Source organism: Eucyclogobius newberryi, unplaced genomic scaffold (assembly GCF_026437365.1).
Source record: "Eucyclogobius newberryi isolate DKJ021-1_F unplaced genomic scaffold, fEucNew1.0.hap1 SCAF_101, whole genome shotgun sequence".
Lineage (NCBI taxonomy): Eukaryota > Metazoa > Chordata > Actinopteri > Gobiiformes > Gobiidae > Eucyclogobius > Eucyclogobius newberryi.
Window position 1 is genome coordinate 210,020 of NW_027315726.1, and position 72,089 is coordinate 282,108.

Below are 72,089 nucleotides of genomic sequence, written 5' to 3' on the forward strand. Positions count from 1 at the left end.
TGTCGACCAAGAATTGATTTGGTGAACCACAGCCTCAGTCCATCCATCTTCTTCTCATCCGGGGCCGGGTCGCAGGAGCAGCAGTCGTAGCAGGAACTCCCAGACTTCTCTCTCCCCAGACACTTCTTCCAACAGATTACAAATGGATGATATCCCAACATTCCCTGTCCTTAGACCCTCTTTCGGCAAACTACAAAACCCGTTGGGAGAAAGTAGAATCCTGGAGCAGAACCATAGTGAAAGAGAGATCCGACTCTAATACTCGAGACATATTTTCCCACGAGGACATAAAGTCGACCTTAACCTCACATTTGATTGATGGACGAATAATGACCGCTGTGTATGTTTGTCCGTTGAATCGACGTCTTTTCCCTCTCGCCCAGGTTTTCCGGGAGCACCCCCTGCTGGCCGTGTACCCCAGCGGCAGCCCTCTCCCGGACGACCAGGACGGGCCCGTGTTCAACCAGCCCAACACGGCGCTGCTCTCGCTCGTCCTCATGATGGGGACCTTCTTCGTGGCGTTTTTCCTCCGAAAGTTCCGGAACAGTCGCTTCTTGGGAGGAAAGGTGCGTTTTTCCCCGTCGAAACTTTTACGCCAACGAAAATCTGTCTTAAAAAATAGAGATCGAAGAACAGCGAATTCGAACAAAAAAATTCACAGATTGCTTGTCGCACCAGCCAAAAAAATGCATAATAGAGAAGAAAAAACATATATAAGACGCATTTTTGGGGAAATTATTTGAGAAAATCCAGGACCAAGAACAGACATTTCCTCTTGAAATGCAGTTTAAAATAATAACAGATTAGAGAACACGGTGAATAGGTGTACGTATGCTAACGCTAACACCTTCAGCTACATGACGTATGCTAACGCTAACACCTTCAGCTACATGAGGCACAGACAGAACTGTGGTAAGTGTCTGGTATGTTAACGTAACATATGAACAGTTATTCAGATAACTATAGCATAAAGAACATGCTAACAAGTTTAGCAAAGCATCAGTTTTACCCCAAATCACTAAATCCATTGAATTCTTCTTCCTCTGTGTCACTTCTAAACAACTCCACAAACTCCAGAGGTAGAGGAAGTGCAGATCCTTCTTCTGCGTCGCTTAGAGCCTAGAGCGCCCACTTGCGGTGGTCAGTGTGAAAATAACAAATAATATCACATACAAGGCGTTCTGGAGTATAAGTCGCACTCTATCGCAAAACTATGAAAAATGGTGCAACTTATAGACCGGAAAATACGGTATTTCCTGTTTTCTCTGTACTTACCCATTCCAAATGGCTTTACGTTCTTCCCCGTCAGGCTCGCAGGATCATCGGCGACTTCGGGATCCCCATCTCCATCCTGGTGTCGGTGCTGGTGGACGTCTCTATCCCGGACACGTACACCCAGGTCCGCGCTCCCGAACGCACACGGGCAAATGCACATTTGCTCCCCTCCTCTAACCCCGCCTCTTCACCCTCCCTCTCTCGTTCGTGTCCCTCGCCTCTCGTCGTTGCCGCCGCCGTCGTCCGGGCAGAAGCTGAACGTTCCCTCGGGCTTCTCGGTCACGTCTCCGGAGAAGCGCGGCTGGTTCATCAGCCCGTTCGGGGATAAACGGTCGTTCCCGACCTGGATGATGGGCGCGTCCGTGGTGCCCGCCCTGCTCGTCTTCATCCTGATCTTCATGGAGACGCAGATCACGTCGTAAGTGCACTTGAGGCTTTGAACTAAGCTTCCGCGTGGACACGACAAAATTGTCCAAGCTCCTCCCATTTTGTTTTATTTCTTAATTTAAGTCGATGTGAGATCGATTGCAATATGTCAGGAGAAGAGCAGAGGGGAAAGTACACAGCCCTGAGGATCTTTATATGTCAGGAGAAGAGCAGAGGGGAAAGTACACAGCCCTGTGGAGTTTATGTCGGGAGAAGAGCAGAGGGGAAAGTACACAGCCCTGAGGATCTTTATATGTCAGGAGAAGAGCAGAGGGGAAAGTACACAGCCCTGTGGAGTTTATGTCGGGAGAAGAGCAGAGGGGAAAGTACACAGCCCTGTGGAGTTTATGTCAGGAGAAGAGCAGAGGGGAAAGTACACAGCCCTGTGGAGTTTATGTCAGGAGAAGAGCAGAGGGGAAAGTACACAGCCCTGTGGAGTTTATGTCAGGAGAAGAGCAGAGGGGAAAGTACACAGCCCTGTGGAGTTTATGTCAGGAGAAGAGCAGAGGGGAAAGTACACAGCCCTGTGGAGTTTATGTCAGGAGAAGAGCAGAGGGGAAAGTACACAGCCCTGTGGAGTTTATGTCAGGAGAAGAGCAGAGGGGAAAGTACACAGCCCTGTGGAACAATTTTGCACCGAGTGTCTGAGATTGTTTGATCTGAGGGAAGCGAAGTAGAGTTACTGCAACTTCAAATACACATGTACAATTCCAATCGATTTCATATTAAGTGAAGAATAAGCTCACCACAGAACAGAACTACAGTAAAGGAAAATAAAGTAATGTAAAGTACAGTAAAGAAAAGGAAAGTAACGTAAAGTAAAATAAAAGTAAAGTAATTTAAAGTAAAGTAAAGTAATGTAATGTATTGTAATGTATTGTAAAGTAAATTAATGAAAGGTGATGTAAAAGTAAAGTAAAGTATTATAAAGTAATGTAATTTAAAGTAAAGTAAAGTGAAGTATAGTGAAGTAAAGTAAAATAAAGTAAAGTAATTTAAAGTTATGGGCAATGTAAAGTAAAGTAATGTAACGTAATGTAAAGTAAAGTAAAGTTATGTAACGTAATGTAATGTAAAGTAAAGTTATGTAACGTAATGTAAAGTAAAGTTATGTAACGCAATGTAATGTAAAGTAAAGTAATGTAGAGTTAAGTAAAAGTGAAGTAAAGTGAAGTAAAGTAATGTAATGTAAAGTAAAGTAAAGTAATGAAAAGTAATGTAAAGCAATGTCAAGTAGAGTAATGTAGAGTGAAGTAAAAGTGAAGTAAAAGTGAAGTAAAGTAATGTAATGTAATGTAAAGTAATGTAAAATAAAGTAATGAAAAGTAAAGTAATGAAAAGTAATGTAAAGTAAAGTATTGTAAAGTAATGTCAAGTAATGTAAAGTAAAGTAAAGTAATGTTAAGTAATGAAAAGTAAAGTAATGTAATGTATTGTAAAGTAAATTAATGAAAGGTAATGTAAAAGTAAAGTAAAGTATTATAAAGTAATGTAATTTAAAGTAAAGTAATGTGAAGTATAGTGAAGTAAAGTAAAAGTGAAGTAAAGTAAAGTAATTTAAAGTTATGGGCAATGTAAAGTAAAGTAATGTAACGTAATGTAAAGTAAAGTAATGTAAAGTAAAGTAAAGTAATGTAGAGTGAAGTAAAAGTAAAGTAAAGTAATGTAATGTAATGTATTGTAAAGTAAATTAATGAAAGGTAATGTAAAAGTAAAGTAAAGTAATGTGAAGTATAGTGAAGTAAAGTAAAAGTGAAGTAAAGTAATTTAAAGTTATGGGCAAAGTAAAGTGAAGCAATGTAACGTAATGTAAAGTAAAGTAATGTAGAGTGAAGTAAAAGTGAAGTAAAAGTGAAGTAAAAGTGAAGTAAAGTGAAGTAAAGTAATGTAAAGTAAAGTAATGTAATGTAAAGTAATGTAATGTAAAGTAATGTAAAGTAAAGTAATGTAAAGTAATGTAATGTAAAGTCATGTAAAGTAAAGTTAAATAATGTAAAGAAATGTAATGAAAAGTAATGTAAAGTAAAGTAAAGTAAAGTAATGTAGAGTGAAGTAAAGTAATGTAAAGTAATGTAATGTAATGTAAAGTAATGTAAAGTAAAGTTAAGTAATGTAAAGTAATGTAATGTAAAGTAATGTAAAGTAAAGTAATGAAAAGTAATGTAAAGTAAAGTAATGTAAAGTAAAGTAAAGTAAAGTAATGTAGAGTGAAGTAAAAGTGAAGTAAAGTGAAGTAAAGTGAAGTAAAGTAATGTAATGTAATGTAATGTAATGTAAAAGTAAAGTAAAGTCAAGTCAAGTGAGCAGCGTCGTTAAAGGAAACAGAAGCTGGACTCCCGTTTAGGCTCCGTACAGAGAGATTCTTTCAAAGTGGCTTTAAAACGGCTTTTCTGAAACACCCTCAGTCCTGAAGGTACTGACCATATGTCCAGAGTTCTGACCCTTGTGTCTCCGCCTCAGTCCTGAAGGTACTGACCATATGTCCAGAGTGAGTTCTGACCCTTGTGTCTCCGCCTCAGTCCTGAAGGTCCTGACCATTTGTCCAGAGTGAGTTCTGACCCTTGTGTCTCAGCCTCAGCCCTGAAGGTACTGACCATATGTCCAGAGTTCTGACCCTTGTGTCTCCGCCCCAGTCCTGAAGGTACTGACCATAGGTCCAGAGTGAGTTCTGACCCTTGTGTCTCAGCCTCAGTCCTGAAGGTACTGACCATAGGTCCAGAGTGAGTTCTGACCCTTGTGTCTCCGCCTCAGTCCTGAAGGTACTGACCATATGTCCAGAGTGAGTTCTGACCCTTGTGTCTCCGCCTCAGTCCTGAAGGTACTGACCATATGTCCAGAGTGAGTTCTGACCCTTGTGTCTCCGCCTCAGTCCTGAAGGTCCTGACCATTTGTCCAGAGTGAGTTCTGACCCTTGTGTCTCAACCTCAGCCCTGAAGGTACTGACCATATGTCCAGAGTTCTGACCCTTGTGTCTCCGCCCCAGTCCTGAAGGTACTGACCATAGGTCCAGAGTGAGTTCTGACCCTTGTGTCTCAGCCTCAGTCCTGAAGGTACTGACCATAGGTCCAGAGTGAGTTCTGACCCTTGTGTCTCCGCCTCAGTCCTGAAGGTACTGACCATAGGTCCAGAGTGAGTTCTGACCCTTGTGTCTCCGCCTCAGTCCTGAAGGTACTGACCATATGTCCAGAGTGAGTTCTGACCCTTGTGTCTCCGCCCCAGTCCTGAAGGTACTGACCATATGTCCAGAGTGAGTTCTGACCCTTGTGTCTCCGCCTCAGTCCTGAAGGTACTGACCATATGTCCAGAGTTCTGACCCTTGTGTCTCCGCCCCAGTCCTGAAGGTACTGACCATATGTCCAGAGTGAGTTCTGACCCTTGTGTCTCCGCCTCAGTCCTGAAGGTCCTGACCATTTGTCCAGAGTGAGTTCTGACCCTTGTGTCTCCGCCTCAGTCCTGAAGGTCCTGACCATTTGTCCAGAGTGAGTTCTGACCCTTGTGTCTCAGCCTCAGCCCTGAAGGTACTGACCATATGTCCAGAGTTCTGACCCTTGTGTCTCCGCCCCAGTCCTGAAGGTACTGACCATAGGTCCAGAGTGAGTTCTGACCCTTGTGTCTCAGCCTCAGTCCTGAAGGTACTGACCATATGTCCAGAGTTCTGACCCTTGTGTCTCCGCCTCAGTCCTGAAGGTACTGACCATAGGTCCAGAGTGAGTTCTGACCCTTGTGTCTCCGCCCCAGTCCTGAAGGTACTGACCATAGGTCCAGAGTGAGTTCTGACCCTTGTGTCTCCGCCTCAGTCTGAAGGTACTGACCATATGTCCAGAGTGAGTTCTGACCCTTGTGTCTCCGCCTCAGTCTGATCGTGAGTAAGAAGGAGCGTCGTCTGGTGAAGGGCTCCGGGTTCCACCTGGACCTGCTCCTCATCGTGATCCTGGGGGCCGTGTGTCCTCTGTTTGGACTTCCCTGGCTCACGGCGGCGACGGTGCGATCGGTCACTCACGTCAACGCGCTGACCGTCATGAGCAAAGCCACGGCGCCCGGAGAGAAACCCATGATCCAAGAGGTCAAGGAGCAGAGGGTCACGGGCATGTTAGTGTCTGTGCTCGTGGGTGAGAACCAGGACTGGACTAAGACAAAGACTGAGACTGAGACTGAGACTGAGACTGAGACTGAGACTGAGACTGAGACTGAGACTGAGACTGAGACTGAGACTAAGACTAAGACTAAGACTGAGACTGAGACTGAGACTGAGACTGGACCGAGTCTAACACACGCCTAACACACGTCTAACACACGCCTAACACACGTCTAACACACGCCTAACACACGCCTAACACACGTCTAACACACGCCTAACACACGCCTAACATGCGTCTAACACACGTGTAAAAATGGTCTAACACTCGCCTAACACTCGCCTAACACACGTGTAAAAATGGTCTAACACTCGCCTAACACACGTCTAAGATCCCGGCTCTCGTCCTGGTCAGGTCTGTCCATGGTGATGACCGACGTGCTCCGCCTCATCCCATTGGGTCTAACATACGTCTTACACACGCCTAACACACGTCTAACACACGCCTAACACACGTCTAACACACGCCTAACACACGTCTAACACACGCCTAACACACGCCTAACATGCGTCTAACACACGTGTAAAAATGGTCTAACACTCGCCTAACACACGTCTAACACACGTGTAAAAATGGTCTAACACTCGCCTAACACACGTGTAAAAATGGTCTAACACTCGCCTAACACACGTCTAAGATCCCGGCTCTCGTCCTGGTCAGGTCTGTCCATGGTGATGACCGACGTGCTCCGCCTCATCCCATTGGGTCTAACATACGTCTTACACACGCCTAACACACGTCTAACACACGTGTAAAACTCGTCTAACACTCGTCTAACACTCGTCTAACACACGCCTAACATCCCGGCTCTCGTCCTGGTCAGGTCTGTCCATGGTGATGACCGACGTGCTCCGCCTTATCCCATTGGCCGTGCTGTTCGGGATCTTCCTGTACATGGGCGTGACGTCTCTGACCGGGATCCAGCTGTACGAGCGGATCACGCTCATGGTGACGCCGGCCAAACACCACCCGGACCACATCTACGTCACCAAGGTAACGAGACCGCCGCCGTGCTTCCTGTAAACAACAGTCAAATGTATTAATTGAAATTGTACAATAGTTTTGACAAATAATTGAATTGATTGACGAATGATTGATTAAACATGAATATAAGAACATTGCACATGAGCATAACAGTATTGCACATGAGTATAACTGTATTGCACATGAGTATAACAGTACTGCACATGTGTATAACAGTATTGCACATGAGTATAACAGTATTGCACATGAGTATAACAGTATTGCACATGAGTATAACAGTATTGCACATGAGTATAACAGTACTGCACATGTGTATAACAGTATTGTACAAGAGTATAACAGTATTGCACATGAGTATAACAGTATTGCACATGAGTATAACAGTATTGCACATGAGTATAACAGTACTGCACATGTGTATAACAGTATTGCACATGAGTATAACAGTATTGCACATGAGTATAACAGTATTGCACATGAGTATAACAGTACTGCACATGTGTATAACAGTATTGCACAAGAGTATAACAGTATTGCACATGAGTATAACAGTATTGCACATGAGTATAATAATATTGCACATTAGTATGACAGTATTGCACATGAGTATAACAGTATTGCACATGATTATGACCGTATTGCACATGAGTATAACAGTATTGCACATGTGTATAATAGTATTGCACATGAGTCTAACAGCATTGCACATGAGTATAACAGTATTGCACATGTGTATAATAGTATTGCACATGAGTCTAACAGTATTGCACATGAGTATAACAGTATTGCACATGAGTCTAACAGTATTGCATACGAGTCTAACAGCATTGCACATGAGTATAACAGTATTGCACATGAGTCTAACAGTATTGCATACGAGTCTAACAGCATTGCACATGAGTATAACAGTATTGCACATGAGTATAACAGTACTGCACATGTGTATAACAGTATTGCACATGAGTATAACAGTATTGCACATGAGTATAACAGTATTGCACATGAGTCTAACAGTATTGCATACGAGTCTAACAGCATTGCACATGAGTATAACAGTATTGCACATGAGTCTAACAGTATTGCATACGAGTCTAACAGCATTGCACATGAGTATAACAGTATTGCACATGAGTCTAACAGTATTGCACATGTGTATAACAGTATTGCACATGAGTCTAACAGTATTGCACATGATTATGAGGCTGAATGACACATGTTCAGGGCTTCCAGCTGTAAAGTACTATTCCGGTATATTGTTATTTAAAATGACCCTTAAAAGGATCAGAGGACAGAGGATTCAGACGATGTGAAAGTAACTAAGGCTTTTAAAGTACATTTATTTGATGTATTTGTAAAATGTTCCCAAACTGTTGTTTCTGGTTCATTTCTGGTCCTTACAGTGACTGTCCACCAGAGGGCGCCACTGCAGCAGCTTATGTTCCAGACTAGACTCGCTCCAAAATTTCTCTCCTGTGTGTTAGTACATGTTTCAGTCCGTTTCAGTTCTAGTTTCAGTTCTAGTTCAGTTCTAGTTTCAGTCCGTGTTTCAGTTCTAGTTTCAGTTCTAGTTCAGTTCTAGTTTCAGTCCGTGTTTCAGTTCTAGTTTCAGTCCGTGTTTCAGTTCTAGTTCAGTTCTCGTTTCAGTCCGTGTTTCAGTTCTAGTTTCAGTTCTAGTTCAGTTCTAGTTTCAGTCCGTGTTTCAGTTCTAGTTTCAGTTCTAGTTCAGTTCTAGTTTCAGTCCGTGTTTCAGTTCTAGTTTCAGTCCGTGTTTCAGTTCTAGTTCAGTTCTAGTTTCAGTCCGTGTTTCAGTTCTAGTTTCAGTGTTTCTTCTCTCCTGCAGGTCCGGACGTGGCGCATGAACATGTTCACCATCATCCAGCTGGCCTGCATAGTTGCATTGTGGGTAGTGAAGTCCACCGTGGCGTCGCTGGCGTTTCCTTTTGTCCTGATCATGACCGTTCCTCTGAGAAGACTCATTCTGTCCCGGATCTTCCACGAGCGAGAGCTTCAGGCCGTGAGTTTCAGCTCTTTCAGTGTTCTTGCTGTGGGGTTTTGGCATGGCGGGGGCCCGCCGATGCATGACGGGGGCCCCCGCCATGCTCGGGCTGAAAAGATACCGCCAGGTATTAAAGGCGTAATGGACGATTTTGTGGTGTCTCATTTCCTCGTGGCGTGGACTGCCGATTAGTCCTGCCACGTATCAATCATAGAACGCACCTACAGCTGACCTGCAGAGCCTCGTTCACCTGCAGAGCCTCGTTCACCTGCAGAGCCTCGTTCACCTGCAGAGCCTCGTTCACCTGCAGAGCCTCGTTCACCTGCAGAGCCTCGTTCACCTGCAGAGCCTCGTTCACCTGCAGAGCCTCGTTCACCTGCAGAGCCTCGTTCACCTGCAGACCCTCGTTCACCTGCAGACCCTTGTTCACCTGCAGCCGCGTGCGGATCTTCCCACGTTTCCGCGTGCCTAAGCGCATGGATCTATCATAATATAGTTCCCTCAGTGTACGGGGCAAAATGAAGACGGAGAAAGACAGTTCGAGCTGATGCAGAAGAGACGGAAATCTACAGGAGACGAGAGATGCGATGCGATCCGTCGCGCTAATAAACAAACGCACATGTGTGTTATATCAGTCCACACGGGGGAGTGGCACGTGCACGGGGGAGTGGCACGTGCACGGGGGAGTGGCACGTGCACGGGGGAGTGGCACGTGCACGGGGGAGTGGCACGAGCACGGGGGAGTGGCACGAGCACGGGGGAGTGGCACGAGCACGGGGGAGTGGCACGTGCACGGGGGAGTGGCACGAGCACGGGGGAGTGGCACGTGCACGGGGGAGTGGCACGAGCACGGGGGAGTGGCACGTGCACGGGGGAGTGGCACGTGCACTTCCGCCTGAGTTCTCAAATCGACGGTCGTCCATTGCGCCTTTAAGATAACCGGTCGCGCGCTGTAGTACTTTTCGCTCGCGCTCGATATGGAAATCGATAATCGCCAATATGACCGCACTCCAGGACCAGACGTCTCTAGTTGCCCTGCAGATGTGGCGCTGTGGTTTGATGTGCCTGTCACAAACCGACACGTCATTTTCAATCTGAAGGTCCTGGCCTGAGAAGGTAGAGGAGGCGGGACTCGTTTCTCCTCGTGACATCAGTGGCTCCTCATTGGCTCCAGCAAAGTTGTATTTTGATTGATTCCTGTCACTTTGAGTTAATCCTGTTTTCTACCGTCACTGGCCGGGTTCCCCCTACCCCCTGTCCCCGCCCACATTGGTCTGCTGTGGAGTTCTAACGTTTCACTTTTCAACAAATACAAACGTGTACAATCTACCTTCTGTTTACAACGCTTCACTTAGACCAGGGCAGAGTTTAGAGCCTTTTACATTTCACTCACAAAACAAACTCTTTATTTGACTTTTTCACATGTTTTTGTTTTTTCAGCTCGATTGTGACGAAGACTCACCCAACTTCAACGAGGATGGTCGGGACGAGTACAACGAGATCCACATGCTGGTCTGAACCCGGACTAAACCTGGACTTAACCTGGACTAACCTGGGCTAAACCTGGTCTAAACCTGGGCTAAACCTGGACTAAACCTGGTCTAAACCTGGTTTAAACCTGGTCTAAATCTGGACTAAACCTGGACTAAACCTGGACTTAACCTGGCAAACCTGGTCCAAACCCGGACTAAACCTGGGCTAAACCTGGACTAAACCTGGACTAAACCTGGTCTAAACCTGGTCTAAACCCGGACTAAACCTGGGCTAAACCTGGACTAAACCTGGACTAAACCTGGTCTAAACCCGGGCTAAACCTGGACTAAACCTGGTCTAAACCTGGTCTAAACCTGGTTTAAACCTGGTCTAAATCTGGACTAAACCTGGACTAAACCTGGACTTAACCTGGCAAACCTGGTCCAAACCCGGACTAAACCTGGGCTAAACCTGGACTAAACCTGGACTAAACCTGGTCTAAACCTGGTCTAAACCCGGACTAAACCTGGGCTAAACCTGGACTAAACCTGGACTAAACCTGGTCTAAACCTGGTCTAAATCCGGACTAAACCTGGGCTAAACCTGGACTAAACCTGGACTAAACCTGGTCTAAACCTGGTCTAAACCTGGACTAAACCTGGACTAAACCTGGACTAAACCAGGACTAAACCTGGTCTATATTCCATAAGAATGAAAACAGATGCAGCAGTTTTCTGAGACGGTAAAGGTCTAAAAAAGCTTTATGTTTGCATTTATTTATCTGGAAACTCTTATTTATGATTTATGTTATTATTAATGTGCAGTTTGAACCACATGTGTTTCACTTTGTGTTTCACTTTGTGTTTCACTTTGTGTTTCACTTTAGTTCCAGGGGCACAAATACTGTAAATATATAAAATATTTCACTCTTTAATATGTTCCATCCCAGAGTTCAGGTTCTTGTACATTTATTTAGTGACTTTCCAGCGCTCGTTTTACTGACGTCACAAAAAGAGTCTTTGTCCCAGGAGTTTAGCCTAACCTGACTTACCTTAACCTAAACTTAACCTTAACTATGACTTAACCCTAATTTAACCATAATCTAACCTTAACATAACCTAAGCTTAAAGTTAACCTGAACTTAACTTATACATAACCTAACTGTAAACTTGACCAAGCCTTAAACTTAACCTAACCTAATCTTAATTTAACCTAATCTTTAAACCTAACCTAACCTAACCTAACCTTTAAACCCAACCTTACCTTTAAACCTAACCTAACCTAACCTTTAAACCTTTAAACCTAACCTAACCTTTAAACCTAACCTAACCTAACCTTTAAACCTAACCTAACCTTTAAACCTAACCTAACCTTTGAACCTAACCTAACCTTAAACTTAACCTAACCTAACCTAACCTTAAACTTAACTCAACCTTAAACTTAACCTTAAACTTAACTTAACCTTAAACTTAACTTAACCTTAAACTTAACTTTAACCTTAACTTAACCTAACCTAACATTTAAACCTAACCTAATCTTTAAACCTAACCTAACCTAACCTTAAACTTAACTTAACCTTAAACTTAACCTAACCTTAAACTTAACCTAACCTTAAACTTAACCTTAAACTTAACCTTAAACTTAACCTTAAACTTAACTTAATATTAAACTTAACCTAACCTTTAAACTTAACCTAACCTTAACTGAACATAACCTATAAACTTAACCTAACCGTAAACCTAACTTAACCGTTAAACCTAACCTCAAACTTGACCTGAACTTAAAACTTCACTTAACCTAAACTTTAAACTTAACCTAACCAAAACTTGAACTTAATTGAACTTAACCAAACCTAAACCTTAAACTTAACCAAACCTAAACCTTAAACTTAACTGAACCTTAAACTTAACCAAACCTAAACCTTAAACTTAACTGAACCTTAAACTTAACCAAACCTAAACCTTAAACTTAACTGAACCTTAAACTTAACCTAAACTTAACCTTAAACTTAACTGAACCTTAAACTTAACCAAACTTAAACCTTAAACTTAACTGAACCTTAAACTTAACCTAAACTTAACCTTAAACTTAACTGAACCTTAAACTTAACCTAAACTTAACCTTAAACTTAACTGAACCTTAAACTTAACCAAACTTAAACCTTAAACTTAACTGAACCTTAAACTTAACCTAAACTTAACCTTAAACTTAACTGAACCTTAAACTTAACCTAAACTTAACCTTAAACTTAACTGAACCTTAAACTTAACTGAACCTTAAACTTAACCAAACTTAAACCTTAAACTTAACTGAACCTTAAACTTAACCTAAACTTAACCTTAAACTTAACTGAACCTTAAACTTAACTGAACCTTAAACTTAACCAAACCTAAACCTTAAACTTAACCTAACCTAAACCTTAAACTTAACTTAACCTTAAACTTAACCTTAAACTTAACCTTAAATTTAATTTAACCTTAAACTTAACTTGACCTTAGCTGAAGCCAAACGTTTCAAATGAAGTGAATCCAGCTGCATCAGGTTTATTCTTGCTGGAAATATGTAAATATTCACATTGTGTTTCGTGTCTTTTCAACTCCTTTATTTGATTAAACTTGTGTTTATGTCGATATCATTTGATTAAACTTGTGTTTATGTCGATATTAAAGCACAAACATCTTTAAAGGTCGTTTTCTTTCGTTCTAACATTTTCATCACGTTTCACATTTTAAACTGTCGGAGGTTTGTAACGACGAAAGGACTTCAAAAACACAGAGGAGCACTTCCACCACCTGAAGTGCTCCTCTGTGTTTTTGGACACGAAAACACTCAATTCAGCCGAACAAAGTCAAAACAAGTTGAATTAAAGCGATTCCAGTGCGTGTCCCGATCATACATGAAGTTCCTCTTTTATATAAACGTGTACCGGCGGCGGCATACTGTACGTCAGGACGGCCGGAGGGCGCGGGGGGGCCGGGGGCTAGCTCAGAGCTAGCGCACATCACGACGAAAACACTCAATAATCCAGCCGAACAAAGTCAAAAACAAGTTAAATTAAAGCGATTCCAGCACGTGTCCCTATTGTACAAGTAAAGTAGAATTTTTTTTTTCAAAATACAAAAGATAAAGCACAATAAGTGTGAAAAAAGTGTGAGAAAAGAGCGGAGCGTTTACACCGGGCTGCCAGCTGGACCGGCGCCTTTGTGACGTTTTTATAATGATGATGATAATGATAGTAATGATGATAATGATGAAAATGATAATAATGGTGATGATAATAATGATGATAATAATGATGATCATAATAATGATGATGATAATGATGATAATGATAATGATGATGATAATGATGATGATAATCATGATGATGATAATAATAATGATCATAATAAAAAAGACGAATCATTTCAAGAAACAAACTACTTCAATGTGACATAAATCTGGTCACGTGACACGTCTACAAAAAGCTGCCCGGAAATAGAAAGTAGTTTTATTATTCAATTATTCTGTGTTGAAAATTACAAAAAAAAAGTTAAAAAGTAATTTGTTTTAATATTTTTATTTATCTATATTTTTGCTTTTTAGTGAGACAAACTAAAAATGACAATAACAACATAAACATTACATTATACAGAAAAGACCAGAGAAAAAAAGGAATACCAGAAAAAAATATTAAATAAAAGTCGTTGTTTACTGGGACCTTGTAAACACGTTAATGTCACGACAGACGAGATTCTTTGGCTGAATCTGGTGTCAAACATGTTCAAGTACAAACAACGAACATTTAGAATTATCCAATGGTTTGAAACAGGTTTTTTTCCCTCGTCCTCGAGATCAAAACGCCGTCGCTCGGTTGACGAATGTTCCTTCGACGCCCAAGACCATAAATTCTACTTCTTCTTGTCAAACTGAATGGAAACTTCTCAAAACGTTTCGGTGTTTGCTTTGTATTTAAACGATTCATTCTTCTCAAACTAAAGCGAGTGGAAAGTGCGTGTTTACTGAGCGTTTACATGAAGTCGCACACAATCGCCGCGTCGGTCTGAAGTGCCGCGCTTTATTCTCTTTATTGACGCGGCGAACGCAGTGTTGACAGACCAAAGGTCAACGGCTCGTTTACAATACTCAGAATACTTTCACCTGGAGCCGCGAGATTTTGTTCTGCGTTTATTTCTTGTCGATCGAGTCTAAACCGTCACGCTGACACAAGAAGGACAACGGAGGGAGCTCGAATCACGTTTTATTCTCCGTGTTTCTCGCGGCGGGACCGGGACGACTCTGGACGCTTCAGAAAGACCTCGAGTTCGGCCAATGTTCTGTTTCTAGAGTTGAGTCTCGTGAGTTTGTTGTCGCTGATGGTTCGGGTTACTGCTGGCCCTTGATCTTCTTCTGGTCCTTGATCTTCTTCTGGTCCTTGAGCTTCTTCTGGTCCTTGATCTTCTGCTGGCACTTGATCTTCTTCTGGTCCTTGATCTTCTTCTGGTCCTTGATCTTCTTCTGGTCCTTGATCCTCTGCTGGTCCTTGATTGTCTGCTGGTCCTTGATCTTCTTCTGGTTCTTGATCTTCTGCTGGTCCTTGATCTTCTGCTGGTCCTTGATTGTCTGCTGGTCCTTGATCTTCTTCTGGTCCTTGATCTTCTGCTGGTCCTTGATCGTCTGCTGGTCCTTGATTGTCTGCTGGTCCTTGATCTTCTTCTGGTCTTTGATCTTCTGCTGGTCCTTGATCGTCTGCTGGTCCTTGATCTTCTGCTGGTCCTTGATCTCCTGCTGGTCCTTGATCTTCTTCTGGTCCTTGATCTTCTGCTGGTCCTTGATCTTCTGCTGGTCCTTGATCTTCTGCTAGTCCTTGATCTTCTGCTGGTCCTTGATCTTCTGCTAGTCCTTGATCTTCTGCTGGTCCTTGATCGTCTGCTGGTCCATGATCTTTTGCTGGTCCTTAAACGTCTGCTGGTCCTTGATCTTCTGCTGGTCCTTGATCTTCTTCTGGTCCTTGATCTTCTGCTGGTCCTTGATCTTCTGCTGGTCCTTGATCTTCTTGCCCGGTCACTCGGCCCAGCGGTACAGTTTTGTCTCCGTCTTTATCGATAAGCCCACATTTCTCATGCCCGTCCCATGACCCATCACACAATCCGACATGTCCCACTTTTACATTTCACCTGGTCACACTAGAACAGACTGAAGTTTTGACAAAGAATAAAAATAAATACAGGGCTGTGGGCGGAGATAAGGGGTAGGTGAGGACTGAAATTCAAAGCCTCAAATGCAGAACAGTAGAGGATTACTCAAACATGCAGGAATACAACACACAACATACAACATACAACATACAACACACAACGCACAACACACAACACACAATATACAACTCTGATGAAGACGGTGACAAGTGAACACTGTAGTCACTTGAGCTTAATTCTATAGTTTTGGAAATAAAGCCTTCATGTAATATTTCAGTGACGTCAGTAGAACAAACACGAAGTGAAACAGTCCCGACTCTGATCTGAGCATTTTATTTCATTTAATGTTTGTACAGGAATAAATCAGTGATAAAGACATGAAACTTGAACTGTGGCCCTGAAATGCAACGTCACATTTAAGATTTTTTTTAACAAAAGTGAAAAACGACAAGACCCTGGTCCACCCTGGTCCACCCCTAGTCCACCTCGGTCCCTCCTGGTCCCTCCTGGTCCACCCCTAGTCCACCCCGGTCCACCCTGGTCCCTCCTGGTCCACCCCTAGTCCACCCCGGTCCACCCTGGTCCCTCCTGGTCCACCCCTAGTCCACCCCGGTCCACTCCGGTTCCCCCTGGTCTTCCCTGGTCCACCCCGGTCCCCCCTGGTCCACCCTAGACCACCCTCTGGTCCTCCCCGGTCCACTCTGGTCCACCCCTAGTCCACCCTGGTTCCCCCTGGTCTTCCCTGGTCCACCCTGGTACACCTCAGTTCCACCTGGTCCACCCCGGTCCACCCCGGTCCTCATGTCTGGATCTGGGTGGCGAGGTGCACACACAGCATGGCCAGCAGCGGCGTGGACATGACCAGCGGCGCCACCATCAGGACGAGCGTGGTCATGGGTGGGTCCTGAATCCTCCCGCACTCAGAGAAGTAAGTCAGATGCACGTCCATGAAGAAGTGGTTCTCCAGCGCGCCCACTCTTCTGCACCAGGAGGCTTCGGCCCAGCGGTCCACGCAGTGTTTCAGGTGGTTATAGTGACTGCACGACAAACAGGGACGCGCTGAAGAGACACAAACTCAACCGTTGCCATGACAACGTGATGTGATAATGTTGCACTGTAAATGTGATTTTAACTTAAAAATGTGAAAAACAGAACTTAAACTGTTTATACTTAACCTCATTTTCCCTTTTATGAGCACATAAAAAACTCTGACTTGACCTCGTGCTAACGCGCCGTGTTTCAACTGATGCTAACTTACACGTCGAGCCTTAGTGACACAAAGCTAGCAAAGTGCGTTAGCAACAGCCGTTTCCTGTTTATGGCCGCACGGCACTCGCTTTGTCAAGAGCCACAATCTGATATTTCCTGGTCATAATGCGTCTGACATTAGCATTAGCATTAGCATGACATAAAGAGAGGTTCAAACGCTTTGCAGAGAAGTCAAAGAAATGAAGCAAAACCGTTCCTGTTTACGCTAGCTTTAGCCACGCCCTTACACACACACAACTGGATTTACTAATCGACTTTTTGTGGTCTGCAGCTTGTCTTGGTCCAGGAGATGGACTTAGACCTTCAGGATGGAGACAAACGCTCTAAAACCGCAGAGGAAGCTCCAGCAGGACGACGTGACGGAGAGAAAAGCCACAGTGCGGGGCTTTTTGAGGTGGTCTCACCCTTTGACGACGGGCCACACACAGCCTCGTCTGTACTGCGCTCGCTCCAGACTCCGGTTAAACTCGGACAGACACAGCTCCAGTTTGGACTCGAACAGAGAGCGGTCACACGGGAGAACCACCAGCCTCGAGGAGGACCCCCACGCTCCTGCTGAAGAGAGAGAGAGAGAGGGTCAGAGAGCGGTCACACGGGAGAACCACCAGCCTCGAGGAGGACCCCCACGCTCCTGCTGAAGAGAGAGAGAGAGAGGGTCAGAGAGCGGTCACACGGGAGAACCACCAGCCTCGAGGAGGACCCCCACGCTCCTGCTGAAGAGAGAGAGAGAGAGGGTCAGAGAGCGGTCACACGGGAGAACCACCAGCCTCGAGGAGGACCCCCACGCTCCTGCTGAAGAGAGAGAGAGAGAGGGTCAGAGAGCGGTCACAGAGGAGAACCACCAGCCTCGAGGAGGACCCCCACGCTCCTGCTGAAGAGCGAGAGAGAGAGGGTCAGAGAGCGGTCACACGGGAGAACCACCAGCCTCGAGGAGGACCCCCACGCTCCTGCTGAAGAGAGAGAGAGAGAGGGTCAGAGAGCGGTCACACACGAGAACCACCAGCCTCGAGGAGGACCCCCACGCTCCTGCTGAAGAGAGAGAGAGGGTCAGAGAGCGGTCACAGAGGAGAACCACCAGCCTCGAGGAGGACCCCCACGCTCCTGCTGAAGAGAGAGAGAGGGTCAGAGAGCGGTCACAGAGGAGAACCACCAGCCTCGAGGAGGACCCCCACGCTCCTGCTGAAGAGAGAGAGAGAGAGGGTCAGAGAGCGGTCACACGGGAGAACCACCAGCCTCGAGGAGGACCCCCACGCTCCTGCTGAAGAGAGAGAGAGACAGAGCGTCCTCCTGCGTTGTCCTGCGTCTTATTGTGTCCTGCTGAATTGAACCGAATTCTACTGCAGAAGTTGGAGTTACCTTCAGTTGGACTCAGTTTTGGACTCACCGGAGCAGATGCAGAGGAGCAGCACCAAAGGGAAAGTCATCTGTGTGAAGAAGAAGAAGAAGAAGAAGAAGAAGAAGAAGAAGAAGAAGAAGAAGAAGAAGAAGAAGAAGAAGAAGAAGAAGAAGAAGAAGAAGAAGAAGAAGAAGAAGAAGAAGAAAATCGTTTTAGTTTTTATCCAAAAAGAAGCGTTAAGCCCCGTTTCACCGTCTTCACGTACGACATAAATAAGCGTTCATAGAAATTACTAAAGATACAACGTGAACCAGGACTTTCCCACATGCTCTAAAAATAAAGACGGAGCAGAAAGACGGGACGTCACCGAGTCAGGGGCCATTTCCCAGAGGGTCAGGGGCCATTTCCCAGAGGGTCAGGGGCCATTTCCCAGAGGGTCAGGGGCCATTTCCCAGAGGGTCAGGGGCCATTTCCCCCTGAGACTCAAAAAACACTTTGAGTCCATCAGTCGATCAACCGCATTTTCCACCGTAAGGATCAATGCACAAGTCCCGCACTCCCCCTGGTGGCGGCAGGTGAGATGCACTCCCCCTGGTGGCGGCAGGTGAGATGCACTCCCCCTGGTGGCGGCAGGTGAGATGCACTCCCCCTGGTGGCGGCAGGTGAGATGCACTCCCCCTGGTGGCGGCAGGTGAGATGCACTCCCCCTGGTGGCGGCAGGTGAGATGCACTCCCCCTGGTGGCGGCAGGTGAGATGCATTCCCCCTGGTGGCGGCAGGTGAGATGCACTCCCCCTGGTGGCGGCAGGTGAGATGCACTCCCCCTGGTGGCGGCAGGTGAGATGCATTCCCCCTGGTGGCGGCAGGTGAGATGCACTCCCCCTGGTGGCGGCAGGTGAGATGCACTCCCCCTGGTGGCGGCAGGTGAGATGCACTCCCCCTGGTGGCGGCAGGTCATTGAGAATGTCGCGCCGCCACCGCGTGACTGTCAAAAAACAGCAACTTGTGGACGTCCATTCCTCTGTGTTGTGGACGTCCAGTCCTCTGTGTTGTGGACGTCCAGTCCTCTGTGTTGTGGACGTCCAGTCCTCTGTGTTGTGGACGTCCAGTCCTCTGTGTTGTGGACGTCCAGTCCTCTGTGTTGTGGACGTCCAGTCCTCTGTGTTGTGGACGTCCAGTCCTCTGTGTTGTGGACGTCCAGTCCTCTGTGTTGTGGACGTCCAGTCCTCTGTGTTGTGGACGTCCAGTCCTCTGTGTTGTGGACGTCCAGTCCTCTATCAGGGATGATGGAGGAGACACTAACCCTGAAGCTGCTGGTGATTGTCTGTAGAAATCTGAATAATAAAACAAACAAATAACTATATCGCCTAAATTTAGTTTACTTGTACTTTCATTAAAAATACCACAATCGAATATAAAATCGTCCACTAGAACAAAATATTGACGCTATGAAAACTATATTTAATTTGTACTCTCTGTGTACTTTCCTTTGGTTTGATACACGGCAGTTACACTTTATTATTGAGCTCAGACATGAAGATTTCCCCTGGACAGAAGCGACAGCTGAGACGTTTATCCAGTCGTCAAGTAAACGACACGAGCGTCTCTATGTTTGGCCTCCTGACCACTCCTCCTGACCACACCTCCTGACCACACCTCCTGACCACTCCTCCTGACCACTCCTCCTGACCACACCTCCTGACCACACCTCCTGACCACTCCTCCTGACCACACCTCCTGACCACACCTCCTGACCACACCTCCTGACCACACCTCCTGACCACACCTCCTGACCACTCCTCCTGACCACACCTCCTGACCACTCCTCCTGACCACTCCTCCTGACCACTCCTCCTGGCCACTCCTCCTGACCACACCTCCTGACCACACCTCCTGACCACACCTCTTGAACACACCTCCACTGTGCGAAGCCCCTGAACGCGAGAATGCGAGGCCCCTGAACGCGAGGGCCCTGAACGCGAGGGCCCTGAACGCGAGGCCCCTGAACGCGAGGGCCCTGAACGCGAGGGCCCTGAACGCGAGGCCCCTGAACGCGAGGGCCCTGAACGCGAGGGCCCTGAACGCGAGGCCCCTGAACGCGAGGCCCCTGAACGCGAGAATGAAAAGAATATGAGGAAGTGAACTTTAGTAACGTTTTCATGACAGTTTAGAGATCAAAAGATGAAACAGGTCGTAATCTAACTCTTAATCTGTCGTCAGTGCACGACTTCCACTTCCCCTTCTTCTCTCTCTCTGCATCATTACTCTCTCTGCATCATTACTCTCTCTGCATCTTTACTCTCTCTGCATCATTACTCTCTCTGCATCATTACTCTCTCTGCATCATTACTCTCTCTGCATCTTTACTCTCTCTGCATCATTACTCTCTCTGCATCTTTACTCTCTCTGCATCTTTACTCTCTCTGCATCTTTACTCTCTCTGCATCATTACTCTCTCTGCATCTTTACTCTCTCTGCATCTTTACTCTCTCTGCATCATTACTCTCTCTGCATCTTTACTCTCTCTGCATCATTACTCTCTCTGCATCTTTACTCTCTCTGCATCATTACTCTCTCTGCATCTTTACTCTCTCTGCATCTTTACTCTCTCTGCATCTTTACTCTCTCTGCATCTTTACTCTCTCTGCATCATTACTCTCTCTGCATCATTACTCTCTCTGCATCTTTACTCTCTCTGCATCTTTACTCTCTCTGCATCTTTACTCTCTCTGCATCATTACTCTCTCTGCATCTTTACTCTCTCTGCATCATTACTCTCTCTGCATCTTTACTCTCTCTGCATCATTACTCTCTCTGCATCTTTACTCTCTCTGCATCTTTACTCTCTCTGCATCATTACTCTCTCTGCATCTTTACTCTCTCTGCATCATTACTCTCTCTGCATCATTACTCTCTCTGCATCTTTACTCTCTCTGCATCATTACTCTCTCTGCATCTTTACTCTCTCTGCATCTTTACTCTCTCTGCATCTTTACTCTCTCTGCATCATTACTCTCTCTGCATCTTTATTCTCTCTGCATCATTACTCTCTCTGCATCTTTACTCTCTCTGCATCATTACTCTCTCTGCATCATTATTCTCTCTGCATCTTTACTCTCTCTGCATCATTACTCTCTCTGCATCTTTACTCTCTCTGCATCTTTACTCTCTCTGCATCATTACTCTCTCTGCATCATTACTCTCTCTGCATCTTTACTCTCTCTGCATCATTACTCTCTCTGCATCTTTACTCTCTCTGCATCTTTACTCTCTCTGCATCTTTACTCTCTCTGCATCATTACTCTCTCTGCATCTTTACTCTCTCTGCATCTTTATTCTCTCTGCAACATTACTCTCTCTGCATCTTTACTCTCTCTGCATCATTACTCTCTCTGCATCATTATTCTCTCTGCATCTTTACTCTCTCTGCATCATTACTCTCTCTGCATCTTTACTCTCTCTGCATCATTACTCTCTCTGCATCTTTACTCTCTCTGCATCTTTACTCTCTCTGCATCTTTACTCTCTCTGCATCTTTACTCTCTCTGCATCATTACTCTCTCTGCATCATTACTCTCTCTGCATCTTTACTCTCTCTGCATCTTTACTCTCTCTGCATCTTTACTCTCTCTGCATCATTACTCTCTCTGCATCATTACTCTCTCTGCATCTTTACTCTCTCTGCATCATTACTCTCTCTGCATCTTTACTCTCTCTGCATCATTACTCTCTCTGCATCTTTACTCTCTCTGCATCTTTACTCTCTCTGCATCTTTACTCTCTCTGCATCATTACTCTCTCTGCATCATTACTCTCTCTGCATCTTTACTCTCTCTGCATCATTACTCTCTCTGCATCTTTACTCTCTCTGCATCATTACTCTCTCTGCATCTTTACTCTCTCTGCATCATTACTCTCTCTGCATCTTTACTCTCTCTGCATCTTTACTCGCATCTTTACTCTCTCTGCATCTTTACTCTCTCTGCATCTTTACTCTCTCTGCATCTTTACTCTCTCTGCATCTTTACTCTCTCTGCATCATTACTCTCTCTGCATCATTACTCTCTCTGCATCATTACTCTCTCTGCATCATTACTCTCTCTGCATCTTTATTCTCTCTGCATCATTACTCTCTCTGCATCTTTACTCTCTCTGCATCATTACTCTCTCTGCATCATTATTCTCTCTGCATCTTTACTCTCTCTGCATCATTACTCTCTCTGCATCTTTACTCTCTCTGCATCTTTACTCTCTCTGCATCATTACTCTCTCTGCATCATTACTCTCTCTGCATCTTTACTCTCTCTGCATCATTACTCTCTGCATCTTTACTCTCTCTGCATCTTTACTCTCTCTGCATCTTTACTCTCTCTGCATCATTACTCTCTCTGCATCTTTACTCTCTCTGCATCTTTATTCTCTCTGCAACATTATTCTCTCTGCATCTTTACTCTCTCTGCATCATTACTCTCTCTGCATCATTATTCTCTCTGCATCTTTACTCTCTCTGCATCATTACTCTCTCTGCATCTTTACTCTCTCTGCATCTTTACTCTCTCTGCATCTTTACTCTCTCTGCATCATTACTCTCTCTGCATCTTTACTCTCTCTGCATCTTTACTCTCTCTGCATCATTACTCTCTGCATCTTTACTCTCTCTGCATCTTTACTCTCTCTGCATCTTTACTCTCTCTGCATCATTACTCTCTCTGCATCTTTACTCTCTCTGCATCTTTATTCTCTCTGCAACATTATTCTCTCTGCATCTTTACTCTCTCTGCATCATTACTCTCTCTGCATCATTATTCTCTCTGCATCTTTACTCTCTCTGCATCATTACTCTCTCTGCATCTTTACTCTCTCTGCATCTTTACTCTCTCTGCATCTTTACTCTCTCTGCATCATTACTCTCTCTGCATCTTTACTCTCTCTGCATCTTTACTCTCTCTGCATCTTTACTCTCTCTGCATCTTTACTCTCTCTGCATCTTTACTCTCTCTGCATCATTACTCTCTCTGCATCATTACTCTCTCTGCATCATTACTCTCTCTGCATCTTTACTCTCTCTGAATCTTTACTCTCTCTGCATCTTTACTCTCTCTGCATCATTACTCTCTCTGCATCTTTACTCTCTCTGCATCATTACTCTCTCTGCATCTTTACTCTCTCTGCATCATTACTCTCTCTGCATCTTTACTCTCTCTGCATCTTTACTCTCTCTGCATCTTTACTCTCTCTGCATCTTTACTCTCTCTGCATCTCTCTTCGTGGACTTGAAGCTCCTAAACATCTGCTTCCGGGACATTCTTTAAATCATTGGATTCATCTCCAGGGAAAAATCCAGATGTTCCACAGAAACTAGTGTCAAAACTGCACAACAACAACACAAAACCACCGAAACCACCATGTCTCACCCCCGTCCCACACACATATCTCACCCCCCGTCCCACACACATGTCTCACCCCCCGTCCCACACACATGTCTCACCCCCCGTCCCACACACATGTCTCACCCCCGTCCCACACACATGTCTCACCCCCGTCCCACACACATGTCTCACCCCCCGTCCCACACACATGTCTCACCCCCCGTCCCACACACACATGTCTCACCCCCCGTCCCACACACGTCTTACCCCCGTCCCACACACACATGTCTCACCCCCGTCCCACACACATGTCTCACCCCCCGTCCCACACATGTCTCACCCCCGTCCCACACACACATGTCTCACCCCCGTCCCACACACATGTCTCACCCCCGTCCCACACACACATCTCTCACCCCCCGTCCCACACACATGTCTCACCCCCGTCCCACACACACATGTCTCACCCCCCGTCCCACACACATGTCTCACCCTCGTCCCACACACATGTCTCACCCCCGTCCCACACACATGTCTCGCCCCCCGTCCCACACACATGTCTCACCCCCCTTCCCACACACATGTCTCACCCCCCGTCCCACACACATGTCTCACCCCCGTCCCACACACACATGTCTCACCCCCGTCCCACACACACATGTCTCACCCCCGTCCCACACACACACATGTCTCACCCCCCGTCCCACTCACACATGTCTCACCCCCCGTCCCACACACACATGTCTCACCCTCCGTCTACACACACACACACATGTCTCACCCCCGTCCCACACACATGTCTCGCCCCCCGTCCCACACATATGTCTCACCCCCCGTCCCACACACATGTCTCACCCCCGTCCCACACACACATGTCTCACCCCGTCCCACACACATGTCTCACCCCCCTTCCCACACACATGTCTCACCCCCGTCCCACACACACATGTCTCACCCCCGTCCCACACACACACATGTCTCACCCCCCGTCCCACACACACATGTCTCACCCTCCGTCTACACACACACACACATGTCTCACCCCCCGTCCCACACACACATGTCTCACCCTCCGTCCACACACACACAAACACACATGTCTCACCCCCCGTCCCTCACACACATGTCTCACCCCCGTCCCGCACACACATGTCTCACCCCCGTCCCACACACACATGTCTCACCCCGTCCCACAAACACATGTCTCACCCCCGTCCCACACACACATGTCTCACCCTCCGTCCACACACACACACACATGTCTCACCCCCCGTCCCACACACATGTCTCACCCCCGTCCCACACACACCTGTCTCACCCCCCGTCCCACACACACATGTCTCACCCCCGTCCCACACACATGTCTCACCCCCGTCCCACACACACATGTCTCACCCCCCGTCCCACACACACATGTCTCACCCCCCGTCCCACACACACATGTCTCACCCCCCGTCCCACACACACATGTCTCACCCCCCGTCCCACACACACATGTCTCACCCCCGTCCCACACACACATGTCTCACCCCCGTCCACACACACACACACCTGTCTCACCCCCCGTCTCACACACACATGTCTCACCCCCGTCCCACACACATGTCTCACCCCCCGTCCCACACATGTCTCACCCCCGTCCCACACACACATGTCTCACCCCCCGTCCCACACACACATGTCTCACCCCCCGTCCCACACACACATGTCTCACCCCCCGTCCCACACACACATGTCTCACCCCCGTCCCACACACACATGTCTCACCCTCCGTCCACACACACACACACATGTCTCACCCCCCGTCCCACACACACATGTCTCACCCCGTCCCACACACATGTCTCACCCCCCTTCCCACACACATGTCTCACCCCCCGTCCCACACACATGTCTCACCCCCGTCCCACACACACATGTCTCACCCCCGTCCCACACACACATGTCTCACCCCCGTCCCACACACACACATGTCTCACCCCCCGTACCACACACACATGTCTCACCCCCCGTCCCACACACACATGTCTCACCCCCGTCCCGCACACACATGTCTCACCCCCGTCCCACACACACATGTCTCACCCCCGTCCCACACACACATGTCTCACCCTCCGTCTACACACACACACACGTCTCACCCCCGTCCCACACACATGTCTCGCCCCCCGTCCCACACATATGTCTCACCCCCCGTCCCACACACATGTCTCACCCCCGTCCCACACACACATGTCTCACCCCGTCCCACACACATGTCTCACCCCCCTTCCCACACACATGTCTCACCCCCCGTCCCACACACATGTCTCACCCCCGTCCCACACACACATGTCTCACCCCCGTCCCACACACACATGTCTCACCCCCGTCCCACACACACACATATCTCACCCCCCGTCCCACACACACATGTCTCACCCTCCGTCTACACACACACACACATGTCTCACCCCCCGTCCCACACACACATGTCTCACCCTCGTCCCACAAACACATGTCTCACCCCCGTCCCACACACACATGTCTCACCCTCCGTCCACACACACACACACACATGTCTCACCCCCGTCCCACACACACCTGTCTCACCCCCGTCCCACACACACATGTCTCACCCCCGTCCCACACACATGTCTCACCCCCCGTCCCACACACACATGTCTCACCCCCCGTCCCACACACACATGTCTCACCCCCCGTCCCACACACACATGTCTCACCCCCGTCCCACACACACATGTCTCACCCTCCGTCCACACACACACACACATGTCTCACCCCCCGTCCCACACACACACATGTCTCACCCCCCGTCCCACACCAACACGTCTCACCCTCCGTCCCACACACACATGTCTCACCCCCGTCCTACACACACATGTCTCACCCCCCGTCCCACACAGACACCTCTCGACCCCTGTCCCGCGGCCCGAGCGACGTTACCGTGGGTTCTGCGCCGCGTCCGGGTCGTGGTCCTCGAGGCGCTGGAGCGAGCGGTGGATCTGCTGATGTTCTGCTGCTGCTCAGAGGCTTTAACTCGATTGTGAAACGAGGGACGAGCGGCTGCTTCCGTTCTCAGGCTGGAGGGGGGGAGGGGAGGGGGGGTGGGGGGTGGCCCCGGGGACGCATGAACCAGGGGCCCAATGAGCCACTCTGAGCAGAGAGAGGAAGAGTCAGAAGAGAGAAGAAGCACTCTCCTCCTTTACCTCTTTCTCTCTCTCTCTCTCTCTCTCTCTCTCTCTTCCTCTTCTCTTTTCCTCCCTCTCTCTCCTTTTCTTTCTGTTTCTCCCTCCCCTTCTCTGTCTCATTTTCTCCACTTTCTCTCCATTTTATCTTTTCCCTCCCTCTCTTTCCCTCTCTCTCTCTCTTTTTCTGCACATTATCTCCATTTTATCTCCTCTCTCCACCCTCTGTCCCTCCCTTTCTCGTTTTCTCCACTTTCTCTCTTTTTTACGTTGCCTCCCCCCCTCCCCCTCTCTCTCTCTCTCTTGATATAATGTCTCTAATGTCTCTAATGTCTCTAATGTCTCTCATGTCTCTCATGTCTCGTGTGTCTTGGGTTTCGAGCAGATGATTGACATATTTGTGTTGAGGTTTGTTTTCCACTGAACTCGGAGAAAAACAAACCGGACGTGGCTGAAGATGCATCAGCCGTTTCCTCTTTTCGCTTTCTATTTGTTTATTGGGAAAAGTGTCTTGCTCATAGTCACATGACCTCATATTAGAGTGTGGTCAGGTGACTGAGGGTGTGGTCAGGTGTCTGAGGGTGTGGTCAGGTGACTGAGGGTGTGGTCAGGTGTCTGAGGGTGTGGTCAGGTGACTGAGGGTGTGGTCAGGTGTCTGAGGGTGTGGTCAGGTGTCTGAGGGTGTGGTCAGGTGTCTGAGGGTGTGGTCAGGTGACTGAGGGTGTGGTCAGGTGTCTGAGGGTGTGGTCAGGTGACTGAGGGTGTGGTCAGGTGTCTGAGGGTGTGGTCAGGTGACTGAGGGTGTGGTCAGGTGACTGAGGGTGTGGTCAGGTGTCTGAGGGTGTGGTCAGGTGACTGAGGGTGTGGTCAGGTGTCTGAGGGTGTGGTCAGGTGTCTGAGGGTGTGGTCAGGTGTCTGAGGGTGTGGTCAGGTGACTGAGGGTGTGGTCAGGTGTCTGAGGGTGTGGTCAGGTGACTGAGGGTGTGGTCAGGTGTCTGAGGGTGTGGTCAGGTGACTGAGGGTGTGGTCAGGTGTCTGAGGGTGTGGTCAGGTGTCTGAGGGTGTGGTCAGGTGACTGAGGGTGTGGTCAGGTGTCTGAGGGTGTGGTCAGGTGACTGAGGGTGTGGTCAGGTGTCTGAGGGTGTGGTCAGGTGACTGAGGGTGTGGTCAGGTGTCTGAGGGTGAGGTCAGGGGTCTGAGGGTGTGGTCAGGTGACTGAGGGTGTGGTCAGGTGTCTGAGGGTGTGGTCAGATGACTGAGGGTGTGGTCAGGTGTCTGAGGGTGTGGTCAGATGACTGAGGGTGTGGTCAGGTGTCTGAGGGTGAGGTCAGGGGTCTGAGGGTGTGGTCAGGTGACTGAGGGTGTGGTCAGGTGACTGAGGGTGTGGTCAGGTGTCTGAGGGTGTGGTCAGATGACTGAGGGTGTGGTCAGGTGTCTGAGGGTGTGGTCAGGGGTCTGAGGGTGTGGTCAGGTGTCTGAGGGTGAGGTCAGGGGTCTGAGGGTGTGGTCAGGTGTCTGAGGGTGAGGTCAGGGGTCTGAGGGTGTGGTCAGGGGTCTGAGGGTGTGGTCAGGGGTCGGACGGTGTGGTCACATCAAGGAGGGTGCAGTCACATGTGTGGTCATGTCCACACATGTAAGATAAGATAAGATATTCCTTTATTGTCCACACATGGGGAAATTTCATTGTTGCAACACAGTAGATACAGAGGAAAAAGACAGATAACTTATAGGAAGTTTAAAAAACACTCTTAAAACATGACCACACCTGTGACCACACATGTGACATGACCACAAATGTGACATGACCACACATGTGACCACACATGTGACATGACCACACATGTGACATGACCACACATGTGACCACACATGTGACATGACCACACATGTGACATGACCACACATGTGACCACACATGTGACATGACCACACATGTGACCACACAAGTGTCATGACCACACATGTGACCACACAAGTGTCATGACCAACCACACATGTGACATGACCACACATGTGACCACACAAGTGACATGACCACACCTGTGACCACACATATGACCACACATGTGAGATGACCACACATGTGACATGACCACACATGTGACCACACAAGTGACATGACCACACATGTGACCACACAAGTGTCATGACCACACCTGTGTTCACACATGTGAGATGACCACACATGTGACCACACAAGTGTCATGACCACACATGTGAGATGACCACACCTGTGACCACACAAGTGTCATGACCACACATGTGACCACACATGTGACATGATCACACATGTGACCACACAAGTGTCATGACCACACCTGTGACCACACATGTGACATGATCACACATGTGACCACACAAGTGTCATGACCACACATGTGAGATGACCACACCTGTGACCACACAAGTGTCATGACCACACATGTGACCACACATGTGACATGACCACACATGTGACCACACAAGTGTCATGACCACACCTGTGACCACACATGTGAGATGACCACACCTGTGACCACACAAGTGTCATGACCACACATGTGACCACACATGTGACATGACCACACATGTGACCACACAAGTGTCATGACCACACATGTGAGATGACCACACCTGTGACCACACAAGTGTCATGACCACACATGTGACCACACATGTGACATGACCACACATGTGACATGACCACACGTGTGACATGACCACACATGTGACATGACCACACATGTGACATGACCACACATGTGACATGACCACACATGTGACCACACGTGTGACATGACCACACATGTGACCACACATGTGACCTGGTTTGATCTCACCGACTTCAGATTTTTATCCTTTTCCAAGAGATTCCTTTATTTTAATGTATTTTATTTTACTTTACTTTTATTTGATATATTTAATGTATTTAATTTATTTCACTTTACTTTACTTGTATGTTACTTTATTTTTATTTTATCTATTTTATTGCGCCTCTGCTTATGATGTAATAAATCTGACACTATATGTTCTTGTATTTTAGAATTGTAGGATTTTGACACGTTTAAACTTCTTAAAACTTTTACCGATTTCAACAGGATTGACCTCTTTACGATCACTTTCACCGTCTTAGGGGCTGTTGCTTTTGACAGTTGTACACACCATACTTTTTTCAGTATTTGCAAAAGTAAATAGCTAATGCTAACGCTAATGCTAATGGAGGGGGTGCAGCCCGATCACTGAGGCGCTCTCTCTTTCTCTCTGCTCAGGTCTGCGTTCAGCACCATCTTGCAATTCGTCCGGACAAACAACTATTTGTGTCGCAAACTACGCAATCATCAACTGTGAAATACTGAGCGTCGTCGGTGACGCGAAACACAGCAGAAAACATGGACGAGCGAGAAGGAACAACACATGTAGTACTCTGACACACATGTGTTACACACATGTAGTACTCTGACACACATGTGTTACACACATGTAGTACTCTGACACACATGTGTTACACACATGTAGTACTCTGACACACATGTGTTACACACATGTAGTACTCTGACACACATGTGTTACACACATGTAGTACTCTGACACACATGTGTTACACACATGTAGTACTCTGACACACATGTGTTACACACATGTAGTACTCTGACACACATGTGTTACACACATGTAGTACTCTGACACACATGTGTTACACACATGTAGTACTCTGACACACATGTGTTACACACATGTAGTACTCTGACACACATGTGTTACACACATGTAGTACTCTGACACACATGTGTTACACACATGTAGTACTTTTCCACAAATGTTGCACATTACACTTCTTTACACTACTAAACTACATGTTGTTGTTGTTATTGTTTTATGGTGGTTGGTATGCAAGTGATACGTTGCCGCCAGACTTTATTAGAAGTTCTTCTTCCAGTACTTTGCTGTTTCAAAGCCATGAGTTCAAAGCTCGTTAGAAAATCCTCGTCCTCGGAGGATGGAGGCACCTCCTCGTCCTCGGAGGATGGAGGCGCCTCCTCGTCCTCGGAGGATGGGGGTGCCTCCTCTTCCTCCTTGTCCTCAGAGGATCGAGGCGCCTCCTCTCCCTCGGAGGATGGAGGCACCTCCTCGTCCTCGGAGGATGGAGGCGTCTCCTCGGATGATGGAGGCGCCTCCTCGTCCTCGGAGGATGGGGGTGCCTCCTCCTCGTCTTCGGAGGATGGAGGCGCTTCCTCGTCCTCAGAGGATGGAGGCGCCTCCTCTCCCTCGGAGGATGGAGGCACCTCCTCGTCCTCGGAGGATGGAGGCGCCTCCTCGTCCTCGGAGGATGGGGGTGCCTCCTCCTCGTCTTCGGAGGATGGAGGCGCCTCCTCGTCCTCGGAGGATGGAGGCACCTCCTCGTCCTCGGAGGATGGAGGCGCCTCCTCGGATGATGGAGGCGCCTCCTCATCCTCGGAGGATAGAGGTGCCTCCTCTTCCTCCTTGTCCTCAGAGGATCGAGGCGCCTCCTCTCCCTCGGAGGATGGAGGCGTCTCCTCGGATGATGGAGGCGCCTCCTCGTCCTCGGAGGATGGGGGTGCCTCCTCCTCGTCTTCGGAGGATGGAGGCGCCTCCTCGTCCTCGGAGGATGGAGGCACCTCCTCGTCCTCGGAGGATGGAGGCGCCTCCTCGTCCTCAGAGGATGGGGGTGCCTCCTCTTCCTCCTTGTCCTCAGAGGATCGAGGCGCCTCCTCTCCCTCGGAGGATGGAGGCACCTCCTCGTCCTCGGAGGATGGAGGCGTCTCCTCGGATGATGGAGGCGCCTCCTCGTCCTCGGAGGATGGGGGTGCCTCCTCCTCGTCTTCGGAGGATGGAGGCGCTTCCTCGTCCTCAGAGGATGGAGGCGCCTCCTCTCCCTCGGAGGATGGAGGCACCTCCTCGTCCTCGGAGGATGGAGGCGCCTCCTCGTCCTCGGAGGATGGGGGTGCCTCCTCCTCGTCTTCGGAGGATGGAGGCGCCTCCTCGTCCTCGGAGGATGGAGGCACCTCCTCGTCCTCGGAGGATGGAGGCGCCTCCTCGGATGATGGAGGCGCCTCCTCATCCTCGGAGGATAGAGGTGCCTCCTCTTCCTCCTTGTCCTCAGAGGATCGAGGCGCCTCCTCTCCCTCGGAGGATGGAGGCGTCTCCTCGGATGATGGAGGCGCCTCCTCGTCCTCGGAGGATGGGGGTGCCTCCTCCTCGTCTTCGGAGGATGGAGGCGCTTCCTCGTCCTCAGAGGATGGAGGTGCCTCCTCGTCCTCTGAGGATGGAGGCGCCTCCTCGTCCTCGGAGTTTGGAATGCCTCCTCGGAATCGGAGGATGGAGGTGCCTCCTCTTCCTCCTTGTCCTCAGAGGATGGAGGCGCCTCCTCTCCCTCGGAGGATGGAGGCACCTCCTCGTCCTCGGAGGATGGAGACGCCTCCTCGTCCTCGGAGGATGGAGGCGCCTCGGAGGAGGAGGCAGGTGCCTCCTCGGACTCGGAGGATGAAGGCGCCTCCTCGTCCTCGGAGGATGGAGGCGGCTCATCGTCCTCGGAGGATGGAGGCGCGTCCTCGTCCTCGGAGGATGGAGGTGCCTCCTCGTAGAGGTCTGCAGCTCCTCCTGTGGTCAGCGGAGGTCTGCAGCTCCTCCTGTGGTCAGCGGAGGTCTGCAGCTCCTCCTGTGGTCAGCAGAGGTCTGCAGCTCCTCCTGTGGTCAGCGGAGGTCTGCAGCTCCTCCTGTGGTCAGTAGAGGTCTGCAGCTCCTCCTGTGGTCAGCGGAGGTCTGCAGCTCCTCCTGTGGTCAGTATCGGTCTGCAGCTCCTCCTGTGGTCAGCGGAGTCTGTAGCTCCTCCTGTGGTCAGCGGAGGTCTGCAGCTCCTCCTGTGGTCAGTAGAGGTCTGCAGCTCCTCCTGTGGTCAGCGGAGGTCTGCAGCTCCTCCTGTGGTCAGCGGAGGTCTGCAGCTCCTCCTGTGGTCAGAAGAGGTCTGTAGCTCCTCCTGTGGTCAGCGGAGGTCTGCAGCTCCTCCTGTGGTCAGTAGAGGTCTGCAGCTCCTCCTGTGGTCAGCGGAGGTCTGCAGCTCCTTCTTTGGTCAGTAGAGGTCTGCAGCTCCTCCTGTGGTCAGCGGAGGTCTGCAGCTCCTCCTGTGGTCAGTATCGGTCTGCAGCTCCTCCTGTGGTCAGCGGAGGTCTGCAGCTCCTCCTGTGGTCAGCGGTGGTCTGCAGCTCCTCCTGTGGTCAGCGGTGGTCTGCAGCTCCTCCTGTGGTCAGCGGTGGTCTGCAGCTCCTCCTGTGGTCAGCGGTGGTCTGCAGCTCCTCCTGTGGTCAGCGGTGGTCTGCAGCTCCTCCTGTGGTCAGCGGAGGTCTGCAGCTCCTCCTGTGGTCAGTATCGGTCTGCAGCTCCTCCTGTGGTCAGCGGTGGTCTGCAGCTCCTCCTGTGGTCAGCGGAGGTCTGCAGCTCCTCCTGTGGTCAGCGGTGGTCTGCAGCTCCTCCTGTGGTCAGCGGAGGTCTGCAGCTCCTCCTGTGGTCAGCGGTGGTCTGCAGCTCCTCCTGTGGTCAGTATCGGTCTGCAGCTCCTCCTGTGGTCAGCGGTGGTCTGCAGCTCCTCCTGTGGTCAGCGGTGGTCTGCAGCTCCTCCTGTGGTCAGCGGTGGTCTGCAGCTCCTCCTGTGGTCAGCGGAGGTCTGCAGCTCCTCCTGTGGTCAGCGGAGGTCTGCAGCTCCTCCTGTGGTCAGCGGTGGTCTGCAGCTCCTCCTGTGGTCAGCAGAGGTCTGCAGCTCCTCCTGTGGTCAGCGGTGGTCTGCAGCTCCTCCTGTGGTCAGCGGAGGTCTGCAGCTCCTCCTGTGGTCAGTATCGGTCTGCAGCTCCTCCTGTGGTCAGCGGTGGTCTGCAGCTCCTCCTGTGGTCAGCGGTGGTCTGCAGCTCCTCCTGTGGTCAGTATCGGTCTGCAGCTCCTCCTGTGGTCAGCGGTGGTCTGCAGCTCCTCCTGTGGTCAGCGGTGGTCTGCAGCTCCTCCTGTGGTCAGCGGAGGTCTGCAGCTCCTCCTGTGGTCAGCGGTGGTCTGCAGCTCCTCCTGTGGTCAGCAGAGGTCTGCAGCTCCTCCTGTGGTCAGCGGTGGTCTGCAGCTCCTCCTGTGGTCAGCGGAGGTCTGCAGCTCCTCCTGTGGTCAGTATCGGTCTGCAGCTCCTCCTGTGGTCAGCGGTGGTCTGCAGCTCCTCCTGTGGTCAGCGGTGGTCTGCAGCTCCTCCTGTGGTCAGCGGTGGTCTGCAGCTCCTCCTGTGGTCAGCGGTGGTCTGCAGCTCCTCCTGTGGTCAGCGGTGGTCTGCAGCTCCTCCTGTGGTCAGCGGAGGTCTGCAGCTCCTCCTGTGGTCAGTATCGGTCTGCAGCTCCTCCTGTGGTCAGCGGAGGTCTGCAGCTCCTCCTGTGGTCAGCGGAGGTCTGCAGCTCCTCCTGTGGTCAGCGGTGGTCTGCAGCTACTCCTGTGGTCAGCGGTGGTCTGCAGCTCCTCCTGTGGTCAGTATCGGTCTGCAGCTCCTCCTGTGGTCAGCGGTGGTCTGCAGCTCCTCCTGTGGTCAGCGGTGGTCTGCAGCTCCTCCTGTGGTCAGCGGTGGTCTGCAGCTCCTCCTGTGGTCAGCGGTGGTCTGCAGCTCCTCCTGTGGTCAGCGGTGGTCTGCAGCTCCTCCTGTGGTCAGCGGTGGTCTGCAGCTCCTCCTGTGGTCAGCGGTGGTCTGCAGCTCCTCCTGTGGTCAGCGGTGGTCTGCAGCTCCTCCTGTGGTCAGCAGAGGTTTGCAGCTCCTCCTGTGGTCAGCGGTGGTCTGCAGCTCCTCCTGTGGTCAGCGGTGGTCTGCAGCTCCTCCTGTGGTCAGCAGAGGTCTGCAGCTCCTCCTGTGGTCAGCGGTGGTCTGCAGCTCCTCCTGTGGTCAGCGGAGGTCTGCAGCTCCTCCTGTGGTCAGCGGTGGTCTGCAGCTCCTCCTGTGGTCAGCGGTGGTCTGCAGCTCCTCCTGTGGTCAGCGGTGGTCTGCAGCTCCTCCTGTGGTCAGCGGTGGTCTGCAGCTCCTCCTGTGGTCAGCGGAGGTCTGCAGCTCCTCCTGTGGTCAGTATCGGTCTGCAGCTCCTCCTGTGGTCAGCGGTGGTCTGCAGCTCCTCCTGTGGTCAGCGGTGGTCTGCAGCTCCTCCTGTGGTCAGCGGAGGTCTGCAGCTCCTCCTGTGGTCAGTATCGGTCTGCAGCTCCTCCTGTGGTCAGCGGTGGTCTGCAGCTCCTCCTGTGGTCAGCGGTGGTCTGCAGCTCCTCCTGTGGTCAGCGGTGGTCTGCAGCTCCTCCTGTGGTCAGCGGAGGTCTGCAGCTCCTCCTTTGGTCAGTATCGGTCTGCAGCTCCTCCTGTGGTCAGCGGTGGTCTGCAGCTCCTCCTGTGGTCAGCGGTGGTCTGCAGCTCCTCCTGTGGTCAGCGGAGGTCTGCAGCTCCTCCTGTGGTCAGCGGTGGTCTGCAGCTCCTCCTGTGGTCAGCGGTGGTCTGCAGCTCCTCCTGTGGTCAGCGGAGGTCTGCAGCTCCTTCTGTGGTCAGCGGTGGTCTGCAGCTCCTCCTGTGGTCAGCGGTGGTCTGCAGCTCCTCCTGTGGTCAGCGGAGGTCTGCAGCTCCTCCTGTGGTCAGCAGAGGTCTGCAGCTCCTCCTGTGGTCAGCGGTGGTCTGCAGCTCCTCCTGTGGTCAGCGGTGGTCTGCAGCTCCTCCTGTGGTCAGCAGAGGTCTGCAGCTCCTCCTGTGGTCAGCGGTGGTCTGCAGCTCCTCCTGTGGTCAGCGGAGGTCTGCAGCTCCTCCTGTGGTCAGTATCGGTCTGCAGCTCCTCCTGTGGTCAGCGGTGGTCTGCAGCTCCTCCTGTGGTCAGCGGTGGTCTGCAGCTCCTCCTGTGGTCAGCGGTGGTCTGCAGCTCCTCCTGTGGTCAGCGGAGGTCTGCAGCTCCTCCTGTGGTCAGTATCGGTCTGCAGCTCCTCCTGTGGTCAGCGGTGGTCTGCAGCTCCTCCTGTGGTCAGCGGTGGTCTGCAGCTCCTCCTGTGGTCAGCGGAGGTCTGCAGCTCCTCCTGTGGTCAGCGGTGGTCTGCAGCTCCTCCTGTGGTCAGCGGAGGTCTGCAGCTCCTCCTGTGGTCAGCGGTGGTCTGCAGCTCCTCCTGTGGTCAGCGGTGGTCTGCAGCTCCTCCTGTGGTCAGCGGAGGTCTGCAGCTCCTCCTGTGGTCAGCGGTGGTCTGCAGCTCCTCCTGTGGTCAGCGGAGGTCTGCAGCTCCTGCTGTGTTCAGTGGTGGTCTGCAGCTCCTCCTGTGGTCAGCGGTGGTCTGCAGCTCCTCCTGTGGTCAGCGGTGGTCTGCAGCTCCTCCTGTGGTCAGCGGTGGTCTGCAGCTCCTCCTGTGTTCAGCGGTGGTCTGCAGCTCCTCCTGTGGTCAGCGGTGGTCTGCAGCTCCTCCTGTGGTCAGCGGTGGTCTGCAGCTCCTCCAGGACTAAACCAGGTCTAAACCAGGTCTAAAGCAGGACTAAACCAGGTCTAAACCAGGAATAAACCAGGACTAAACCAGGACTAAACCAGGTCTAAACCAGGACTAAACCAGGACTAAACCAGGTCTAAACCAGGACTAAACCAAGTTTAAACCAGGACTAAACCAGGACTAAACCAGGACTAAACTAGGACTGAACCAGGTCTAAACCAGGTCTAAACCCGGACTAAACCAAGTCTAAACCAGGACTAAACCAGGACTAAACCAAGACTAAACCAGGACTAAACCAGGACTAAACCGGGACTAAACCAGGTCTAAACCAGGACTAAACCAGGACTAAACCAGGTCGAAACGAGGACTAAACCAGGACTAAACCAGGACTAAACCAGGTCTAAACCTGGTCTAAACCAGGACTAAACCAGGTCTAAACCAGGACAGAACCAGGACAGAACCAGGACTAAACCAGGTCTAAACCAGGACTAAACCAGGTCTAAACCAGGACTAAACCAGGTCTAAACCAGGTCTAAACCAGGTCTAAACCAGGTCTAAACCAGGACTAAACCAGGTCTAAACCAGGTCTAAACCAGGACTAAACCAGGACTAATACAGGTCTAAACCAGGACTAAACCAGGACTAAACCAGGTCTAAACCAGGAATAAACCAGGACTAAACCAGGACTAAACCAGGTCTAAACCAGGACTAAACCAGGTCTAAACCAGGACTAAACCAAGTTTAAACCAGGACTAAACCAGGACTAAACCAGGTCTCTACCAGGACTAAACCAGGACTAAACTAGGACTGAATCAGGTCTAAACCAGGTCTAAACCAGGTCTAAACCAGGACTAAACCAGGTCTAAACCAGGACTAAACCAGGTCTAAACCAGGTCGAAACCAGGTCTAAACCAGGTCTAAACCAGCACTAAACCAGGACTAAACCAGGACTAAACCAGGTCTAAACCAGGACTAAACTAGGACTAATACAGGTCTAAACCAGGTCTTAACCAGGACTAAACCAGGTCTAAACCAGGTCCAAACCAGATCTAAACCAGGACTAAACCAGGACTAAACCAGGACTAAACCAGGTCTAAACCAGGACTAAACCAGGACTAAACCAAGTCCAAACCAGGACTAAACCAGGACTAAACCAAGACTAAACCAGGACTAAACCAGGACTAAACCAAGACTAAACCAGGTCTAAACCGGGACTGAACCGGGACTAAACCAGGTCTAAACCCGGACTAAACCAGGACTAAACCAGGTTGAAACGAGGACTAAACCAGGACTAAACCAGGACTAAACCAGGACTAAACCAGGTCTAAACCTGGTCTAAACCAGGACAAAACCAGGACTAAACAAGGACTAAACCAGGTCTAAACCTGGTCTAAACCAGGACTAAACCAGGTCTAAACCAGGACAGAACCAGGACAGAACCAGGACTAAACCAGGTCTAAACCAGGTCCAAACCAGGACTAAACCAGGTCTAAACCAGGACTAAACCAGGTCTAAACCAGGACTAAACCAGGTCTAAACCAGGTCTAAACCAGGTCTAAACCAGGACTAAACCAGGTCTAAACCAGGTCTAAACCAGGACTAAACAAGGACTAAACCAGGACTAAACATGGTCTAAACCAGGACTAATCCAGGTCTAAACCAGGACTAAACCAGGACTAAACCAGGTCTAAACCAGGACTAAACCAGGACTAAACCAGGACTAAACCAGGTCTAAACCAGGACTAAACCAGGACTAAACCAGGTCTAAACCAGGACTAAACCAAGTTTAAAACAGGACTAAACCAGGACTAAACCAGGTCTAAACCAGGACTAAACCAGGACTAAACCAGGACTAAACCAGGTCTAAACCAGGACTAAACCAGGACTAAACCAGGACTAAACCAGGTCTAAACCAGGACTAAACCAAGTCTAAACCAGGACTAAACCAGGACTAAACCAGGACTAAACCAGGTCTTAACTAGGACTAAACCAGGTCTAAACCAGGACTAAACCAGGTCTAAACCAGGTCCAAACCAGATCTAAACCAGGACTAAACCAGGACTAAACCAGGACTAAACCAGGTCTAAACCCGGACTAAACCAAGTCTAAACCAGGACTAAACCAGGACTAAACCAAGACTAAACCAGGACTAAACCAGGACTAAACCAGGACAAAACCAAGACTAAACCTGTTCTAAACCGGGACTGAACCGGGACTAAACCAGGTCTAAACCAGGAGTAAACCAGGACTAAACCAGGTCGAAACGAGGACTAAACCAGGTCTAAACCAGGTCTAAACCAGGTCTAAACCAGGTCCAAACCAGATCTAAACCAGGACTAAACCAGGACTAAACCAGGACTAAACCAGGTCTAAACCCGGACTAAACCAAGTCTAAACCAGGACTAAACCAGGACTAAACCAAGACTAAACCAGGACTAAACCAGGACTAAACCAGGACTAAACCAAGACTAAACCAGGTCTAAACCGGGACTGAACCGGGACTAAACCAGGTCTAAACCAGGAGTAAACCAGGACTAAACCAGGTCGAAACGAGGACTAAACCAGGACTAAACCAGGACTAAACCAGGTCTAAACCAGGACTAAACCAGGACTAAACCAGGACTAAACCAGGTCTAAACCTGGTCTAAACCAGGACAAAACCAGGACTAAACCAGGACTAAACCAGGTCTAAACCTGGTCTAAACCAGGACTAAACAAGGTCTAAACCAGGACAGAACCAGGACAGAACCAGGACTAAACCAGGTCTAAACCAGGTCCAAACCAGGACTAAACCAGGTCTAAACCAGGACTAAACCAGGTCTAAACCAGGACTAAACCAGGTCTAAACCAGGTCTAAACCAGGTCTAAACCAGGTCTAAACCAGGACTAAACCAGGACTAAACCAGGACTAAACCAGGTCTAAACCAGGACTAATCCAGGTCTAAACCAGGACTAAACCAGGACTAAACCAGGTCTAAACCAGGACTATACCTGGACTAAACCAGGACTAAACCAGGTCTAAACCAGGACTAAACCAGGACTAAACCAGGTCTAAACCAGGACTAAACCAAGTTTAAAACAGGACTAAACCAGGACTAAACCAGGTCTAAACCAGGACTAAACCAGGACTAAACCAGGACTAAACCAGGACTAAACCAGGTCTAAACCAGGACTAAACCAAGTCTAAACCAGGACTAAACCAGGACTAAACCAGGTCTAAACCAGGACTAAACCAGGACTAAACCAGGACTTAACTAGGACTAAACCAGGTCTAAACCAGGACTAAACCAGGTCTAAACCAGGTCTAAACCAGGTCCAAACCAGGACTAAACCAGGTCTAAACCAGGTCCAAACCAGATCTAAACCAGGACTAAACCAGGACTAAACCAGGACTAAACCAGGTCTAAACCCGGACTAAACCAAGTCTAAACCAGGACTAAACCAGGACTAAACCAAGACTAAACCAGGACTAAACCAGGACTAAACCAAGACTAAACCAGGACTAAACCAAGACTAAACCAGGTCTAAACCGGGACTGAACCGTGACTAAACCAGGTCTAAACCAGGAGTAAACCAGGACTAAACCAGGTCTAAACCTGGTCTAAACCAGGACTAAACCAGGTCTAAACCAGGACTAAACCAGGTCTAAACCAGGACTAAACCAGGACTAAACCAGGTCTAAACCAGGATTAAACCAGGACTAAACCAGGTCTAAACCTGGTCTAAACCAGGACTAAACCAGGTCTAAACCAGGACTAAACCAGGACTAAACCAGGTCTAAACCAGGATTAAACCAGGACTAAACCAGGTCGAAACCAGGACTAAACCAGGACTAAACCAGGACTAAACCAGGTCTAAACCAGGACAGAACCAGGACAGAACCAGGACTAAACCAGGTCTAAACCAGGATTAAAACAGGACTAAACCAGGTCTAAACCAGGACTAAACCAGGACTAAACCAGGACTAAACCAGGTCCAAACCAGGACTAAACCAGGACTAAATCAGGTCCAAACCAGGACTAAACCAGGACTGAACCAGGACTAAACCAGGTCTAAACCAGTTCTAAACCAGGTCTAAACCAGGACTAAACCAAGTCTAAACCAGGACTAAACCAGGACTAAACCAGGACTAAACATGGATTAAACCAGGTCTAAACCGGGACTGAACCGGGACTAAACCAGGTCTAAACCAGGAGTAAACCAGGACTAAACCAGGTCGAAACGAGGACTAAACCAGGACTAAACCAGGACTAAACCAGGTCTAAACCAGGACTAAACCAGGACTAAACCAGGACTAAACCAGGTCTAAACCTGGTCTAAACCAGGACAAAACCAGGACTAAACCAGGACTAAACCAGGTCTAAACCTGGTCTAAACCAGGACTAAACAAGGTCTAAACCAGGACAGAACCAGGACAGAACCAGGACTAAACCAGGTCTAAACCAGGTCCAAACCAGGACTAAACCAGGTCTAAACCAGGACTAAACCAGGTCTAAACCAGGACTAAACCAGGTCTAAACCAGGTCTAAACCAGGTCTAAACCAGGTCTAAACCAGGACTAAACCAGGACTAAACCAGGACTAAACCAGGTCTAAACCAGGACTAATCCAGGTCTAAACCAGGACTAAACCAGGACTAAACCAGGTCTAAACCAGGACTAAACCAGGACTAAACCAGGACTAAACCAGGTCTAAACCAGGACTAAACCAGGACTAAACCAGGTCTAAACCAGGACTAAACCAAGTTTAAAACAGGACTAAACCAGGACTAAACCAGGTCTAAACCAGGACTAAACCAGGACTAAACCAGGACTAAACCAGGACTAAACCAGGTCTAAACCAGGACTAAACCAAGTCTAAACCAGGACTAAACCAGGACTAAACCAGGTCTAAACCAGGACTAAACCAGGACTAAACCAGGACTTAACTAGGACTAAACCAGGTCTAAACCAGGACTAAACCAGGTCTAAACCAGGTCTAAACCAGGTCCAAACCAGGACTAAACCAGGTCTAAACCAGGTCCAAACCAGATCTAAACCAGGACTAAACCAGGACTAAACCAGGACTAAACCAGGTCTAAACCCGGACTAAACCAAGTCTAAACCAGGACTAAACCAGGACTAAACCAAGACTAAACCAGGACTAAACCAGGACTAAACCAAGACTAAACCAGGACTAAACCAAGACTAAACCAGGTCTAAACCGGGACTGAACCGTGACTAAACCAGGTCTACACCAGGAGTAAACCAGGACTAAACCAGGTCTAAACCTGGTCTAAACCAGGACTAAACCAGGTCTAAACCAGGACTAAACCAGGTCTAAACCAGGACTAAACCAGGACTAAACCAGGTCTAAACCAGGATTAAACCAGGACTAAACCAGGTCTAAACCTGGTCTAAACCAGGACTAAACCAGGTCTAAACCAGGACTAAACCAGGACTAAACCAGGTCTAAACCAGGATTAAACCAGGACTAAACCAGGTCGAAACCAGGACTAAACCAGGACTAAACCAGGACTAAACCAGGTCTAAACCAGGACAGAACCAGGACAGAACCAGGACTAAACCAGGTCTAAACCAGGATTAAAACAGGACTAAACCAGGTCTAAACCAGGACTAAACCAGGACTAAACCAGGACTAAACCAGGTCCAAACCAGGACTAAACCAGGACTAAATCAGGTCCAAACCAGGACTAAACCAGGACTGAACCAGGACTAAACCAGGTCTAAACCAGTTCTAAACCAGGTCTAAACATGGATTAAACCAGGTCTAAACCAGGACTAAACCAGGACTAAACCAGGTCTAAACCAGGTCCAAACCAGGACTAAACAAGGTCTAAACAAGGACTAAACCAGGTCTAAACCAGGTCTAAACCAGGTCTAAACCAGGACTAAACCAGGACTAAACCAGGACTAAACCAGGTCTAAACCAGGACTAAACCAAGTCTAAACCAGGACTAAACCAGGACTAAACCAGGTCTAAACCAGGATTAAAACCAGGACTAAACCAAGACTAAACCAGGTCTAAACCTGGTCTAAACCAGGACTAAACCAGGACTAAACCAGGACTATACCAGGACTAAACCAGGACTAAACCAGGACTAAACCAGGTCTAAACCAGGTCTAAACCAGGACTAAACCAGGTCTAAACCAGGATTAAACCAGGACTAAACCAGGTCGAAACCAGGACTAAACCAGGACTAAACCAGGACTAAACCAGGTCTAAACCAGGTCTAAACCAGGACTAAACCAGGACTAAACCAGGTCCAAACCAGTACTAAACCAGGTCTAAACCAGGACTAAACCAGGACTAAACATGGATTAAACCAGGTCTAAACCAGGACTAAACCAGGACTAAACCAGGTCTAAACCAGGACTAAACCAAGTCTAAACCAGGACTAAACCAGGACTGAACCAGGACTAAACCAGGACTAAACCAGGACTAAACCAGGATTAAACCAGGACTAAACCAGGTCGAAACCAGGACTAAACCAAGTCTAAACCAGGACTAAACCAGGACTAAACCAGGTCTAAACCAGGACTAAACCAGGTCTAAACCAGGTCTAAACCAGGACTTAACCAAGTCTAAACCAGGTCTAAACCCGGACTAAACCAGGACTAAACCAGGTCTAAACCCGGACTAAACCAGGACTAAACTAGGACTAAACCAGGTCTAAACCAGGTCTAAACCAGGTCTAAACCAGGACTAAACCAGGTCTAAACCAGGTCCAAACCAGGACTAAACCAGGACTAAACTAGGACTAAACCAGGACTAAACCAGGTCTAAACCCAGACTAAACCAAGTCTAAACCAGGACTAAACTAGGACTAAACCAGGTCTAAACCAGGACTAATCCAGGTCTAAACAAGGACTAAACCAGGACTAAACCAAGGTCTAAACCAGGACTAAACCAGGACTAAACCAGGTCTAAACCAGGACTAAACCAAGTTTAAACCAGGACTAAACCAGGACTAAACCAGGTCTAAACCAGGACTAAACCAGGTCTAAACCAGGACTAAACCAGGACTAAACTAGGACTAAACCAGGTCCAAACCAGGTCCAAACCAGGACTAAACAAGGTCTAAACCAGGACTAAACCAGGTCTAAACCAGGTCTAAACCAGGTCTAAACCAGCACTAAACCAGGACTAAACCAGGACTAAACCAGGACTAAACCAGGTCTAAACCAGGACTAAACTAGGACTAAACCAGGTCTAAACCAGGTCCAAACCAGATCTAAACCAGGACTAAACCAGGACTAAACCAGGACTAAACCAGGACTAAACCAGGTCTAAACCCGGACTAAACCAAGTCTAAACCAGGACTAAACTAGGACTAAACCAGGTCTAAACCAGGACTAATCCAGGTCTAAACAAGGACTAAACCAGGACTAAACCAGGTCTAAACCAGGACTAAACCAGGACTAAACCAGGACTAAACCAGGTCTAAACCAGGACTAAACCAGGACTAAACCAGGTCTAAACCAGGACTAAACCAAGTTTAAACCAGGACTAAACCAGGACTAAACCAGGTCTAAACCAGGACTAAACCAGGACTAAACTAGGACTAAACCACGTCCAAACCAGGTCCAAACCAGGACTAAACCAGGACTAAACCAGGACTAAACCAGGACTAAACCAGGTCTAAACCAGGACTAAACTAGGACTAAACCAGGTCTAAACCAGGTCTAAACCAGGACTAAACCAGGTCTAAACCAGGTCCAAACCAGATCTAAACCAGGACTAAACCAGGACTAAACCAGGACTAAACCAGGTCTAAACCCGGACTAAACCAAGTCTAAACCAGGACTAAACCAGGACTAAACCAAGACTAAACCAGGACTAAACCAGGTCTAAACCAGTTCTAAACCAGGTCTAAACCAGGACTAAACCAGGACTAAACATGGATTAAACCAGGTCTAAACCAGGACTAAACCAGGACTAAACCAGGACTAAACCAGTACTAAACCAGGACTAAACCAGGACTAAACCAGGACTAAACCAGGTCTAAACCAGGTCTAAACCAGGACTAAACCAGGTCTAAACCAGGATTAAACCAGGACTAAACCAGGTCGAAACCAGGACTAAACCAGGACTAAACCAGGACTAAACCAGGTCTAAACCAGGTCTAAACCAGGACTAAACCAGGACTAAACCAGGTCCAAACCAGTACTAAACCAGGTCTAAACCAGGACTAAACCAGGACTAAACATGGATTAAACCAGGTCTAAACCAGGACTAAACCAGGACTAAACCAGGTCTAAACCAGGACTAAACCAAGTCTAAACCAGGACTAAACCAGGACTGAACCAGGACTAAACCAGGACTAAACCAGGACTAAACCAGGATTAAACCAGGACTAAACCAGGTCGAAACCAGGACTAAACCAAGTCTAAACCAGGACTAAACCAGGACTAAACCAGGTCTAAACCAGGACTAAACCAGGTCTAAACCAGGTCTAAACCAGGACTTAACCAAGTCTAAACCAGGTCTAAACCCGGACTAAACCAGGACTAAACCAGGTCTAAACCCGGACTAAACCAGGACTAAACTAGGACTAAACCAGGTCTAAACCAGGTCTAAACCAGGTCTAAACCAGGACTAAACCAGGTCTAAACCAGGTCCAAACCAGGACTAAACCAGGACTAAACTAGGACTAAACCAGGACTAAACCAGGTCTAAACCCAGACTAAACCAAGTCTAAACCAGGACTAAACTAGGACTAAACCAGGTCTAAACCAGGACTAATCCAGGTCTAAACAAGGACTAAACCAGGACTAAACCAAGGTCTAAACCAGGACTAAACCAGGACTAAACCAGGTCTAAACCAGGACTAAACCAAGTTTAAACCAGGACTAAACCAGGACTAAACCAGGTCTAAACCAGGACTAAACCAGGTCTAAACCAGGACTAAACCAGGACTAAACTAGGACTAAACCAGGTCCAAACCAGGTCCAAACCAGGACTAAACAAGGTCTAAACCAGGACTAAACCAGGTCTAAACCAGGTCTAAACCAGGTCTAAACCAGCACTAAACCAGGACTAAACCAGGACTAAACCAGGACTAAACCAGGTCTAAACCAGGACTAAACTAGGACTAAACCAGGTCTAAACCAGGTCCAAACCAGATCTAAACCAGGACTAAACCAGGACTAAACCAGGACTAAACCAGGACTAAACCAGGTCTAAACCCGGACTAAACCAAGTCTAAACCAGGACTAAACTAGGACTAAACCAGGTCTAAACCAGGACTAATCCAGGTCTAAACAAGGACTAAACCAGGACTAAACCAGGTCTAAACCAGGACTAAACCAGGACTAAACCAGGACTAAACCAGGTCTAAACCAGGACTAAACCAGGACTAAACCAGGTCTAAACCAGGACTAAACCAAGTTTAAACCAGGACTAAACCAGGACTAAACCAGGTCTAAACCAGGACTAAACCAGGACTAAACTAGGACTAAACCACGTCCAAACCAGGTCCAAACCAGGACTAAACCAGGACTAAACCAGGACTAAACCAGGACTAAACCAGGTCTAAACCAGGACTAAACTAGGACTAAACCAGGTCTAAACCAGGTCTAAACCAGGACTAAACCAGGTCTAAACCAGGTCCAAACCAGATCTAAACCAGGACTAAACCAGGACTAAACCAGGACTAAACCAGGTCTAAACCCGGACTAAACCAAGTCTAAACCAGGACTAAACCAGGACTAAACCAAGACTAAACCAGGACTAAACCAGGTCTAAACCAGTTCTAAACCAGGTCTAAACCAGGACTAAACCAGGACTAAACATGGATTAAACCAGGTCTAAACCAGGACTAAACCAGGACTAAACCAGGACTAAACCAGGACTAAACCAGGACAAAAACAGATCTAAACCAGGATTAAAGCAAGACTAAACCAGGTCGAAACCAGGACTAAACAAGGTCTAAACCAGGACTAAACCAGGACTAAACCAGGTCTAAACCAGGACTAAACCAGGTCTAAACCAGGTCCAAACCAGGACTAAACAAGGTCTAAACCAGGACTAAACCAGGACTAAACCAGGTCTAAACCAGGACTAAACCAGGACTAAACCAGGACTAAACCAGGACTAAACCAGGTCTAAACCAGGACTAAACCAGGACTAAACCAAGACTAAACCAGGTCTAAACCTGGTCTAAACCAGGACTAAACCAGGTCTAAACCAGGACTAAACCAGGACTAAACCAGGTCTAAACCAGGACTTAACCAGGACTAAACCAGGACTAAACCAGGTCGAAACCAGGACTAAACCAGGACTAAACCAGGACTAAACCAGGTCTAAACCAGTTCTAAACCAGGTCTAAACCAGGACTAAACCAGGACTAAACATGGATTAAACCAGGTCTAAACCAGGACTAAACCAGGACTAAACCAGGTCTAAACCAGGACTAAACCAAGTCTAAACCAGGACTAAACCAGGACTGAACCAGGACTAAACCAGGACTAAACCAGGACTAAACCAGGTCTAAACCAGGATTAAACCAGGACTAAACCAGGTCGAAACCAGGACTAAACCAAGTCTAAACCAGGACTAAACCAGGACTAAACCAGGACTTAACTAGGACTAAACCAGGTCTAAACCAGGTCTAAACCAGGACTAAACCAGGTCTAAACCAGGACTAAACAAGGTCTAAACAAGGACTAAACCAGGTCTAAACCAGGTCTAAACCAGGTCTAAACCAGGACTAAACCAGGACTAAACCAGGACTAAACCAGGTCTAAACCAGGACTAAACCAAGTCTAAACCAGGACTAAACCAGGACTAAACCAGGTCTAAACCAGGATTAAAACCAGGACTAAACCAAGACTAAACCAGGTCTAAACCTGGTCTAAACCAGGACTAAACCAGGACTAAACCAGGACTATACCAGGACTAAACCAGGACTAAACCAGGTCTAAACCAGGTCTAAACCAGGACTAAACCAGGTCTAAACCAGGATTAAACCAGGACTAAACCAGGTCGAAACCAGGACTAAACCAGGACTAAACCAGGACTAAACCAGGTCTAAACCAGGTCTAAACCAGGACTAAACCAGGACTAAACCAGGTCCAAACCAGTACTAAACCAGGTCTAAACCAGGACTAAACCAGGACTAAACATGGATTAAACCAGGTCTAAACCAGGACTAAACCAGGACTAAACCAGGTCTAAACCAGGACTAAACCAAGTCTAAACCAGGACTAAACCAGGACTGAACCAGGACTAAACCAGGACTAAACCAGGACTAAACCAGGATTAAACCAGGACTAAACCAGGTCGAAACCAGGACTAAACCAAGTCTAAACCAGGACTAAACCAGGACTAAACCAGGTCTAAACCAGGACTAAACCAGGTCTAAACCAGGTCTAAACCAGGACTTAACCAAGTCTAAACCAGGTCTAAACCCGGACTAAACCAGGACTAAACCAGGTCTAAACCCGGACTAAACCAGGACTAAACTAGGACTAAACCAGGTCTAAACCAGGTCTAAACCAGGTCTAAACCAGGACTAAACCAGGTCTAAACCAGGTCCAAACCAGGACTAAACCAGGACTAAACTAGGACTAAACCAGGACTAAACCAGGTCTAAACCCAGACTAAACCAAGTCTAAACCAGGACTAAACTAGGACTAAACCAGGTCTAAACCAGGACTAATCCAGGTCTAAACAAGGACTAAACCAGGACTAAACCAAGGTCTAAACCAGGACTAAACCAGGACTAAACCAGGTCTAAACCAGGACTAAACCAAGTTTAAACCAGGACTAAACCAGGACTAAACCAGGTCTAAACCAGGACTAAACCAGGTCTAAACCAGGACTAAACCAGGACTAAACTAGGACTAAACCAGGTCCAAACCAGGTCCAAACCAGGACTAAACAAGGTCTAAACCAGGACTAAACCAGGTCTAAACCAGGTCTAAACCAGGTCTAAACCAGCACTAAACCAGGACTAAACCAGGACTAAACCAGGACTAAACCAGGTCTAAACCAGGACTAAACTAGGACTAAACCAGGTCTAAACCAGGTCCAAACCAGATCTAAACCAGGACTAAACCAGGACTAAACCAGGACTAAACCAGGACTAAACCAGGTCTAAACCCGGACTAAACCAAGTCTAAACCAGGACTAAACTAGGACTAAACCAGGTCTAAACCAGGACTAATCCAGGTCTAAACAAGGACTAAACCAGGACTAAACCAGGTCTAAACCAGGACTAAACCAGGACTAAACCAGGACTAAACCAGGTCTAAACCAGGACTAAACCAGGACTAAACCAGGTCTAAACCAGGACTAAACCAAGTTTAAACCAGGACTAAACCAGGACTAAACCAGGTCTAAACCAGGACTAAACCAGGACTAAACTAGGACTAAACCACGTCCAAACCAGGTCCAAACCAGGACTAAACCAGGACTAAACCAGGACTAAACCAGGACTAAACCAGGTCTAAACCAGGACTAAACTAGGACTAAACCAGGTCTAAACCAGGTCTAAACCAGGACTAAACCAGGTCTAAACCAGGTCCAAACCAGATCTAAACCAGGACTAAACCAGGACTAAACCAGGACTAAACCAGGTCTAAACCCGGACTAAACCAAGTCTAAACCAGGACTAAACCAGGACTAAACCAAGACTAAACCAGGACTAAACCAGGTCTAAACCAGTTCTAAACCAGGTCTAAACCAGGACTAAACCAGGACTAAACATGGATTAAACCAGGTCTAAACCAGGACTAAACCAGGACTAAACCAGGACTAAACCAGGACTAAACCAGGACAAAACCAGATCTAAACCAGGATTAAAGCAAGACTAAACCAGGTCGAAACCAGGACTAAACAAGGTCTAAACCAGGACTAAACCAGGACTAAACCAGGTCTAAACCAGGACTAAACCAGGTCTAAACCAGGTCCAAACCAGGACTAAACAAGGTCTAAACCAGGACTAAACCAGGACTAAACCAGGTCTAAACCAGGACTAAACCAGGACTAAACCAGGACTAAACCAGGACTAAACCAGGTCTAAACCAGGACTAAACCAGGACTAAACCAAGACTAAACCAGGTCTAAACCTGGTCTAAACCAGGACTAAACCAGGTCTAAACCAGGACTAAACCAGGACTAAACCAGGTCTAAACCAGGACTTAACCAGGACTAAACCAGGACTAAACCAGGTCGAAACCAGGACTAAACCAGGACTAAACCAGGACTAAACCAGGTCTAAACCAGTTCTAAACCAGGTCTAAACCAGGACTAAACCAGGACTAAACATGGATTAAACCAGGTCTAAACCAGGACTAAACCAGGACTAAACCAGGTCTAAACCAGGACTAAACCAAGTCTAAACCAGGACTAAACCAGGACTGAACCAGGACTAAACCAGGTCTAAACCAGGACTAAACCAAGTCTAAACCAGGACTAAACCAGGACTAAACCAGGACTTAACTAGGACTAAACCAGGTCTAAACCAGGTCTAAACCAGGACTTAACTAGGACTAAACCAGGTCTAAACCAGGTCTAAACCAGGACTAAACCAGGTCTAAACCCGGACTAAACCAGGACTAAACTAGGACTAAACCAGGTCTAAACCAGGTCTAAACCAGGTCCAAACCAGGACTAAACCAGGACTAAACTAGGACTAAACCAGGTCTAAACCAGGTCCAAACCAGATCTAAACCAGGACTAAACCAGGACTAAACCAGGACTAAACCAGGTCTAAACCCGGACTAAACCAAGTCTAAACCAGGACTAAACCAGGACTAAACCAAGACTAAACCAGGACTAAACCAGGACTAAACCAAGACTAAACCAGGTCTAAACCGGGACTGAACCGGGACTAAACCAGGACTAAACCAGGACTAAACCAGGTCGAAACGAGGACTAAACCAGGACTAAACCAGGACTAAACCAGGTCTAAACCAGGACTAAACCAGGACTAAACCAGGACTAAACCAGGTCTAAACCTGGTCTAAACCAGGACAAAACCAGGACTAAACTAGGACTAAACCAGGTCTAAACCAGGACTATTCCAGGTCTAAACAAGGACTAAACCAGGACTAAACCAGGTCTAAACCAGGACTAAACCAGGACTAAACCAGGACTAAACCAGGTCTAAACCAGGACTAAACCAGGACTAAACCAGGTCTAAACCAGGACTAAACCAAGTTTAAACCAGGACTAAACCAGGACTAAACCAGGTCTAAACCAGGACTAAACCAGGACTAAACTAGGACTAAACCAGGTCTAAACCAGGTCCAAACCAGGACTAAACAAGGTCTAAACCAGGAATAAACCAGGTCTAAACCAGGTCTAAACCAGGTCTAAACCAGCACTAAACCAGGACTAAACCAGGACTAAACCAGGACTAAACCAGGTCTAAACCAGGACTAAACTAGGACTAAACCAGGTCTAAACCAGGTCTAAACCAGGACTAAACCAGGTCTAAACCAGGTCCAAACCAGATCTAAACCAGGACTAAACCAGGACTAAACAAGAACTAAACCAGGTCTAAACCCGGACTAAACCAAGTCTAAACCAGGACTAAACCAGGACTAAACCAAGACTAAACCAGGACTAAACCAGGACTAAACCAAGACTAAACCAGGTCTAAACCGGGACTGAACCGGGACTAAACCAGGTCTAAACCAGGACTAAACCAGGACTAAACCAGGTCGAAATGAGGACTAAACCAGGACTAAACCAGGACTAAACCAGGTCTAAACCAGGACTAAACCAGGACTAAACCAGGTCTAAACCTGGTCTAAACCAGGACAAAACCAGGACTAAACCAGGACTAAACCAGGTCTAAACCAGGACAGAACCAGGACAGAACCAGGACTAAACCGGGATTAAACCAGGTCTAAACCAGGACTAAACCAGGTCTAAACCAGGACTAAACCAGGTCTAAACCAGGACTAAACCAGGTCTAAACCAGGACAGAACCAGGACAGAACCAGGACTAAACCGGGATTAAACCAGGTCTAAACCAGGACTAAACCAGGTCTAAACCAGGACTAAACCAGGTCTAAACCAGGTCTAAACCAGGTCTAAACCAGGACTAAACCAGGTCTAAACCAGGTCTAAACCAGGACTAAACCAGGACTAAACCAGGACTAAACCAGGTCTAAACCAGGACTAATCCAGGCCTAAACCAGGACTAAACCAGGACTAAACCAGGTCTAAACCAGGACAAAACCAGGACTAAACCAGGACTAAACCAGGTCTAAACCAGGTCTAAACCAGGTCTAAACCAGGTCTAAACCAGGACAAACCAGGTCTAAACCAGGACTAAACCAGGACTAAACCAGGACTAAACCAGGTCCAAACCAGGACTAAACCAGGTCTAAACCAGGGTTAAACCAGGACTAAACCAGGTCTAAACCAGGACTAAACCAAGTCTAATCCAGGACTAAACCAGGACTAAACCAGGTCTAAACCAGGACTAAACCAGGACTAAACCAGGACTTAACCAGGACTAAGCCAGGTCTAAACCAGGACTAAACCAGGACTAAACTAGGACTAAACCAGGTCTAAACCAGGTCCAAACCAGGACTAAACAAGGTCTAAACCAGGACTAAACCAGGTCTAAACCAGGTCTAAACCAGGTCTAAACCAGCACTAAACCAGGACTAAACCATGACTAAACCAGGACTAAACCAGGTCTAAACCAGGTCCAAACCAGATCTAAACCAGGACTAAACCAGGACTAAACAAGAACTAAACCAGGTCTAAACCCGGACTAAACCAAGTCTAAACCAGGACTAAACCAGGACTAAACCAAGACTAAACCAGGACTAAACCAGGACTAAACCAAGTCTAAACCAAGACTAAACCAGGTCTAAACCGGGACTGAACCGGGACTAAACCAGGACTAAACCAGGTCGAAATGAGGACTAAACCAGGACTAAACCAGGACTAAACCAGGTCTAAACCAGGACTAAACCAGGACTAAACCAGGTCTAAACCTGGTCTGAACCAGGACAAAACCAGGACTAAACCAGGACTAAACCAGGACTAAACCAGGACTAAACCAGGTCTAAACCAGGACAGAACCAGGACAGAACCAGGACTAAACCGGGATTAAACCAGGTCTAAACCAGGACTAAACCAGGTCTAAACCAGGACTAAACCAGGTCTAAACCAGGTCTAAACCAGGTCTAAACCAGGACTAAACCAGGTCTAAACCAGGTCTAAACCAGGACTAAACCAGGACTAAACCAGGACTAAACCAGGTCTAAACCAGGACTAATCCAGGCCTAAACCAGGACTAAACCAGGACTAAACCAGGTCTAAACCAGGACAAAACCAGGACTAAACCAGGACTAAACCAGGTCTAAACCAGGTCTAAACCAGGTCTAAACCAGGTCTAAACCAGGACAAACCAGGTCTAAACCAGGACTAAACCAGGACTAAACCAGGACTAAACCAGGTCCAAACCAGGACTAAACCAGGTCTAAACCAGGGTTAAACCAGGTCTAAACCAGGACTAAACCAGGACTAAACCAGGTCTAAACCAGGACTAAACCAAGTCTAATCCAGGACTAAACCAGGACTAAACCAGGTCTAAACCAGGACTAAACCAGGACTAAACCAGGACTTAACCAGGACTAAACCAGGTCTAAACCAGGACTAAACCAAGTCTAATCCAGGACTAAACCAGGACTAAACCAGGTCTAAACCAGGACTAAACCAGGTCTAATCCAGGACTAAACCAGGACTAAACCAGGTCTAAACCAGGACTAAACCAGGTCTAAACCAGGATTAAACCAGGACTAAACTAGGACTAAACTTGGTCTGAACCAGGTCTAAACCAAGACTAAACCAGGACTAAACCAGGACTAAACCAGGACTAAACCAAGACTAAACCAGGTCTAAACCGGGACTGAACCGGGACTAACCAGGACTAAACCAGGTCTAAACCTGGTCTAAACCAGGACAAAACCAGGACTAAACCAGGACTAAACCAGGTCTAAACCTGGTCTAAACCAGGACTAAACCAGGTCTAAACCAGGTCTAAACCAGGACTAAACCAGGTCCAAACCACGACTAAACCAGGTCTAAACCAGGGTTAAACCAGGACTAAACCAGGTCTAAACCAGGACTAAACCAAGTCTAAACCAGGACTAAACCAGGACTAAACCAGGTCTAAACCAGGACTAAACCAGGACTAAACCAGGACTAAACCAGGTCTAAACCAGGACTAAACCAGGACTAAACCAGGACTAAACCAGGTCTAAACCAGGACTAAACCAGGACTAAACCAGGTCTAAACCAGGACTAAACCAAGTCTAAACCAGGACTAAACCAGGACTAAACCAGGTCTAAACCAGGACTAAACCAGGACTAAACTAGGACTAAACCAGGACTAAACCAGGTCTAAACCAGGTCTAAACCAGGACTAAACCAGGTCTAAACCAGGTCCAAACCAGGACTAAACAAGGTCTAAACCAGGTCTAAACCAGGTCTAAACCAGCACTAAACCAGGATTAAACCAGGACTAAACCAGGACTAAACATGGATTAAACCAGGTCTAAACCAGGACTAAACCAGGACTAAACCAGGTCTAAACCAGGACTAAACCAAGTCTAAACCAGGACTAAACCAGGACTGAACCAGGACTAAACCAGGACTAAACCAGGACTAAACCAGGATTAAACCAGGACTAAACCAGGTCGAAACCAGGACTAAACCAAGTCTAAACCAGGACTAAACCAGGACTAAACCAGGTCTAAACCAGGACTAAACCAGGACTAAACCAGGACTTAACTAGGACTAAACCAGGTCTAAACCAGGTCTAAACCAGGACTAAACCAGGTCTAAACCAGGTCTAAACCAGGACTTAACCAAGTCTAAACCAGGTATAAACCCGGACTAAACCAGGACTAAACCAGGTCTAAACCCGGACTAAACCAGGACTAAACTAGGACTAAACCAGGTCTAAACCAGGTCTAAACCAGGTCTAAACCAGGACTAAACCAGGTCTAAACCAGGTCCAAACCAGGACTAAACCAGGACTAAACTAGGACTAAACCAGGACTAAACCAGGTCTAAACCTGGACTAAACCAAGTCTAAACCAGGACTAAACTAGGACTAAACCAGGTCTAAACCAGGACTAATCCAGGTCTAAACAAGGACTAAACCAGGACTAAACCAGGTCTAAACCAGGACTAAACCAGGACTAAACCAGGACTAAACCAGGTCTAAACCAGGACTAAACCAGGACTAAACCAGGTCTAAACCAGGACTAAACCAAGTTTAAACCAGGACTAAACCAGGACTAAACCAGGTCTAAACCAGGACTAAACCAGGACTAAACTAGGACTAAACCAGGTCCAAACCAGGTCCAAACCAGGACTAAACAAGGTCTAAACCAGGACTAAACCAGGTCTAAACCAGGTCTAAACCAGGTCTAAACCAGCACTAAACCAGGACTAAACCAGGACTAAACCAGGACTAAACCAGGTCTAAACCAGGACTAAACTAGGACTAAACCAGGTCTAAACCAGGTCTAAACCAGGACTAAACCAGGTCTAAACCAGGTCCAAACCAGATCTAAACCAGGACTAAACCAGGACTAAACCAGGACTAAACCAGGACTAAACCATGTCTAAACCCGAACTAAACCAAGTCTAAACCAGGCCTAAACTAGGACTAAACCAGGTCTAAACCAGGACTAATCCAGGTCTAAACAAGGACTAAACCAGGACTAAACCAGGTCTAAACCAGGACTAAACCAGGACTAAACCAGGACTAAACCAGGTCTAAACCAGGACTAAACCAGGACTAAACCAGGTCTAAACCAGGACTAAACCAAGTTTAAACCAGGACTAAACCAGGACTAAACCAGGTCTAAACCAGGACTAAACCAGGACTAAACTAGGACTAAACCACGTCCAAACCAGGTCCAAACCAGGACTAAACAAGGTCTAAACCAGGACTAAACCAGGTCTAAACCAGGTCTAAACCAGGTCTAAACCAGCACTAAACCAGGACTAAACCAGGACTAAACCAGGACTAAACCAGGTCTAAACCAGGACTAAACTAGGACTAAACCAGGTCTAAACCAGGTCTAAACCAGGACTAAACCAGGTCTAAACCAGGTCCAAACCAGATCTAAACCAGGACTAAACCAGGACTAAACCAGGACTAAACCAGGTCTAAACCCGGACTAAACCAAGTCTAAACCAGGACTAAACCAGGACTAAACCAAGACTAAACCAGGACTAAACCAGGTCTAAACCAGTTCTAAACCAGGTCTAAACCAGGACTAAACCAGGACTAAACATGGATTAAACCAGGTCTAAACCAGGACTAAACCAGGACTAAACCAGGACTAAACCAAGACTAAACCAGGTCTAAACCTGGTCTAAACCAGGACTAAACCAGGTCTAAACCAGGACTAAACCAGGACTAAACCAGGTCTAAACCAGGACTTAACCAGGACTAAACCAGGACTAAACCAGGTCGAAACCAGGACTAAACCAGGACTAAACCAGGACTAAACCAGGTCTAAACCAGTTCTAAACCAGGTCTAAACCAGGACTAAACCAGGACTAAACATGGATTAAACCAGGTCTAAACCAGGACTAAACCAGGACTAAACCAGGTCTAAACCAGGACTAAACCAAGTCTAAACCAGGACTAAACCAGGACTGAACCAGGACTAAACCAGGACTAAACCAGGACTAAACCAGGTCTAAACCAGGATTAAACCAGGACTAAACCAGGTCGAAACCAGGACTAAACCAAGTCTAAACCAGGACTAAACCAGGACTAAACCAGGACTTAACTAGGACTAAACCAGGTCTAAACCAGGTCTAAACCAGGACTAAACCAGGTCTAAACCCGGACTAAACCAGGACTAAACTAGGACTAAACCAGGTCTAAACCAGGTCTAAACCAGGTCCAAACCAGGACTAAACCAGGACTAAACTAGGACTAAACCAGGTCTAAACCAGGTCCAAACCAGATCTAAACCAGGACTAAACCAGGACTAAACCAGGACTAAACCAGGTCTAAACCCGGACTAAACCAAGTCTAAACCAGGACTAAACCAGGACTAAACCAAGACTAAACCAGGACTAAACCAGGACTAAACCAAGACTAAACCAGGTCTAAACCGGGACTGAACCGGGACTAAACCAGGACTAAACCAGGACTAAACCAGGTCGAAACGAGGACTAAACCAGGACTAAACCAGGACTAAACCAGGACTAAACCAGGACTAAACCAGGACTAAACCAGGACTAAACCAGGTCTAAACCTGGTCTAAACCAGGACAAAACCAGGACTAAACTAGGACTAAACCAGGTCTAAACCAGGACTATTCCAGGTCTAAACAAGGACTAAACCAGGACTAAACCAGGTCTAAACCAGGACTAAACCAGGACTAAACCAGGACTAAACCAGGTCTAAACCAGGACTAAACCAGGACTAAACCAGGTCTAAACCAGGACTAAACCAAGTTTAAACCAGGACTAAACCAGGACTAAACCAGGTCTAAACCAGGACTAAACCAGGACTAAACTAGGACTAAACCAGGTCTAAACCAGGTCCAAACCAGGACTAAACAAGGTCTAAACCAGGAATAAACCAGGTCTAAACCAGGTCTAAACCAGGTCTAAACCAGCACTAAACCAGGACTAAACCAGGACTAAACCAGGACTAAACCAGGTCTAAACCAGGACTAAACTAGGACTAAACCAGGTCTAAACCAGGTCTAAACCAGGACTAAACCAGGTCTAAACCAGGTCCAAACCAGATCTAAACCAGGACTAAACCAGGACTAAACAAGAACTAAACCAGGTCTAAACCCGGACTAAACCAAGTCTAAACCAGGACTAAACCAGGACTAAACCAAGACTAAACCAGGACTAAACCAGGACTAAACCAAGACTAAACCAGGTCTAAACCGGGACTGAACCGGGACTAAACCAGGTCTAAACCAGGACTAAACCAGGACTAAACCAGGTCGAAATGAGGACTAAACCAGGACTAAACCAGGACTAAACCAGGTCTAAACCAGGACTAAACCAGGACTAAACCAGGTCTAAACCTGGTCTAAACCAGGACAAAACCAGGACTAAACCAGGACTAAACCAGGTCTAAACCAGGACAGAACCAGGACAGAACCAGGACTAAACCGGGATTAAACCAGGTCTAAACCAGGACTAAACCAGGTCTAAACCAGGACTAAACCAGGTCTAAACCAGGACTAAACCAGGTCTAAACCAGGACAGAACCAGGACAGAACCAGGACTAAACCGGGATTAAACCAGGTCTAAACCAGGACTAAACCAGGTCTAAACCAGGACTAAACCAGGTCTAAACCAGGTCTAAACCAGGTCTAAACCAGGACTAAACCAGGTCTAAACCAGGTCTAAACCAGGACTAAACCAGGACTAAACCAGGACTAAACCAGGTCTAAACCAGGACTAATCCAGGCCTAAACCAGGACTAAACCAGGACTAAACCAGGTCTAAACCAGGACAAAACCAGGACTAAACCAGGACTAAACCAGGTCTAAACCAGGTCTAAACCAGGTCTAAACCAGGTCTAAACCAGGACAAACCAGGTCTAAACCAGGACTAAACCAGGACTAAACCAGGACTAAACCAGGTCCAAACCAGGACTAAACCAGGTCTAAACCAGGGTTAAACCAGGACTAAACCAGGTCTAAACCAGGACTAAACCAAGTCTAATCCAGGACTAAACCAGGACTAAACCAGGTCTAAACCAGGACTAAACCAGGACTAAACCAGGACTTAACCAGGACTAAGCCAGGTCTAAACCAGGACTAAACCAGGACTAAACTAGGACTAAACCAGGTCTAAACCAGGTCCAAACCAGGACTAAACAAGGTCTAAACCAGGACTAAACCAGGTCTAAACCAGGTCTAAACCAGGTCTAAACCAGCACTAAACCAGGACTAAACCATGACTAAACCAGGACTAAACCAGGTCTAAACCAGGTCCAAACCAGATCTAAACCAGGACTAAACCAGGACTAAACAAGAACTAAACCAGGTCTAAACCCGGACTAAACCAAGTCTAAACCAGGACTAAACCAGGACTAAACCAAGACTAAACCAGGACTAAACCAGGACTAAACCAAGTCTAAACCAAGACTAAACCAGGTCTAAACCGGGACTGAACCGGGACTAAACCAGGACTAAACCAGGTCGAAATGAGGACTAAACCAGGACTAAACCAGGACTAAACCAGGTCTAAACCAGGACTAAACCAGGACTAAACCAGGTCTAAACCTGGTCTGAACCAGGACAAAACCAGGACTAAACCAGGACTAAACCAGGACTAAACCAGGACTAAACCAGGTCTAAACCAGGAAGGAACCAGGACAGAACCAGGACTAAACCGGGATTAAACCAGGTCTAAACCAGGACTAAACCAGGTCTAAACCAGGACTAAACCAGGTCTAAACCAGGTCTAAACCAGGTCTAAACCAGGACTAAACCAGGTCTAAACCAGGTCTAAACCAGGACTAAACCAGGACTAAACCAGGACTAAACCAGGTCTAAACCAGGACTAATCCAGGCCTAAACCAGGACTAAACCAGGACTAAACCAGGTCTAAACCAGGACAAAACCAGGACTAAACCAGGACTAAACCAGGTCTAAACCAGGTCTAAACCAGGTCTAAACCAGGTCTAAACCAGGACAAACCAGGTCTAAACCAGGACTAAACCAGGACTAAACCAGGACTAAACCAGGTCCAAACCAGGACTAAACCAGGTCTAAACCAGGGTTAAACCAGGTCTAAACCAGGACTAAACCAGGACTAAACCAGGTCTAAACCAGGACTAAACCAAGTCTAATCCAGGACTAAACCAGGACTAAACCAGGTCTAAACCAGGACTAAACCAGGACTAAACCAGGACTTAACCAGGACTAAACCAGGTCTAAACCAGGACTAAACCAAGTCTAATCCAGGACTAAACCAGGACTAAACCAGGTCTAAACCAGGACTAAACCAGGTCTAATCCAGGACTAAACCAGGACTAAACCAGGTCTAAACCAGGACTAAACCAGGTCTAAACCAGGATTAAACCAGGACTAAACTAGGACTAAACTTGGTCTGAACCAGGTCTAAACCAAGACTAAACCAGGACTAAACCAGGACTAAACCAGGACTAAACCAAGACTAAACCAGGTCTAAACCGGGACTGAACCGGGACTAACCAGGACTAAACCAGGTCTAAACCTGGTCTAAACCAGGACAAAACCAGGACTAAACCAGGACTAAACCAGGTCTAAACCTGGTCTAAACCAGGACTAAACCAGGTCTAAACCAGGTCTAAACCAGGACTAAACCAGGTCCAAACCACGACTAAACCAGGTCTAAACCAGGGTTAAACCAGGACTAAACCAGGTCTAAACCAGGACTAAACCAAGTCTAAACCAGGACTAAACCAGGACTAAACCAGGTCTAAACCAGGACTAAACCAGGACTAAACCAGGACTAAACCAGGTCTAAACCAGGACTAAACCAGGACTAAACCAGGACTAAACCAGGTCTAAACCAGGACTAAACCAGGACTAAACCAGGTCTAAACCAGGACTAAACCAAGTCTAAACCAGGACTAAACCAGGACTAAACCAGGTCTAAACCAGGACTAAACCAGGACTAAACTAGGACTAAACCAGGACTAAACCAGGTCTAAACCAGGTCTAAACCAGGACTAAACCAGGTCTAAACCAGGTCCAAACCAGGACTAAACAAGGTCTAAACCAGGTCTAAACCAGGTCTAAACCAGCACTAAACCAGGATTAAACCAGGACTAAACCAGGACTAAACATGGATTAAACCAGGTCTAAACCAGGACTAAACCAGGACTAAACCAGGTCTAAACCAGGACTAAACCAAGTCTAAACCAGGACTAAACCAGGACTGAACCAGGACTAAACCAGGACTAAACCAGGACTAAACCAGGATTAAACCAGGACTAAACCAGGTCGAAACCAGGACTAAACCAAGTCTAAACCAGGACTAAACCAGGACTAAACCAGGTCTAAACCAGGACTAAACCAGGACTAAACCAGGACTTAACTAGGACTAAACCAGGTCTAAACCAGGTCTAAACCAGGACTAAACCAGGTCTAAACCAGGTCTAAACCAGGACTTAACCAAGTCTAAACCAGGTATAAACCCGGACTAAACCAGGACTAAACCAGGTCTAAACCCGGACTAAACCAGGACTAAACTAGGACTAAACCAGGTCTAAACCAGGTCTAAACCAGGTCTAAACCAGGACTAAACCAGGTCTAAACCAGGTCCAAACCAGGACTAAACCAGGACTAAACTAGGACTAAACCAGGACTAAACCAGGTCTAAACCTGGACTAAACCAAGTCTAAACCAGGACTAAACTAGGACTAAACCAGGTCTAAACCAGGACTAATCCAGGTCTAAACAAGGACTAAACCAGGACTAAACCAGGTCTAAACCAGGACTAAACCAGGACTAAACCAGGACTAAACCAGGTCTAAACCAGGACTAAACCAGGACTAAACCAGGTCTAAACCAGGACTAAACCAAGTTTAAACCAGGACTAAACCAGGACTAAACCAGGTCTAAACCAGGACTAAACCAGGACTAAACTAGGACTAAACCAGGTCCAAACCAGGTCCAAACCAGGACTAAACAAGGTCTAAACCAGGACTAAACCAGGTCTAAACCAGGTCTAAACCAGGTCTAAACCAGCACTAAACCAGGACTAAACCAGGACTAAACCAGGACTAAACCAGGTCTAAACCAGGACTAAACTAGGACTAAACCAGGTCTAAACCAGGTCTAAACCAGGACTAAACCAGGTCTAAACCAGGTCCAAACCAGATCTAAACCAGGACTAAACCAGGACTAAACCAGGACTAAACCAGGACTAAACCATGTCTTAACCCGAACTAAACCAAGTCTAAACCAGGCCTAAACTAGGACTAAACCAGGTCTAAACCAGGACTAATCCAGGTCTAAACAAGGACTAAACCAGGACTAAACCAGGTCTAAACCAGGACTAAACCAGGACTAAACCAGGACTAAACCAGGTCTAAACCAGGACTAAACCAGGACTAAACCAGGTCTAAACCAGGACTAAACCAAGTTTAAACCAGGACTAAACCAGGACTAAACCAGGTCTAAACCAGGACTAAACCAGGACTAAACTAGGACTAAACCACGTCCAAACCAGGTCCAAACCAGGACTAAACAAGGTCTAAACCAGGACTAAACCAGGTCTAAACCAGGTCTAAACCAGGTCTAAACCAGCACTAAACCAGGACTAAACCAGGACTAAACCAGGACTAAACCAGGTCTAAACCAGGACTAAACCAGGACTAAACCAGGACTAAACCAGGACTAAACCAGGTCTAAACCAGGATTAAAGCAAGACTAAACCAGGTCGAAACCAGGACTAAACAAGGTCTAAACCAGGACTAAACCAGGACTGAACCAGGTCTAAACCAGGACTAAACCAGGACTAACCTAGGACTAAACCAGGTCAAAACCAGGTCTAAACCAGGTCTAAACCAGGACTAAACCAGGTCTAAACCAGGTCCAAACCAGGACTAAACAAGGTCTAAACCAGGACTAAACCAGGTCTAAACCAGGTCTAAACCAGGACTAAACCAGGACTAAACCAGGACTAAACCAGGACTAAACCAGGTCTAAACCAGGACTAAACCAAGTCTAAACCAGGACTAAACCAGGACTAAACCAGGTCTAAACCAGGACTAAACCAGGACTAAACCAAGACTAAACCAGGTCTAAACCTGGTCTAAACCAGGACTAAACCAGGTCTAAACCAGGACTAAACCAGGACTAAACCAGGTCTAAACCAGGATTAAACCAGGACTAAAACAGGTTGAAACCAGGACTAAACCAGGACTAAACCAGGACTAAACCAGGACTAAACCAGCTGTAAACCAGGTCTAAACCAGGACTAAACCAGGTCCAAACCAGGACTAAACCAGGTCTAAACCAGGACTAAACCAAGTCTAAACCAGGACTAAACCAGGACTAAACCAGGTCTAAACCAGGACTAAACCAGGACTGAACCAGGACTAAACCAGGTCTAAACCAGTTCTAAACCAGGTCTAAACCAGGACTAAACCAGGTCTAAACCAGGACTAAACCAGGACTAAACCAGGTCTAAACCAGGACTAAACCAAGTCTAAACCAGGACTAAACCAGGACTGAACCAGGACTAAACCAGGACTAAACCAGGACTAAACCAGGTCTAAACCAGGATTAAACCAGGACTAAACCAGGTCGAAACCAGGACTAAACCAAGTCTAAACCAGGACTAAACCAGGACTAAACCAGGACTTAACTAGGACTAAACCAGGTCTAAACCAGGTCTAAACCAGGACTAAACCAGGACTAAACTAGGACTAAACCAGGTCTAAACCAGGTCTAAACCAGGTCTAAACCAGGACTAAACCAGGTCTAAACCAGGTCCAAACCAGGACTAAACAAGGTCTAAACCAGGACTAAACCAGGTCTAAACCAGGTCTAAACCAGGTCTAAACCAGCACTAAACCAGGACTAAACCAGGACTAAACCAGGACTAAACCAGGTCTAAACCAGGACTAAACTAGGACTAAACCAGGTCTAAACCAGGTCTAAACCAGGACTAAACCAGGTCTAAACCAGGTCCAAACCAGATCTAAACCAGGACTAAACCAGGACTAAACAAGAACTAAACCAGGTCTAAACCCGGACTAAACCAAGTCTAAACCAGGACTAAACCAGGACTAAACCAAGACTAAACCAGGACTAAACCAGGACTAAACCAAGACTAAACCAGGTCTAAACCGGGACTGAACCGGGACTAAACCAGGTCTAAACCAGGACTAAACCAGGACTAAACCAGGTCGAAATGAGGACTAAACCAGGACTAAACCAGGACTAAACCAGGACTAAACCAGGTCTAAACCTGGTCTAAACCAGGTCTAAACCAGGACTAAACCAGGACTAAACCAGGTCTAAACCTGGTCTAAACCAGGACAAAACCAGGACTAAACCAGGACTAAACCAGGTCTAAACCTGGTCTAAACCAGGAATAAACCAGGTCTAAACCAGGACAGAACCAGGACAGAACCAGGACTAAACCGGGATTAAACCAGGTCTAAACCAGGACTAAACCAGGTCTAAACCAGGACTAAACCAGGTCTAAACCAGGACTAAACCAGGTCTAAACCAGGTCTAAACCAGGTCTAAACCAGGACTAAACCAGGTCTAAACCAGGTCTAAACCAGGACTAAACCAGGACTAAACCAGGACTAAACCAGGTCTAAACCAGGACTAATCCAGGCCTAAACCAGGACTAAACCAGGACTAAACCAGGTCTAAACCAGGACAAAACCAGGACTAAACCAGGACTAAACCAGGTCCAAACCAGGACTAAACCAGGTCTAAACCAGGGTTAAACCAGGTCTAAACCAGGACTAAACCAGGACTAAACCAGGTCTAAACCAGGACTAAACCAAGTCTAATCCAGGACTAAACCAGGACTAAACCAGGTCTAAACCAGGACTAAACAAGGACTAAACCAGGACTAAACTAGGACTAAACCAGGTCTAAACCAGGTCCAAACCAGGACTAAACAAGGTCTAAACCAGGACTAAACCAGGTCTAAACCAGGTCTAAACCAGGTCTAAACCAGCACTAAACCAGGACTAAACCAGGACTAAACCAGGACTAAACCAGGTCTAAACCAGGACTAAACTAGGACTAAACCAGGTCTAAACCAGGACTAAACCAGGACTAAACCAGGACTAAACTAGGACTAAACCAGGTCTAAACCAGGTCCAAACCAGGACTAAACAAGGACTAAACCAGGTCTAAACCAGGACTAAACCAGGACTAAACCAGGTCTAAACCAGGACTAAACCAAGTTTAAACCAGGACTAAACCAGGACTAAACCAGGTCTAAACCAGGACTAAACCAGGACTAAACTAGGACTAAACCAGGTCTAAACCAGGACTAAACCAAGTTTAAACCAGGACTAAACCAAGACTAAACCAGGTCCAAACCAGGTCCAAACCAGGACTAAACAAGGTCTAAACCAGGACTAAACCAGGTCTAAACCAGGTCTAAACCAGGTCTAAACCAGCACTAAACCAGGACTAAACCAGGACTAAACCAGGTCTAAACCAGGTCTAAACCAGGACTAAACCAGGTCTAAACCAGGTCCAAACCAGATCTAAACCAGGACTAAACCAGGACTAAACCAGGACTAAACCAGGTCTAAACCCGGACTAAACCAAGTCTAAACCAGGACTAAACCAGGACTAAACCAAGACTAAACCAGGTCTAAACCAGGACAAAACCAGGAATAAACCAGGACTAAACCAGGTCCAAACCAGGACTAAACCAGGTCTAAACCAGGGTTAAACCAGGTCTAAACCAGGACTAAACCAGGACTAAACCAGGTCTAAACCAGGACTAAACCAAGTCTAATCCAGGACTAAACCAGGACTAAACCAGGTCTAAACCAGGACTAAACCAGGACTAAACCAGGACTAAACTAGGACTAAACCAGGTCTAAACCAGGTCCAAACCAGGACTAAACAAGGTCTAAACCAGGACTAAACCAGGTCTAAACCAGGTCTAAACCAGGTCTAAACCAGCACTAAACCAGGACTAAACCAGGACTAAACCAGGACTAAACCAGGTCTAAACCAGGACTAAACTAGGACTAAACCAGGTCTAAACCAGGACTAAACCAGGACTAAACCAGGACTAAACTAGGACTAAACCAGGTCTAAACCAGGTCCAAACCAGGACTAAACAAGGACTAAACCAGGTCTAAACCAGGACTAAACCAGGACTAAACCAGGTCTAAACCAGGACTAAACCAAGTTTAAACCAGGACTAAACCAGGACTAAACCAGGTCTAAACCAGGACTAAACCAGGACTAAACTGGACTAAACCAGGTCTAAACCAGGACTAAACCAAGTTTAAACCAGGACTAAACCAGGACTAAACCAGGTCCAAACCAGGTCCAAACCAGGACTAAACAAGGTCTAAACCAGGACTAAACCAGGTCTAAACCAGGACTAAACCAGGTCTAAACCAGGTCTAAACCAGGACTAAACCAGGTCTAAACCAGGTCTAAACCAGCACTAAACCAGGACTAAACCAGGACTAAACCAGGTCTAAACCAGGTCTAAACCAGGACTAAACCAGGTCTAAACCAGGTCCAAACCAGATCTAAACCAGGACTAAACCAGGACTAAACCAGGACTAAACCAGGTCTAAACCCGGACTAAACCAAGTCTAAACCAGGACTAAACCAGGACTAAACCAAGACTAAACCAGGACTAAACCAGGTCTAAACCAGTTCTAAACCAGGTCTAAACCAGGACTAAACCAGGACTAAACATGGATTAAACCAGGTCTAAACCAGGACTAAACCAGGACTAAACCAGGACTAAACCAGGACTAAACCAGGACTAAACCAGGACTAACCTAGGACTAAACCAGGTCAAAACCAGGTCTAAACCAGGTCTAAACCAGGACTAAACAAGGTCTAAACCAGGACTAAACCAGGACTAAACCAGGTCTAAACCAGGACTAAACCAGGACTAACCTAGGACTAAACCAGGTCAAAACCAGGTCTAAACCAGGTCTAAACCAGGACTAAACCAGGTCTAAACCAGGTCCAAACCAGGACTAAACAAGGTCTAAACCAGGACTAAACCAGGTCTAAACCAGGTCTAAACCAGGACTAAACCAGGACTAAACCAGGACTAAACCAGGACTAAACCAGGTCTAAACCAGGACTAAACCAAGTCTAAACCAGGACTAAACCAGGACTAAACCAGGTCTAAACCAGGACTAAACCAGGACTAAACCAAGACTAAACCAGGTCTAAACCTGGTCTAAACCAGGACTAAACCAGGTCTAAACCAGGACTAAACCAGGACTAAACCAGGTCTAAACCAGGATTAAACCAGGACTAAAACAGGTCGAAACCAGGACTAAACCAGGACTAAACCAGGACTAAACCAGGTCGAAACCAGGACTAAACCAGGACTAAACCAGGACAGAACCAGGACTAAACCAGCTGTAAACCAGGTCTAAACCAGGACTAAACCAGGTCCAAACCAGGACTAAACCAGGTCTAAACCAGGACTAAACCAAGTCTAAACCAGGACTAAACCAGGACTAAACCAGGTCTAAACCAGGACTAAACCAGGACTGAACCAGGACTAAACCAGGTCTAAACCAGTTCTAAACCAGGTCTAAACCAGGACTAAACCAGGTCTAAACCAGGACTAAACCAGGACTAAACCAGGTCTAAACCAGGACTAAACCAAGTCTAAACCAGGACTAAACCAGGACTGAACCAGGACTAAACCAGGACTAAACCAGGACTAAACCAGGTCTAAACCAGGATTAAACCAGGACTAAACCAGGTCGAAACCAGGACTAAACCAAGTCTAAACCAGGACTAAACCAGGACTAAACCAGGACTTAACTAGGACTAAACCAGGTCTAAACCAGGTCTAAACCAGGACTAAACCAGGTCTAAACCCGGACTAAACCAGGACTAAACTAGGACTAAACCAGGTCTAAACCAGGTCTAAACCAGGTCTAAACCAGGACTAAACCAGGTCTAAACCAGGTCCAAACCAGGACTAAACCAGGACTAAACTAGGACTAAACCAGGTCTAAACCAGGTCTAAACCAGGACTAAACCTGGTCTAAACCAGGTCCAAACCAGATCTAAATCAGGACTAAACCAGGACTAAACCAGGACTAAACCAGGTCTAAACCCGGACTAAATCAAGTCTAAACCAGGACTAAACCAGGACTAAACCAAGACTAAACCAGGACTAAACCAGGACTAAACCAAGACTAAACCAGGTCTAAACCGGGACTGAACCGGGACTAAACCAGGTCTAAACCAGGACTAAACCAGGACTAAACCAGGTCGAAACGAGGACTAAACCAGGACTAAACCAGGACTAAACCAGGTCTAAACCAGGACTAAACCAGGACTAAACCAGGACTAAACCAGGTCTAAACCTGGTCTAAACCAGGACAAAACCAGGACTAAACTAGGACTAAACCAGGTCTAAACCAGGACTATTCCAGGTCTAAACAAGGACTAAACCAGGACTAAACCAGGTCTAAACCAGGACTAAACCAGGACTAAACCAGGACTAAACCAGGTCTAAACCAGGACTAAACCAGGACTAAACCAGGTCTAAACCAGGACTAAACCAAGTTTAAACCAGGACTAAACCAGGACTAAACCAGGTCTAAACCAGGACTAAACCAGGACTAAACTAGGACTAAACCAGGTCTAAACCAGGTCCAAACCAGGACTAAACAAGGTCTAAACCAGGACTAAACCAGGTCTAAACCAGGTCTAAACCAGGTCTAAACCAGCACTAAACCAGGACTAAACCAGGACTAAACCAGGACTAAACCAGGTCTAAACCAGGACTAAACTAGGACTAAACCAGGTCTAAACCAGGTCTAAACCAGGACTAAACCAGGTCTAAACCAGGTCCAAACCAGATCTAAACCAGGACTAAACCAGGACTAAACAAGAACTAAACCAGGTCTAAACCCGGACTAAACCAAGTCTAAACCAGGACTAAACCAGGACTAAACCAAGACTAAACCAGGACTAAACCAGGACTAAACCAAGACTAAACCAGGTCTAAACCGGGACTGAACCGGGACTAAACCAGGTCTAAACCAGGACTAAACCAGGACTAAACCAGGTCGAAATGAGGACTAAACCAGGACTAAACCAGGACTAAACCAGGTCTAAACCAGGACTAAACCAGGACTAAACCAGGTCTAAACCTGGTCTAAACCAGGACAAAACCAGGACTAAACCAGGACTAAACCAGGTCTAAACCTGGTCTAAACCAGGAATAAACCAGGTCTAAACCAGGACAGAACCAGGACAGAACCAGGACTAAACCGGGATTAAACCAGGTCTAAACCAGGACTAAACCAGGTCTAAACCAGGACTAAACCAGGTCTAAACCAGGACTAAACCAGGTCTAAACCAGGTCTAAACCAGGTCTAAACCAGGACTAAACCAGGTCTAAACCAGGTCTAAACCAGGACTAAACCAGGACTAAACCAGGACTAAACCAGGTCTAAACCAGGACTAATCCAGGCCTAAACCAGGACTAAACCAGGACTAAACCAGGTCTAAACCAGGACAAAACCAGGACTAAACCAGGACTAAACCAGGTCTAAACCAGGTCTAAACCAGGTCTAAACCAGGTCTAAACCAGGACAAACCAGGTCTAAACCAGGACTAAACCAGGACTAAACCAGGACTAAACCAGGTCCAAACCAGGACTAAACCAGGTCTAAACCAGGGTTAAACCATGTCTAAACCAGGACTAAACCAGGACTAAACCAGGTCTAAACCAGGACTAAACCAAGTCTAATCCAGGACTAAACCAGGACTAAACCAGGTCTAAACCAGGACTAAACCAGGACTAAACCAGGACTAAACTAGGACTAAACCAGGTCTAAACCAGGTCCAAACCAGGACTAAACAAGGTCTAAACCAGGACTAAACCAGGTCTAAACCAGGTCTAAACCAGGTCTAAACCAGGTCTAAACCAGGACTAAACCAGGACTAAACCAGGACTAAACTAGGACTAAACCAGGTCTAAACCAGGTCCAAACCAGGACTAAACAAGGACTAAACCAGGTCTAAACCAGGACTAAACCAGGACTAAACCAGGTCTAAACCAGGACTAAACCAAGTTTAAACCAGGACTAAACCAGGACTAAACCAGGTCTAAACCAGGACTAAACCAGGACTAAACTAGGACTAAACCAGGTCTAAACCAGGACTAAACCAAGTTTAAACCAGGACTAAACCAGGACTAAACCAGGTCCAAACCAGGTCCAAACCAGGACTAAACAAGGTCTAAACCAGGACTAAACCAGGTCTAAACCAGGTCTAAACCAGGTCTAAACCAGCACTAAACCAGGACTAAACCAGGACTAAACCAGGTCTAAACCAGGTCTAAACCAGGACTAAACCAGGTCTAAACCAGGTCCAAACCAGATCTAAACCAGGACTAAACCAGGACTAAACCAGGACTAAACCAGGTCTAAACCCGGACTAAACCAAGTCTAAACCAGGACTAAACCAGGACTAAACCAAGACTAAACCAGGACTAAACCAGGTCTAAACCAGTTCTAAACCAGGTCTAAACCAGGACTAAACCAGGACTAAACATGGATTAAACCAGGTCTAAACCAGGACTAAACCAGGACTAAACCAGGACTAAACCAGGACTAAACCAGGACTAAACCAGGTCTAAACCAGGATTAAAGCAAGACTAAACCAGGTCGAAACCAGGACTAAACAAGGTCTAAACCAGGACTAAACCAGGACTAAACCAGGTCTAAACCAGGACTAAACCAGGACTAACCTAGGACTAAACCAGGTCAAAACCAGGTCTAAACCAGGTCTAAACCAGGACTAAACCAGGTCTAAACCAGGTCCAAACCAGGACTAAACAAGGTCTAAACCAGGACTAAACCAGGTCTAAACCAGGTCTAAACCAGGACTAAACCAGGACTAAACCAGGACTAAACCAGGACTAAACCAGGTCTAAACCAGGACTAAACCAAGTCTAAACCAGGACTAAACCAGGACTAAACCAGGTCTAAACCAGGACTAAACCAGGACTAAACCAAGACTAAACCAGGTCTAAACCTGGTCTAAACCAGGACTAAACCAGGTCTAAACCAGGACTAAACCAGGACTAAACCAGGTCTAAACCAGGATTAAACCAGGACTAAAACAGGTCGAAACCAGGACTAAACCAGGACTAAACCAGGACTAAACCAGGTCGAAACCAGGACTAAACCAGGACTAAACCAGGACAGAACCAGGACTAAACCAGCTGTAAACCAGGTCTAAACCAGGACTAAACCAGGTCCAAACCAGGACTAAACCAGGTCTAAACCAGGACTAAACCAGGACTAAACCAGGTCTAAACCAGGACTAAACCAAGTCTAAACCAGGACTAAACCAGGACTGAACCAGGACTAAACCAGGACTAAACCAGGACTAAACCAGGTCTAAACCAGGATTAAACCAGGACTAAACCAGGTCGAAACCAGGACTAAACCAAGTCTAAACCAGGACTAAACCAGGACTAAACCAGGACTTAACTAGGACTAAACCAGGTCTAAACCAGGTCTAAACCAGGACTAAACCAGGTCTAAACCCGGACTAAACCAGGACTAAACTAGGACTAAACCAGGTCTAAACCAGGTCTAAACCAGGTCTAAACCAGGTCTAAACCAGGACTAAACCAGGTCTAAACCAGGTCTAAACCAGGACTAAACCTGGTCTAAACCAGGTCCAAACCAGATCTAAACCAGGACTAAACCAGGACTAAACCAGGACTAAACCAGGTCTAAACCCGGACTAAACCAAGTCTAAACCAGGACTAAACCAGGACTAAACCAAGACTAAACCAGGACTAAACCAGGACTAAACCAAGACTAAACCAGGTCTAAACCGGGACTGAACCGGGACTAAACCAGGTCTAAACCAGGACTAAACCAGGACTAAACCAGGTCGAAACGAGGACTAAACCAGGACTAAACCAGGACTAAACCAGGTCTAAACCAGGACTAAACCAGGACTAAACCAGGACTAAACCAGGTCTAAACCTGGTCTAAACCAGGACAAAACCAGGACTAAACTAGGACTAAACCAGGTCTAAACCAGGACTATTCCAGGTCTAAACAAGGACTAAACCAGGACTAAACCAGGTCTAAACCAGGACTAAACCAGGACTAAACCAGGACTAAACCAGGTCTAAACCAGGACTAAACCAGGACTAAACCAGGTCTAAACCAGGACTAAACCAAGTTTAAACCAGGACTAAACCAGGACTAAACCAGGTCTAAACCAGGACTAAACCAGGACTAAACTAGGACTAAACCAGGTCTAAACCAGGTCCAAACCAGGACTAAACAAGGTCTAAACCAGGACTAAACCAGGTCTAAACCAGGTCTAAACCAGGTCTAAACCAGCACTAAACCAGGACTAAACCAGGACTAAACCAGGACTAAACCAGGTCTAAACCAGGACTAAACTAGGACTAAACCAGGTCTAAACCAGGTCTAAACCAGGACTAAACCAGGTCTAAACCAGGTCCAAACCAGATCTAAACCAGGACTAAACCAGGACTAAACAAGAACTAAACCAGGTCTAAACCCGGACTAAACCAAGTCTAAACCAGGACTAAACCAGGACTAAACCAAGACTAAACCAGGACTAAACCAGGACTAAACCAAGACTAAACCAGGTCTAAACCGGGACTGAACCGGGACTAAACCAGGTCTAAACCAGGACTAAACCAGGACTAAACCAGGTCGAAATGAGGACTAAACCAGGACTAAACCAGGACTAAACCAGGTCTAAACCAGGACTAAACCAGGACTAAACCAAGTCTAAACCTGGTCTAAACCAGGACAGAACCAGGACTAAACCGGGATTAAACCAGGTCTAAACCAGGACTAAACCAGGTCTAAACCAGCACTAAACCAGGTCTAAACCAGGTCTAAACCAGGTCTAAACCAGGACTAAACCAGGTCTAAACCAGGTCTAAACCAGGACTAAACCAGGACTAAACCAGGACTAAACCAGGTCTAAACCAGGACTAATCCAGGCCTAAACCAGGACTAAACCAGGACTAAACCAGGTCTAAACCAGGACAAAACCAGGACTAAACCAGGACTAAACCAGGTCTAAACCAGGTCTAAACCAGGTCTAAACCAGGTCTAAACCAGGACAAACCAGGTCTAAACCAGGACTAAACCAGGACTAAACCAGGACTAAACCAGGGTTAAACCAGGTCTAAACCAGGACTAAACCAGGACTAAACCAGGTCTAAACCAGGACTAAACCAAGTCTAATCCAGGACTAAACCAGGACTAAACCAGGTCTAAACCAGGACTAAACCAGGACTAAACCAGGACTA

The 72,089-nt window shown here is 47.3% G+C and overlaps 2 protein-coding genes across 3 annotated transcripts in view; one reads left to right on the plus strand and one right to left on the minus strand.

Moving 5' to 3' along the window:
• Positions 1-10,480, plus strand: part of slc4a3 (solute carrier family 4 member 3) — a 43,119-nt gene extending 32,639 nt beyond the window's left edge. Inside the window, exons 12-18 of the mRNA XM_072465926.1 lie at positions 384-566; positions 1,310-1,399; positions 1,527-1,693; positions 5,557-5,810; positions 6,661-6,830; positions 8,662-8,835; positions 10,258-10,480. Coding sequence (XP_072322027.1) covers positions 384-566; positions 1,310-1,399; positions 1,527-1,693; positions 5,557-5,810; positions 6,661-6,830; positions 8,662-8,835; positions 10,258-10,335 — 1,116 coding nt within the window. The 3' untranslated portion in view covers positions 10,336-10,480. The remainder of the gene's footprint in view (positions 1-383; positions 567-1,309; positions 1,400-1,526; positions 1,694-5,556; positions 5,811-6,660; positions 6,831-8,661; positions 8,836-10,257) is intronic.
• A 5,620-nt stretch (positions 10,481-16,100) lies between these two features.
• LOC140382598 (receptor activity-modifying protein 1-like) lies at positions 16,101-26,482 on the minus strand. Of its 2 annotated transcripts, none has more exons than XM_072465925.1 (4): positions 26,387-26,482; positions 18,121-18,160; positions 17,141-17,288; positions 16,101-16,504 (listed from the first exon to the last, which is right to left on the minus strand). In XM_072465925.1, exons 2-4 carry the CDS (start codon positions 18,158-18,160, stop codon positions 16,267-16,269), a joined length of 426 nt encoding a protein of 141 aa, XP_072322026.1. In that variant the 5' UTR covers positions 26,387-26,482; the 3' UTR covers positions 16,101-16,266. The 2 variants fall into 2 exon arrangements, with proteins under 2 accessions (XP_072322026.1, XP_072322025.1); XM_072465924.1 differs by having other exon boundaries at positions 17,141-17,291.
• Positions 26,483-72,089: the final 45,607 nt, after the last annotated feature.

Excerpts from the sequence above, each read along its gene's own strand:
- LOC140382598 (XM_072465924.1), bottom strand. The coding sequence starts at position 18,160 with ATGACTTTCCCTTTGGTGCTGCTCCTCTGCATCTGCTCCG. Across the intron at positions 17,292-18,120 it reads GCTCCTCTGCATCTGCTCCG|CAGGAGCGTGGGGGTCCTCC; the intron begins GTGAGTCCAAAA and ends CTCTCTCTTCAG. Across the intron at positions 16,505-17,140 it reads GTGTGGCCCGTCGTCAAAGG|TCACTATAACCACCTGAAAC; the intron begins GTGAGACCACCT and ends TTTGTCGTGCAG.